Genomic DNA, 72,089 nt, shown 5'->3' with positions numbered 1-72,089 from the left:
TTTCATACACACACACACAAAAACAAAACACAACTTACCTGAATCCCCGCTCCTGCCACGACCGCTGCTGTCTGCTCCTCCTGGTCCGCTCTGCACTATGGAAGAGACGTCTCTCCCATCACCTGCTGAGGGGGGAGCCGGAAGTGAGCTCCAGCCAGCTCCCTCCGTGGACGCAGCAGCCATTGAGAGTCTGTCTGACTCTCATTGGCTGCTAAAATAAAAACACTGCCACCGGGTAGTACGAGCGTACTACCCGGTGCCGGCGGCGGTGTGTTTGTTAGCATGTAGTGCGGAGTGACCACACTCACTGCGGTCCGCTCTACACTTAGTGATTGGTGGGGAGGGGGGTTTCTGGGTACTCAGAAAACCCCCCTCGGTGCACGCCTGTCAGTCACACCATTGACATTTGCGATAGCTCAGGGTCTACTCTCGCTACTCTCCAGAAATACAACTAAACATGATTTCTGAAGTTGTTGATTTGTGATTGGTTGCGCAGCAGCATTCCCAGACACGTTGGTGACACTGCCATAACACGCCGATGAAATGGCCACTTTTTGCAGTCACTTAAGGTCACCTCCCGGTCTCCACCCTGATACGCCAAGGGATCACAGACCCCTTCTCAACTGCTAGCAATTCTCTCTGCAACTGCAAACAGTATAGGACTCTTTGGTTCTAACATGCACAGTAAGGGATTCCCGGGCCTTTTTGTGCATGCGCAGTAGCAAAACATTGCTCACCTGTGTAGAGAGATAAAGTGGAGATGTTCAAAGCATCCAATCAGCTCCTGTCATAACATACGGTATTCTGTGTTAGATAAATGACAGAAGCTGATTGGTTGCTTTGGGCATTTTCTGCACTCAGGGCCTGTTTCAGAGATGAAAGCAGCAGGGAAGCGGCTGTGCAATGCCGTCCACCTAAATGCAAATGCAGCAGGCGGCGTCTGTAGGAAATAGACATCTCCTGCATGCATCTGCCATCCAAGTGCAGTGTCCTTAGATGCTGCCTCGGATCACCATCATGGTCGCGATGATTGCCGCTTTGGCCAGGCTGTGTAAGCTGAATCCTGCTCAGCCTGGCCGACAGCCCACGTTTTGTGGAACGGTTACAGTCGCTGCCCCCGCTCCATTCCCCCAAATGCCACAGTATGTCAATCATGCTGCGGCTAAGGGAGGTCTGCGAGTGAGCACACAGGACTCGTTCTGCACACGCACAGAACGGTTCCAGCACAGACCCAGAACTATCGCAGATGTACACAAACCAGCTGGTTTATCCCTTTTCAGGACTTGATACTGTGAGTAGGGATGGGCATCAGAGGCCGATCGAAAGTTTCGATGGAAAAATCATTGCGACAGCGACCCGCGGCCATTCTCGATGTTAAACAGCTGAATTCAGCAGTATGTTAACATTGACTGGCCATCGCTTCCGCACCATTAGATGGCGGCTGAAATTACACTGGCCCCCTCCTCTCACTCCGGTGGCCGGGAACCGACTGATGTGGCTGGCCGGCCACCGCAGAATCAATAGACTCTGGGCACTAGAATGTGCCCAGGGTCTATAGCGCATGCGCAGATCGCCGAGGAAATGGCGCGGCCGCCATTTTCCCGAAGATCTCACAGCGCATGCGCAAAACGCTGGAAAAATTCAACAGTGCTGGGAGACCTGACGCGCGACTTCGGAGAAGTAATACAAAGTATGGGTGTACGGTGTGCGGTGCGGGCCCCATGACCCGGGGGCCCGTGTGCACCGCACACCCTGCACCCATTATGGATACGCCCCTGCTTCTATATCAGAGATTGGGTGAACACACCCCACAGACATATTTATATAATGGGTGCAAGGTGTGCAGTGCACACAGGCCCCTTGGTCCAGGCGGGACCCGCACACCCGCAACCCAGATTATACTTACCTTATGTCAGCAAGTGGGTCCCTCTTCCTCCGTGGTGCCATCTTCCCAGTGAAACCATCGGGAAGATGGCGTTGCACAGTGAGAGCAAAGGTTCTGGCACTGTGATAGAGCCTTTGCTCTCTTGTGTGCATGCGCCATCTTCCCAAATATCACTGTCTGCGTGCAAGGAGACTTGCAGTGTCTGCGGTTGCTCAGACCTGCTGTAAATGCTGCGTGACTGGACGATGTGCGTAGATGGTACCGATATTTACGCAGAAGAGCGACATTGGACGCATGTGAGAAGGCAGCAGTGGGCGTCTTAATGCCGGCGGTGCTTTGGCAGGTCATTAGCATATTTTTGCAGCTGCGTTCCATGCGAAATCGCAGCTGCTATCGCATTAGCGTCCGAATCAGGCCCAGAGATGCAGAAAGTGGAAGACTCCAGGCCTGATTCAGTGCCGCTCGCGCGATGTGTATGTAAATTGCGTAGGCAGTGCTATCCCACAGCAATGCATTAGCACGCCCAGTATATCTTAGAGAGCGATCACATAGTGTGTGCAGACACCCACCAGCCTGTTTTAAGATGCCCACTTGTGCACGTCATGTCCAGGAAGTGTATGCAACCATCGGTACATCGGATGCTATCGCAGCGCTTGAGGTTGACCATACCCTGCCGTAAGCACTGTGAGCCCTGCAGTGTAATAACAAGCCAGGTGACGTGTACTATGATGCTGTCTGTTAATTATGCACACCTCTAAAACGCCGTTGAGATGCTCAGGCACGCCTACTTTTGCACCTCCACTCCCCCGTTTTTAATGGCCAGCCACTGTTACCACCTACAAATGGCTTCTCCTGTCACTCACTCTGCTGGGCTGTCTATGTGCAGTGAGCGAACGCATTGTGAACTTTCACTAAGGTATGCGCACGCACTGCATACCATCGGCAGCAGCGAGAGTATGCATTTTAGCGAGCGGGTCTGAATGAGCTCCTCAGTCCTTGCACACTCAGACGCAGGCTACTACACCAGGGGAAGGGCTGCTACTAGCATCTGCATGTTGCAACTCCGGCAACAGATGCAAGAGTGGACGCAGTAGCATCCGCCTCTGAATCAGGTCCAAAAAGCGCATAATAACTAAGAATATATTATTCTATTAATATATTAAGGATCTAAAGTAGTAACCTGTGCCTGAGTTATACACCCCCGGACAGTATGAAGTCTGGGATTCCTGGCAGCCACAGTACACAGAAGTAGTGTAAGACTAGCCCAGTCCAACCCTATAGAGTATAGTTTTATACAATACATTTGATACTTTCATGTTTCTGTTAATTACATGTGTATTGCTAGCAATAACCATTGTGCAGTTGGAAAGGGGGGTGGTAAGTGTGGCCTCATAGAATGCACCGGGCCCCAAACTTTCTATTGTCGGCCCAGGTTATATTTACTTAAGGTTATCTTGCAAAAGACTTGGTAGATTTAGCTTTCCAAAGTGTACTGCCTCCCTCAATCTCCTAAAAGGTTCTCCCCCTCCCATGCCCCCACATGCCTCTCTGTGTCAATCCTTTTCTTAATAATTACTGGAAGGTGAACGTGTTGAGACAGAATACTGTCTGGCTATTGTACTGTCTTTTGCACACAGTACACAATGTGCCGATTCAGTACATACATGGGTACGTCAACTTTAATACAGATCTTAGTATTGCCAGTATTAATCGGACGCTGGCAGCCTATGGCTCTACAGCTGCTAGAAGTCATGTACCAGAAAAGCTTATTTATCACTATATATGTATTGAAAATGAGTATGAGCTGGCTTAAAACATCACAAATACACCAACAGCACCTCTAGAGGTTCAATTATCAATAAGTAATTTCACATGTATGTGTTAAAAAAACAAAAAATAAAAAATAAAGTAAAACTTTTTGACAATCTATGAGGTCGATCTTATTAGCCGCGATGATCTCGCAGGCGCAAGTCATCGTGGCAATGGCCACACTCTACGGCAGCCTCGATTCGCAGGGGGGGGGGGGGATCTGAGAGCAAAATTCCATGAATTTGTGCTCAGTGCGGGCCCGTAGGGTGCGAGGTGCCGGCTGTTGCCGCTGTTTTAACGCCGTTGCAACGGCAACTCGCACCCTTCGTGGCTAATTGGATTGACCCCTATATGTATTTCTTAAAAAGGCATTGCGACATCATGCCCCCAGTGCCACCTACCTCAGCCGAGCCCTGCCCACCGATGCCACAAGCACCGCCCCCCACAGTGCAGACCGATCTGCCACCGCCTGGAGGGGGCAGCCAAGAGATTGGAAAGTATGCTCTGTGGTAATGGACGTCCCGTCTTATTCCATTTCTTTTAATGGGATGCATATTGTACCTTTAACATTTTTAGGTTGACTTTAACCAATGCAACAAAGAGCTTCAAACACACAAAAGTGACATACAGTATAATACGGGATGTAGTCGGCATCCGGGATCCCGGCACCAGTATCCCGACCATCAGCATCCTGAATGGTAAGTATTGGGGTGCACGGGGAGGGTAGCGTTAGGTAGCGGGGTTAGGTTTAGGCATTAGGGGGAGGATTAGGGTTAGGCATCGGGAGGGAGGGTTAGGATTAGGGTGCGGGGAGGGGGAGGTTAGGTTTAGGCACTAGGGGGGAGGTTAGGTTTAGGCACCGGAGAGGGGGTCTTAGGTTTAGGGTGCAGGGAGGTTAGGCTTAGGCACTAGGAAGGGGGGCTAGGTTTAGGCACCTGGGAGGGAGGGTTAGGGTAGGGAAAAATCTTATCTTGCGTTCCTATGGGTGTCGGTATTCTGGCTGTCGGGAAGCCGCTGTTGGTATTCTGAACAGCGGCCTCCCGACAGCCGGGAATTCATACCCAACCCTATAATACTGTATAGCTCCGATATCCTCTTGTGATTCATTTAAGACATATACCAGTATAACAGAGCAGTATTTTAGGAGAAAATCATAAACTTTTAAATAAATGAAAGGCTTCTCCTAAAGTGATAATAAGTTGGACACTGAAGTGACATTGCGCACATTCCGCCATGCTCATTTTCAGGTGCATCTCGCACCTTAAGGACCAGGCAGCGGGAGTGCACCTTGCAATCTGAGGTACAAGTGCTCAAATACAGAATCAGGTCCTACATTTTGTATACTTAGTAAATACCCCATGCTGACAGTACTCTAATGGCGAATTAATGGATAGGCTACTTCCCCAGTGTGTAGATGAGGGGCCAAAGAAAAAAAGGATCCAAACAATATTGGACAATATTACCAGGGCCATCGAGACAATGGTCTGGCCCAGGTACTGGAAGTAGGGAAACCAATTGAGGAGCTGCAACCACTCCACATTGTAAATTTATATGGTGCACCGGGGGCTTAGTTGCAGCATCAAAGGGAGCGTTGTTATGCCCCCCCTGTACTCCTGTTCCCATATGGAGTCTTGGGCACCAGTAATCTGTACCCGCTCCCCTCATCCTTCTCGGTGGCCCTGAACATTATAAACAGCAAAGGCTGAGAGTATTATAATTATTATTATTATTACTATGCTTTATTTATATAATGCCACCAGGGTTCAGCACTGCCTTAAAAAGTACATAGAAAACAGTGACTTACACTGCAAAGCATTGCAGGACAAGGACGTGGTTCATACACATTGCTGCCACAGCTTTATAATACTCAAATAAGCAGCAGGGTGGCAGAAATCAAATGTCAAGTGCCGTTGTAGGGAGTATGGAATAGATGACAGTCTGAGTAAGGGAAGGAAAAGCACAAGAGGGGAGAGGGCCCTGCTCGTGAAAGCTTACAGTCTAAAGGGGAAAATACGATAAAAGACAGGGACAGCAGGGGACTAGCTGTTGTGTTCACCATTAGCGACCTTCCTTCCTGTTACTCAGTGCGTCTGATGTAGGTTTTACCTCAATTGCACAGCAACTCTCAGACACAAATAAAAATGGAGCTGTGACTATATATACATTGCAAAGCAGCAACAGGGGCATATGGATATCTTTTATGCAAGGCAAACTTCACATACGCTGATGGCAGGGCCACAACTAGAGGGGGCTAGAGGTGCACATGCACCGGACACCGGATTTGAGGGGGTGCTGAAGGGCTGACTCAGCCCCCGCAGACCCCGAGGTGGCTTGGGGGCTGCAGATTCCATGTGGACTAGCCGTCCGCATGGAATCTGCTGAAAACGTCCCTCCAAAAATGTCCGACAACTAGGAGGAGACAGATGCTAGAGGTCCTACTGGACCTCTAGTGTCTGTTAGGCCAGTGCATAGCACATAGCGTTCCCGGAAGTGCCGGGAATGCTGGCGCTGCCAGGAGAAGACGCAGAAAGCTTCTCCTGTGAAACCCCTGGCAACGAGCGTAAAACCCCTGGCAACGAGCATGAAACACCTGACAACAAGCATGAAACACCTGGCAACAGGAGCATTTCTAGAGAGGAGGGAGCCCGTGTGCTGTCTCCGACACAGGCCCCCTCCTCTCCGTCCGGCGGCCGGCAGCGCACTGAGCTGTGCGCAGCCAGTGCCGGAGTTATAGACTCTGGGCACTAGAGTGTGCCCAGAGTCTATAGTGTAGGCACAGGTCACCGGGAAAATGGCTGCGGCGGCCATTGGCCCTGTACTACGCATGCGCAAACAATGGGAAAATGGCTGCCGCGGCCATTTTCTAGTCGTTTTACAGCGCCGGACGCCCGCGCCGACGTGGGACTCCGGAGAGGTAAGTATTATTATGAGTGCAGGGTGTGCGGAACCCCTGACAATCAGCGTGAAACCCCTGGCAATCAGCATAAAACCCCTGACAACGAGCATGAAACCCCTGGTAATGAGCATAAAACCTCTGACAACGAGCAGGTAATTTAAAAGTAATTAGAAGCCTTACTGTGGGGTATAAAATGGTGTCAGGGGCAAATATGTAAGTGGCACTTTGGTAATAGGCATTACAGTGTGTGGCATAATGTGTAATGGGCATTATGGTGTGTGGAATAATGTAAGTCACTATACCAGGGACGTCAGACTAGTGCATTGCCTTATGGAGGGGCAAGGACAACATCCAGGTAGGGAAGGGAGGGGGCGCAAAATGACTGCCTTGCCCCGGGTGACAGATATCCTAGTTTTGACCCTGCTCCGACTACCTGCTTCTCCTCCCCAGGCTTCTCCCGGGGAGGAGAATTTAAAAGTCGGCATATATGTGATACACATGTATGTATAGACATATATTATGGATATAGTATGCTGAGATATTATATGTACAGAATGTGATACACATGTATGTATAGACATATATTATGGATGTAGTATGCTGAGATATTATATGTACAGAATGTGATACACATGTATGTATAGACATATATTATGGATATAGTATGCTGAGATATTATATGTACAGAATGTGATACACATGTATGTATAGACATATATTATGGATGTAGTATGCTGAGATATTATATGTACAGAATGTGATACACATGTATGTATAGACGTATATTATGGATGTAGTATGCTGAGATATTATATGTACAGTATGTGATACACATGTATGTATAGACGTATATTATGGATGTAGTATGCTGAGATATTATATGTACAGTATGTGATACACATGTATGTATAAACATATATTATGGATGTAGTATGCTGAGATATTATATGTACAGTATGTGATACACATGTATGTATAGACATATATTATGGATGTAGTATGCTGAGATATTATATGTACAGTATGTGATACACATGTATGTATAGACGTATATTATGGATGTAGTATGCTGAGATATTATATGTACAGAATGTGATACACATGTATGTATAGGCATATATTATGGATGTAGTATGCTGAGATATTATATGTACAGTATGTGATACACATGTATGTATAAACATATATTATGGATGTAGTATGCTGAGATATTATATGTACAGTATGTGATACACATGTATGTATAAACATATATTATGGATGTAGTATGCTGAGATATTATATGTACAGTATGTGATACACATGTATGTATAAACATATATTATGGATGTAGTATGCTGAGATATATGTACAGTATGTGATACACATGTATGTATAAACATATATTATGGATGTAGTATGCTGAGATATTATATGTACAGTATGTGATACACATGTATGTATAAACATATATTATGGATGTAGTATGCTGAGATATATGTACAGAATGTGATACACATGTATGTATAAACATATATTATGGATGTAGTATGCTGAGATATATGTACAGAATGTGATACACATGTATGTATAGACATATATTAAGGATGTAGTATGCTGAGATATTATATGTACAGTATGTGATACACATGTATGTATAGACATATATTATGGATGTAGTATGCTGAGATATTATATGTACAGTATGTGATACACATGTATGTATAGACATATATTATGGATGTAGTATGCTGAGATATTATATGTACAGTATGTGATACACATGTATGTATAAACATATATTATGGATGTAGTATGCTGAGATATATGTACAGTATGTGATACACATGTATGTATAGACATATATTATGGATGTAGTATGCTGAGATATTATATGTACAGAATGTGATACACATGTATGTATAAACATATATTATGGATGTAGTATGCTGAGATATTATATGTACAGTATGTGATACACATGTATTTATAAACATATATTAATGGATTTAGTATGCTGAGATATTATATGTACAGTATGTGATACACATGTATAAACATATATTATGGATGTAGTATGCTAGGATATTATATGTACAGTAAAATATACTATTTTATGGTACAGGATGGATATGTGTAAATATCAAAGTGTGACTTCTCTAATAATGAAATAGTGTACTAGGAATTAAGACAAAATCCTATTTCTTCGTTGCATATATTAAATATAAATGGACAAAAGCCATTACTGCCAGCATCGCAGATCTGAGTGCTGCGTCTGAATGCATTACCGGATCACCATCACAATCATCGCCCATCTGAGTAAGCCTAGACTTACACAGGGTCAGATTTTTCTTCAGATCTGAACGATAACGATTTTATCAAGGATCGCTTTTGCAATGCGATCAGGGCATGCCATTAACGCCCCTGATCGCATTGCAAAATGCGATCCTATCGGCTGGATATATTATCCGGGACATGCAGGGAGACAGGTTCCGAAAGGAGCTCATCCCTGTGATATCCCCGGAGGGCAGTCAGGGCTGCTGCGCATGCGCAGTCCCGCGGACAGCACATGAGCGTCTCTCATTGCCGGCGGAGGGTTCAGTGAGATCCCTCCGCCGGCTGACATGCGGTAAGTCCCCATAGACTACATCGGCTAACGCTATCTTCAGATGGCGTTAACTGCTGGGGCCAATATCAGGAATGCTTCGCATTCCCGATATTGATGCATTTGGCAGCATCGCATCCCCCATAGAAACCTATGGGGGAGGCGGCTGCCAGCGGCAATGGAGGGATCGCAGCAGGTATCGGAGATACCTGCTGCGGTCCCTCCTTCATACATCCGGGGGATACTTAGTATTTGAGGTAAACCCCCGAAAACGTGTGTTTCCGGGGATTTTACCTCAAATACTGAATGATAAATTGGCCCCTAATTCTTGTACTATAGTCAGCTTCCGAGCACAGCAGTCAGGCTTGGGGTAGATTTACTAAGGAGCGGGTGGCAAATCCTGCGATCACAGGCAGCTTTGAGCGATAGTTTTTTGGTTGTTAAAAAAATTCCAGTTTTTAGACTTTTTAGACAGTTTTAAACCAGGTTTAGACTTCGGGTATTTAGACTTCCAGGTTAAGTTACAATAAAGTCTAATCAGGGAGGGTTTAGAATATGCCCACCTACACAACACTGTTATCTTTGACAAAATGCTGAGGCATGAAATACATTGGAGCAACTAGTACAGCCGTTGACAACAGACCAACTATGGATCAGACAAAATGTGTTCACAGGTACTATCCTGCCCCCAGGTCTTAAGCCAGAAAATAAAGCCGATTCTGCATATATGTACCAATCAGGCAAGACTGTTAAATGTACGGTAGTCAGACAGACAAGATCATTCCAATTGGACAATGCAGCATATAGGGGCCAATTTATCGTTGTATATTTGTGGCTTAATCCCCAAAAACACCCGTTCTCGGGGGTTAACTGCATATTAAGTTACCCCCAGATGTATGAAGGAGGGACTACATTCCCGTCAGCAGCCACATCCCCCATAGGTTTCTCTGGGGGATGCAATGCTGCCAAATTTACCAACTTCCATAATGCGATGCTTTCCAGAGATTGGCCCCCGCAGATGGCGTTAGCAGCTGTAGCCTATGGGCTACACATCGCATGATTAGTCGGCAAAGGGTTCCCCAGCGGGACTGCAAAAGCGCAGCAGCCCCAGCAGCACCATTCGGCGCACTTGTCCCTAGAGGTGTCGGATGATACATTCTGGCGCTATGACTACATTTAGTAATGTGATCATGGGCGGTAATGTCATGCCCATATAGCATTGCAAATGCCATCAGAAATAGATGGACCCCATAGTGATTTGCTGAAGACAGGGTCAGTACCGGACAGAGGGCCTGATTCGAAGCCGGACGCTATTTGCGGACGGTCGTTCTGAAAAAGGGGCCGGATATTTAAATTAAGCGCTCGCTCTTTGCGGTCTGTTGACGCCTCTATGTCTGAACGAGCGAACGAAACATGCGCTCGATATTTTGAAAAAAACGCCCCCTGGCCGCTCGCACCATACGTCATCTCCGCTATTTATTAGATTAATCGAGTACATCGAAAGGCGTATGAACTGCTCGCTATTCTTGTGGTAGCATTTTCCTACCGCAATCATGCGAGCAGTTCAGACTAAAAGACAACCAAGTGACGTGGACGATGACGCTGCTTTGTTAATTATGCACACCCTTAAAACGCCCGTTTTGACCGTTTCGCACGCCTGCGTTCGGATCTCCACTCCCCGTTTTCAAGCACCTTCCCATGTTACCACCCACAAACTCCTCATCCTGTCACTCAAATTAGCAGGCATTCGCTATTTTGCGAGCACACGATTTCCGACCGCACTGACTGGTTGGCGCATTACAACCCATACGCATGCGCAGATGTGCGAACATCGCTTGGAACGAACAAGCGGCCGCTTACGAGCGGCTCTGAATCAGGCCCAGAGGACAAAGCTAGGCAGCAATAGTCAAAAGAAATATCACAGGGCTTATACATCCAGGTTTGGAATATAACTGGTGCCAAGGTGGTGCCAGGCTGGGTTTAAACATCAGTGTTCAGCGCTAATTGAGGCACATATGCGCATACATCCTAGGATGTGCTCAGACAAATGAGGATTATACAGATCGGACATTCCCCCAAAAGACACTGATCAGGTAATCGCATCATAGTTACAAAGTCATAGGACGTGTGCAATTCTTCATACAAGACTGTTGTCAGGTATTTACTGAGAAAAGATAAGTACTATGTTTAAGAACATAATATTATTCATCATCAATCATAGGGAAATTCATTACAGTTATTATTATCACAGACTTGGCTTTTTTTCAGTATATTCACATTGAATTCCTATCACCCATCACCCCACCCTCTCCTACCAGAGCTGCCCCAGATTCCTCAGCACAGTGCAAGTATTCTGGGTCAGGGGATCAGCAGATTACACAGTTCTCTGAGGGTGTAGAAATGAGACATGTTACTGTCAGCTTTTTAAAACAGAGACCTGACTATTATATAAAGCACTTAGGGGCTTATTTACCACAATCCCCATTCTTAATGCGGATGTAATAAATATTTTTTTGTAAAAATGTGCAAAGTGAAGGTGAATATTTTCACACAAATTGACTATAATCCTCTTGTCAGGAGACGGGCTCTGATAAGGTCCTGCTCTGGCAAAGAGAGAGCTGGAAACAGTGTGATAGCGTATCGGTCCTTGGCGCACATTGTGCATATGCGGCCGGTGCATGCGTCACCGGGGGAAGCAACAGAGAGGGAATTAGTAGACAATAGGTTACTATAGGGCAACACCATTGGGGCCAAGCCCCGGAATACTTTCCCTATGAGGTTGAATAATATTATGTTCTTAATATATACCTGGGAGGTGGCTAGTAGTGCACGCAAAAATGGGCCGTTCAGTGGGCGTTTCATTGCAAGGGGCCGCGTTCCCAGGTGCAGGGACGCAGTCATAGGCCATGGTCAGGTGGAGGAAAGGCTCCTGCCATAGGACTGGCGCAATTTTCGATGGTGGCGCCGATGGGCACTAAAAGTGGGTATCTCTGTTTTTGCACATTCGGCAGCACAAATGCACACAAGGGAAGGTGTTTGTAGGCCATTTGCATAACTCTCGGACGAGCGACCGACAATAGACGCTGCTGTGTGCGCTTTTTCGTGTGCCACTCAGAATCAGGCCCACAGTCTGCAGGAGCAAGGAGAGCGCGTCAGACATCGCAGGAGTCTCCTTGCTCCAGCCAACCCAGGGACACATGCTGGAGCAAATAGAGCAGTGCTGGGTGCAAGACCTGATAATTATCATTTCTTATCATGACAATAAGAAATTCTGTACAGCCGGGATGTATTCAGAAACAAATCCAGGGTCAGCGGCTCCAACAGAAGCCCGTCACCGCCATGTGTAAAGTAAAGCGATCGCTTTACTTTCTGCTGCAGGACCCGCAGCGTTACTGCGCATGCATAGTCATCAGGCAGCGCATGTGCGAGCGCCCGTTACCCGGTAAATTGTGTGATCTGTAGCCTATAGGCTATAATGGCTGGCTACCGGGGGCCAAGCTACAGTGACACTATGAATGGCTCATTAAAATTCAGTCTCCAGGAAGGTTCAGGACAGAAGGCAAATTGTGTTAATTACAAGAAATTATCAACATTTTCTTGGGTGTGTGGTCAAGAAATCAGAATAGTACATTTGAAATGAAGTCACAATGGGATCGGTAGACCGGCACCAATGAAGATCCCAACAGCTGGAAAGGTAAGTACTAACTAACCCTTCTTTAGGGGTGCCTAACCCTAACCCCCCTCTAAGTGCCTAAACCTAACCCCCTGCAGCCTAAACCTAAATCTCCCAGGGGTGTGCCTAACCCTAACCCCCCCTTCCCCTAGCCTAACCCTCCTGGGGGAGGGGGGGGCTAACCCTAAGTCCCTCCTAACCTAACCCTCCCCTCCCCCCGCGGATGTCCGCGCCTGGCTTACTGTCGATCGGTATGCCGGGGCGTCAAGCTACCGTAGGTAAAATGACAGGCGTCGGGTTTTGGACGCCTGTCATTAGACCCCTGCCGGGATTAGACAGTCGGGAAGCCAGCGCTCTGCATTCAACCGTCGGCTTCATGACAGCATCCCGTTACAATAAACGCCATACAGATGAATTAAACAGGTATTGGTGTTAGGTAAGATTTGCTAAAGTCAAAAAACACCCGTTGCTCTCATCCCGTTCTTCCCATTTCCACTTAAAAGACAATCCATGCCCACTTCTGCCACGCGACTCATTGGGCAAGTGCTCGTAAGGTACTCATCGGCGAGATCAAAACAAATGCAAAAGGAGAGAATCCTTTTATTCAGGCATCTATGAAATAAAAAAACACATAGCTACTGCAAAAGATGCCAATAACTATAAATATAAAATAAGTGACACAATTTAAACGAGTGAGGTTTCTCTGGGTGGAGCGACACTGACATGTTGGGGTCTATTTACTAAGCAGTGTTAGGAGACAGAGTGATAAGGTGCCAGACAATCAGCTCCTAGTTGCCATCTCACAGGCTGTGTTTGAAAAATGACAGTTAGGAGCTGATTGGCTGGTACCTTATCACTTTTCACTCTGTCTCCTAACACTGCTTAGTAAATAGACCCCATTATATCCCTAAAGTCTGAAATGTCCCCACAAACCGGAGTCTCCAGCCCAGAGCCTCACACTGTACTGGCATGGAGTGAGTTATGCTACTGTTACATGATAGGTGGATAGACACACAGAGAGCTCCATACAGCTAGAATATAAGGAGAACACCTTATTTATACCACAATTAGGTAACAAGCCCCATGGTGCTTAGTATGAATCATTTAAACACATTCCTAAAACAATCTTCCATCCAGCTGACCGGTGCTTCCCGCTATTGTCCTCAGCATAGTTTCTGAGTGTGTAATTAATGACCGCGGTGAGTGGTGTTTAATTCCTGAGCCTTTCTCTGGGCACAACCTAGAGGTGACCCTAGCATGCCTGGGTGTGCCCACATAAGTCAGGGTGTAGGGGAGCTGCAATTATACAGATCGGAATACTTAGGGAAGGAGGGGGGGGTGTTATTTACATAGAGAGGAATGTTTATATAGGGTCCAAACCTGGAGAACTTCACACACACTTCTCATCTCAGCCATGCACTTGGCTGCTACATTCAACGCAGTAACCCTATAGATGCCAGTTTCAACTCCAGCTATCTGGGCGGTTGGAGCAGCAGATGTGATAAACATCCTGAGTTTATTGCCACAGTGCTTGTAATTAGTTGCTTTACTGATTGGGTTTAGTAGCAATGACAGTCCAAACATAAAAAATACTCAGAGCAGGTGCCCACCACTATATATGGGAACACATAGCAGGGATTTAGCAGTTATTCTGCATGACATTAATAAGGGACAAGCGCCCTCTACTGTCGCATGTTAGCACTGCACAATTGGCACTTTAAGTGTAATTGTGGGTGTAACTGGGGTTGTGAAGGAATTCAGTGCTGGAGGAGAGGTCTGTGGGCATGACCAATCAAGACCAGGAATAAACAACTAAAAATATTTGTAGCAGAGAAGACACTGGGTGATGCTGTGTGCTACATGTACATTCCAGTTATATCACATAGGGTCTGAAGAAACTTTAGCTAAGCCTTGGTTAAGAAACAATTTATATCATGTAAGCATGAGGGGAGATTTGCCAAGGAATGGGGGTAAACAAGGACTGTAGTTCTGTAACTTGCGGATCTCCCACTATTGTGGGATTATAAATATAGTGTGCAGTTGCAAATTTGTGGGGCTTGCCAAGCCCTGAGCAAGTCCTAGCATATTAGTACAGACCTGTACAAGTTAGGAGCCAGGATAAGAAGGCTCTATCAGAAACCAGCATATAACAATAACAAGCAATATGTGACATACGCTAAAGAGTTTAGGGGTGTGTGATGTATTTTGGCAACTAACACTACATTGAAACTGGCTTCACCAAGCTAACCAATAGACTCTTCACCACTCAACCCATCTGTCTATACTAATTCTCCTTGACCCCATGGCGTCATTCAACAACATTGACCTCTCCTTCTCCTGCAAATTCTCACTGCACTCTCATGGTTCACCTCTTACTGTACATCGGCGGGTGTGTACACCCAAAATGTCTGATGGGGATCTGAGGGGGGGACATGGAGAGACACAGGGTGGGAGCTGAGGCCATGGAGATTCACGGGAGGAGTGGAGAAGCTGAGGCAGCTGGAGAGACAAGGTGGGATAAGACAGCAGGAGAGACTTGGGGGTGAAGGGCTGGAGATATTCCACAATTTTAAGATTAGTAACAAAAGGCTGGGGTACAATAATCTTCATTAAGACACCAGTTCTATATATCACCCATGTTACCTCTATTGTATGATGATGGCATTGGTTATATTCCTATGCAAACAGATGTCTTCCGGACCTTGTGATCACCTACATCAGGGGTGGGGAACCTTTTTTCTGCCAAGGGACATTTTTATATATATATATATAACATAATTTGATGGCCTGGTGCAGGCCACGCCCCCTCCATGTGATGTCAAACGGGGCGGGGCCACAATCACCGGTGATTACAGCAATCCGAGCATCTGAGGATGCTCTGGGGAGCTGTAAGGGTAGCAGTGTGACCGTCTGAAGTTTCCTAAGGATGCTCCAGGCGGCACTGCTGCATAGATTCTGGCTGCAGGGTGCCATTCTAGGAACCCTACTAGCCAGATGAGTCTAGCAGAGAAAAGCTCCGAGGGCCAGACCAAATGACTCCGCGGGCCTGAGGTTCCCCATTCCTGACCTACATGAATAGTGAATACTGGTCTTGATTCAACATAGAACGCAAGTGCACTCCTGAATGCAGATTCCCAAATATTGGGAATCTGCGCATGCGCAGGACCCATTCTGCAATTGTGCAGAATGGGTCCTTCTCAATTGCCCGCAAGCCCTTGAATGTCTCTGCCTGATTGACAGGCAGAGGCATTTAAGGGGCGGCTGGCGTATCCGCCCCATTTTCCGGGAGTGGCCAGTCCAATGACTGCGTGGACGTATGCAGTCTTCTGGGCTCGTAAGCCGGTCAGCCTGAGAAAGCTGAGGTTTACTCAGATGTCCGGCCATCCGGCGCCATCCACCATCGTGTCCAATGACCACCGATGGACGCGAAGGTGATCCCAGCCTGCGATCTCCGTCGCAGTGCTGGGATCACAAATGCAGCAGGGGGTGTCATACACCTCCTGCTGCATTTGCATTATTGCAAGGATTGCAATCGCAAAGCTGCCTGCGTGCGTCTGCCCAGGGAGGATTCATTTCTTCAGAGGTTCCCCATTGCTGATAAACCACAGTGTAGGTAAGAAAAGTCGCAAACCGACCGTTCTGTACCTAGGAGGTAGTAGGGGGTGTACAAGGCCCTAAGATATCTGTTGCCAGACCCGTATTGACTCCGCATTGATGGGGACAGAGGGGCTGCTTTGAGGTAATTAAAAATATATGGAGGAGCTTATGCGCACTAGATCAAGGATATAAGGGCTGCAAATGTGTACTCATGATGGGTTTACATCCTTCTCCTATAATTATAAAGTTTGCATAATATTGAGTATTCACGTTTGGGCGCTTACCCCGATAACCTGTTCACTAATGATACTACATATGGCAAAAACACAACAATAGATACATATACAGTAGTGTAGTATATCTGACAATATAAACTTAAAACAGTTATGCTGAAGACAGGTGTTTCTTAAGGTGCCAACAAACATGGCGATGTGCTGTCGATTCGACGATGTGTACGATTTCCCTTGAAACTCCCCCGGCAGCTCCGCGGCAGTCCCACTCATGATTTGGTGTATGTACAAGCGATCCATCGTGCGTCCTTTCTTTTTGTTCAATGCATCGTGTCTCAGACTTTCAGATCTGCCCTACAGCACGGCAGATCTGAAGATGCGATGTGCAACCAGCGGGGACGCGCATCCCAATCGTGATCGTGAGTGGGGACTCACGATTAGGACATATTTTACACGATCTGTCATTCCGATACGTCGGAATCGGCTTGATCGGGTAAAATATCGCCATGTGTGTAGGCACCTTTAGACCCCACGAGCCATTCAAGATATGTAAGATGAAAGGGAAAAGGAATCCCTTCTCTATGGGTTTTCCCTTACTAGAGGTAGTTGTACATTATATAGGGGGGTTTAAGGTCTTTCAACATCAGATGGATCACCGGATTAAATATGGCTTGTTCTTACACTTTCTCCAAATCAATATGTGAACAAAAAAGATAGCACAATATGTCCAAATAACAATTTTTTTGTAAATGACATAATGCACTCACATAAAACAAGAGTGGAAAAGCATATCATGTAGGAATCACAGCAGGGTCATACGGTTCAAGATGGTTCGCCTACCAGATATCGATGTTTAAAAAACATGTCAGGCCGGACATTCTTCTTTTTTCTTTTCATTTATCCATTAAGTTATTTATTTATTTTCTATCATCTGTGTCTATATTTCGATATGTACTGGATTAAACCTTGGGCAAAATGAACGCAGACATGTATACAGACATATGGATATGCCCTGGAATAAGTGTATATGCTGATAGACACCATATGTATTGTTTTCCCATACCTGTACTGGACATTTTATATATCTCGCTATTTTGATGTATAGTGTTATTTGCTTCAATAAAAAATGTAAAACAAACCCAAAAAACAACATGTCAGAATGATAATGACGTGCTCCGGAAGGATGTTCCCCAATAGTCCCTCTGAACGTCCTGGCAGGGGGGATTGAAGAGACAGAAGGGGACTCTGTGGAACTGGAGAGACACTGCGGGGCTGGAGTTTCAGAAACACGGGAGAGGAGGGGGGCCCTGCCTGTTTTCTGAGTCCCGGGCCCCACATTTTCTGATGGCAGCCCTGTGCACACTTACCAAATTCGTCTGCCCAATGTGCTGGGCTTGACAGCTCAAATGGGCGGGCATTTAAATTGTCCGTCCAGTTGAGCCGTCAATCACTGCCAGGTCCAGCAGCATGTGTACGGGCGATCGGCGGGTCACCGGTACACACCAGCAACTGACTGTGCAGCACAGCAGATCAGATATGTCTGTGAACCATATCCGCTGAACACACCCGGCAATGCACTATAGATATATCGCAAGTTCAATGGAACGGGCGATATATATATATTAGTGTGTACCCAGCTTTAGGAGTAAATTTACTAAATGTCGATTTCAAATCTATCTAAATTGATGTTGTGTTTCTAGGATTAAATCATGTATTTACTAACAAACAATTGTTTAATTTTTTTTTTAAGCGTTAGTAAATATGTAATTTAGCCCCAGAAACACATAATTGATTTAGATCAATTTGAAACCGTTTAAAATCGACCTTTAATAAATTTACCCCTTAGAGCTTGTACACCTGATAGGAAGAAATTAGAAATGAAACTTTCGCCTCAGGTGTAACAGTAATTAACAACAATGCTGAGTGATGTTAAACCACAAACATATACATATGTATTACACAAGCAAATATCAAATATTTACACATTAACTAGCTAGGAGTAAAGGCGGGTACCCACTACCCGATTAAAATGAGAGATTGAACGATAACGACATCGTTCATTAATCGTTCACAAATCGGCCATGAAAATATCGAAAACGACCAGTGAAGTGCGCTCCCGCTGGTCGTTTTTGACATCTATCATTGCCTGAACATGCTGGTCAATCTGCCGATAATGACAGATTGGCCATGTTCGGGGGTGAGGGAGGGTACCTGCACTGAACGACTGATCGTTCAGTGTAGGCACAGCACAGACTGTGAAACAACTGCACGATTACAATGTCGTAAGTCTTTTCACAGTCTGCTAGTGAATGTGCCCCTTTAATGGCTGAAAGTGCCAAAACAAGAATTACCTATAAAGCCAGTGCATCTAATGCCGTGCACAAAAACATATAGTATGTTCCCATTACCTTAATATGATTCAAAATTTGACTAGTACCGGAAACAGAATCTGTGCAATGCAATAAATCTCAATAAATGTCTTTAAGCCTAATATATATTATATACACACACATACACACACAAAAAGACAATGAATCCTCCAAAAATTTGTAACATACCTTTTTTTATTTGTTCAAAACATCATTACAACCAAAATCCTAAAATAATTTTTACAAACATAAATAAACAAGGAATCTAGTAAGGCAGTGGTTCCCAAACTTTTTGGAATCACAGCGCCCTAGAGTATCAGCATTGTTTTCATGGCACCCCTAAGCCAAAAGTGTGTTATTGAGAAATTCAGATTTTTCTTTAGTAAAGTAGTTGTGCTAATCTGTCGTCCCTAGCAGGGGCTGGCTGGCAACTTTCAGCCTGGGGGGCAAACACAAGCAATTGGCCCAGCAAGTGCAATTTTAAAAATGGGCGTGACAATAATGTTGGGGGTGTGGTTTGCGTAAAATCAGGTCAATTTAAGGCAGTTTATTGCGGTGGGACGATTTTTAAAAAAAGAAAAAGGCTTAGACTGTGCTAAGGTCACAGTAGATATAGGGGCCTCTTCATGGTGAGGTGTTATTCAGGTATGGCCACTACCGTCCGCCTGTGTCTAGCCGCCGGTCCGCCCTCGCCTCTCACTGACAATTACAAAATGAGCAGCAGCTTGTGTGTGTAGCATCTAATAATGCCTGTCCTGCCGGATTCTGGCCCAAAGCATTCAGCCTGCTCCATATCCTTCAGGTAACTTCCTGTGCTCTGGTGTCTCGCAGTCATAGGAGAAAGCTGTACATACGTGTGCTTGCGTGGATTGGGCTGCTGGAGACATGGGGCCTGATTCAGAGGTGGACGCTAATGCGTACGCAGCCGTGCTTCCCCACGCTCGTAGCTGTGACAATATGCTGTTAGCAAAGATCACCCGAGCATAAAGACGCCCACTGATGCGTTCCTACTTGCGTGGGCGATCGCATGCGCGCATAAAAATCGGTAACATCGAAGGACAACGGTGGCCATTTTACCCTTGCGGAAGGTCTGACCTGCTGCAGCCTAGGGAGCTCTTCTGCCACGCAGGGCTGTGTATGCACTAGCAGTGGCTAATTTATGCACGCCCACGTAATGGCGTTCAAATGCCCAGACACCCCTGCGTTTCCTTAACCACCCCCCCGTCATCACCCCCAAACGGTCACATACTGTCAACCAATCTGCAATGGGCCTCCAATGTCTGTGAGCTCACACGGCGATTGCATGCTCAATGGCAAACAATCGCTCAGTCTACGTGCGAATTGCAATAGCGTCCACCTCTGAACCAGGCCCATAATACATAGGGGTCTGTGTACTAAGCCTTGGTGAGAGAGATAAAGTGGATGGAGATAAAGTACCAACTAATCAGCTCCTGTCATTTTTCAAACACAGCCTGTAACATGACAGTTAGGAGCTGATTGGTTGGTATGTTTTCTCCATCCACTTTATCTCTCTCCAAGTCTTAGTAGATAGACCTCTAAAGTTATTTATCTGTTATTATTATGCTGTATGCATAGCACTTACAAGTCCAAAAATAGTGATACTGTGGAACTAATGTAAGTTACAACTTTATAACAAATGTTTTGGCCACAAATATTAAACAGAAAAAAATTAAACAGTTGTGTGGTAACAATTCTCTCTCTCTCTCTCTCTCTCTATATATTTATTTATGTGTGTGTATATACCTCACCTTCCACTTACCTGGTATGAGTGGAGAAGACAGGGAGCAGGCTCTCCTCCACTCTGTGAAACTCATCTCTGCCCCTCACTTCCATGGGAGCCATAAAATTTAGATTTTCAGCTCCTCTTCCCACTCAATAAGCCACGTCCCCTTTCCCCATTCTCCAGCCTCTTGGGTTTCTGAGTAGGGAAACCTGGCTCCCTATTGGTCGGAGGCGGCCATCTTTTTGTAGTCTCTTATGGGGACAGCCATTTTCTTTTAGTCCCTCCACTTCAGTCGGATCTCTCTCTAGCTGGGCAGTGGCCAGGGGAACAGAAGCATCCTCTGCCTGCCGCCGCCTGGCGGCCCTAGAACACTGAAAATGTACCGGCCCATGGGGCAGGTGGCACCCTGCCCCCCGGCCCAGTCCGCCCCTGATCCCTAGGTTCAGTTTGTCCACATATTTACATTACAATCACCATAAATAATTTGATTTGGTGCTGGACTTCCAACCTGAGGCAAGTGAACCGAGGCACCCCAGGGTGCAACGGCGCACAGTATGGGAACCGCTGTAGTAAGCAGTACTGGATATATTGTCACTGATTCCCAGGCAGACATCTTTGTTGTAATACTTTATAATTTTTCTGTAGTTCAACACAGTCCAAATTAAATCACCATCTATAATGTTTACATTACATTTTATCATAACTTTTTCGACTCTGTCAATTTTGATATTTTTTGCAACATTTTGATATTTGTATTTTTTTTTGGGATGCAATCTTTCAATCTTGTTTAAGCATGGTTATTTGTTGTTCTTCAATGCACTGGATTTGGGCGCAAACTGGCAATCTGTTTCGCCACATATCGCAGCAATGCAGATTTTATTTGCACCGCAATCTACAAATCTGGTTCTCTTCTTGAAGCTACAGGGAAGACCCCACTCACCTGCAAGGATTTTTTTCTCCATCACTGGCAGGCTAACACTGCCGGCAATTGGTCATAGTAATATACGAATACACACAGGGGGGGGTGGGGGGCTTGGGGGGGAGCTGAGACTACGGAGATACACAAGGGGGTTTAAGAACATGGACATACACAGAGAGGAAGGGATTTGAGGCCATGGAGATCCACTGGGGGGAGGAGCTGGGACCATGTAGATACACGGGGTGGGGGGAGCTGAGACCATGGAAATTCATGGGGGGGGGCTGGGACCATGTAAATCCACAGGGGTGGAGGAGCTGAGGCCATGGAGAGCCACGGGGGGTAGGTGGAGCTAAGGGAGGCCATGGAGAGACACGGTGGGAGCTGAGGCTATGGAGAGTCACAGGAGGGAGTGGAGAAGCTGAGGATGCTTGAGAGACATAGGGGGAAGCTGATCCAGCTGGAGAGACAAGGTGGGATAAGATAGCAGAAGAGACTTGGGGGTGAAGGGCTGGAGATATTCCACAATTACACAATGGGAAGGCAATGTGCGCACTCCTGCTGCTGTGGAATTACACCTCCCAGCATGCCCTGCCAGTTTTGTTGCTAGCCTGCTAGGGCAAGCTAAAACGGAAGAGCATAATGGTGCATACACAAGGTCAGATTTTTCTTCAGATCTGAACGATAGCGATTTCAAAATTTGTTCAATCGTTCATATCTGTAGGAAAATCTGACATATCTGAACTATGAACGATGCGCGTTCCCGATGGTCAGCTAACGATATCTGACTTCTGATGTGTTTTTGCAGTCAGTTTTGGACGATTTCAGTCATTTTAATACAGTAAAAGATTGTTTGTAGTTCAAATCGTTTGCAAAATCGTTCATCTGACCGTGTGTATGCGCCATTAAACCCCTTTTATCTATTCCCATGCGAAAACGGTAGAGCTTATTTCCCCTTCTTGCTAGGGACCTGGAAGTGACGTGAGGGCGGAAGTGCAGTTCCTGCCCATGACGGCCAGCTAAACAAGTACTTTGTACCAACTTAAACAAGTTTGTTGTCTGCTCACTACGCTTCGGGCACGGTGGCTCGCCCCATGGTTATATTCCCACTCTACGCCCACTTGGATGGTAGGGAATGACGTAGAACACTGGCTGATGACGTCAGGGTCCTCTCCGTGAAGGGGATTTAGACATCACCATGCTTACAACTGGCAGATCATACAGATGTGAAATACTAGCTGGAGTGCCACGTGTTTCCTAAGGAATGACGTTGGGCAGTAACTGATGACGTCAGAGCACATCTACGGAAGGGGACCTATCCACTACCGACTACTTCTCCTCCTCCGTCCGTGGCGTCGTCATGCTGAGGAGCGATGACGTATTTCCGGCGTTAGTTACGCCCCTCCGGCAGAAGATGGCGGCATCCAGCGGACGCGGCGTGGCGGCTGGGCAGCAGCAGCAGGAGGACTTTCTGGGGTTCTCTCCGCTGTCCAAGTGCGGCAAGAAGGCGGCCCCGAAGCGGAAGCGTGTGAACAGGAACAAGAAGAAGAACTGGAGATGGCACAGCGATGTCCGAGACGTGGAGGAGTTCCTGGACGACGTGCGGTTGCAGGAGAGGACGGCGGGGTGAGAGCGCCATAGGCCACAGGCTGCGGGACCAAGGGGGTGCTGTGTGCGGACTGTGGGAAGGGACAGATTGGGTATTCTGGGTGAGGGGCGCAGGCTGTGGGGGGGACTGATGGGTGCCTTGTGTGTGGGGGGGGGGGGGCACAGTTTCCAGGAGGTGATAGGCTGCAGTAGGGAAGAGGGGTGCCCCTTGGTGGGGCTAAAGACTTTGGGAGGGGAGTGGTGTTTTTTATTTAGGGGTATAGGTAAGTCGGATTTATTTTATTACCGGTTACCTATATAGCACATACATATTCTGCAGTGCTTTTATATTTGTCCAATCGCGTCAGCGCCTGGCCCAGTGGAGCTTGCAATCGCTAAAATCGAAAAAAAAACAAAAAACCCCCCAATACTTACACACGGCATGCTGATGGACTGTATCCTGGTGCTGCAATCCCAAGAGCAGTTGGGCTCCCAGCTCCAGAATACCGACCGCTGGTATGTCGAAGGTAAGTATTGGGGGGAGGGTTAGGTTTAGGCACTAAGGAAAGGGAGAGTTAGGGTAGGGTGAGCATACTGACCAACAAGTGTCTGCATGTTAACCCTGTCGGGATTCTGACCACGGGATCCCGACTGTTGGCATAACATACCCATCCCCTTACCATCTATATTCCCTACCTCACGTGCACACTAGGGTTAAATTTTGTTGGGGGCCAATTAATGTACCAGTATATTTTGAAAACCCATGCAAGCACAGGGAGAATATACAAACTACACACAGGGCTGGATGTAATAAACTTTAAAGCTATTGTAGCAGTGATCAGACTGCAATGCCCTATATAGATACTATTCGTACGATGAAGCACCCACAGATCAGTCCCCCTACGCTTAAGGATGACTTGACATGGGGTCATTGGTGCGATCATTAGGAGAGGTTCATGGGTTGCTGCGAGGCTGTTTTTAGACTGATCCTCATGCTTACACTTTGGGGCCAGTTAAATTCACAGCGATGTCAACACGATTTCTAGTTGCTCTAATTACCATTGACTACGGTAGATGGTTTTCTCTGGTTTTCCTGCACACGTCTGTGGTGAATGCAGTAAAATCAAGAGATGGGTGGTCATGTAGGGGACTGTGGCCATTGCGGAGAATTTAATCTTCTTTTTGACCGACATTTGGTTGTTTCCTACAGGGGGCTGCTGGCAGAGAAGGAGGATGAAAGCCTGTTCTTTGTGGACACTGCAAAGCCTGTAAAAGGTGAGCACTCATCTGCCTGATTATAGCGCACACTGGTACGTCATTATGGCCACTGATACGTTTACTTTGTATCTCCTTATATATTGGACCAATATCTAATCAAGCAACACATAATTGCTTTATAATCAACCACAGCAATTAAAAGTATTGAAACACATTGCATGCATCCTATGGCACAGTGATGTCGACACCCTGCTGTAGCTATGTATTTTGGGAACCTGGCAAACTAACCTTGGCAACTGGCTGTATTAGAAGGATGAGTGACACTGGACTGTATGGTTATATGGCACACTACTACAACTGGGGTTTAATGGGATTAATCTTTCCATTATGGTGAGGCTAGTATCTTTCACGTAACTGGTATATAGCTGGTACTGAGTGTATTCGACTGCAGAGCTTTTTACAGCTTCCTGATATCGGCTATACAGGGCTGGCTGCATGTTTGTGGAACTGATGCATGGACTATAACAGATTTGTTTTTTACCAGATGTTAAGATAAAGAAACGCAGTAAACCTCTGAAAATAGACCTCATTCTACAGCTGGATTCCAAAGTTCCTCCACCCAAAGAGTGAGTACTGCGATAATGTCAAATAAAGACTTTATAAAGACCCTAGCAGTTGCTATAATCTGTTCTTTTACCCCTTTCACGCAGAAAAGCAAATCCGAGCCTGGTAATTTGCAGATCAATGTGGTTTTTACCAGGGTTGAAGTCCTGGGAATTGCAACCTGGGTTGATCCTTTCACATAGAAGAAATACCCTGGTTAATCTGCAAATTACCGGGCCCAAATGCTTGACCTGGGAATTTGCTATTCTGTGTGACAGGGAGTTGGGACTCATTAAGGTAGACACACAAACATTGCTTGTGTTATATTTTGACATTCAGATTAAAAAAAGCTTAAACACACAGAAGTGATGATGCATAGCTTTCTCCTTAGTCTCTGATCCAGCACTGATGATAAAGTCACAAACTGGTTCTAATGTGTCTCTTGGGACTCTGCTACTGTTCTCCTCTGTTATTGTGCAGTATATCCACACCGGATTATCTCCTCCACTTCTGCGGCATGGTCATTACTTTGAATGAATGAGAGCATATCCTTATTAGTTTTTCATCTGAACCCCCACAGAATGTTAATGCCACTTCAGAGTCTGCTTTCTCCTATACTTTGGAAAGGGTCCCTTTATTTCTAAGGTGAATTATATAGTGTGCTGCCTATTATCAGCTTAGCTTTCTATGTAAATAGTTTCTAGCTAAGACTTCCTGTAGTCCTTCCTATAGTTGCAATTTAACACTTGTATGTGTGTACAATATGAACATTTATACTCCTAGAGCAGAGGTTCCCAAATGTGGTCCTCAAGGCACTCAAACAGCTCAGGTATTAGAGATATCCATGGTTGAGCATAGGTGGTTAAATCAAATTGACTGAGGTACTAATTAAGCTTCCTGGATATCCTTAAAACCTGGTCTGTTAGACTGCCTTGAGGACTGAGTTTTGGAACCTCTGTCCTAGAGATTGAACCTTCTAACTAGAATTGTATCTGTTAGTGGAGTTGCTGTAATTTGCTATATTTAATTCCTTGTTCCAAATCTCCAAACAACAACTTTATTCAAAATTTCTGTGACGTCTTGTTTCTGGACCGGTGCTACAACTCTGCAGACTGTCAGATGCTGCTGCAATCTGTGCACTGTCCATCATGTTGGGTGCTATGAAACATACATTGTGGTTTATGTTAATAACCACCTAGCTCCCGGAATGCAAACATTGCCATCTGGAGACAAAGCTAGCTAAATTTGTAACGGCAATTTACCATTTCCTTTAGGAGCGTCCACTTTCCACTAATAAAACATGTCTATAAATAAGTTTGTACACCTGCATGTTTGTATATATATGTGTGTGTGTGTGTATATATATATATATTTTCTCAGTGTTGCTTGTGTATTGCTTTTTATTTGCCGATAAGTGTTACATAACTGTATCTGATAGCGTGTGTCTTGGCATTTCCAAGATGTTAAGGCTTTTTTTTTGGTCTGACATTTTGGCACATGGTCCGACACAACCCAAAATTCCTCATAAAAGGACGCTCCCACTAATCTCTCTGAATACTTTGAAGCTTGGTTATAACTTTCCTGTGCAGTAGGTGGCAGTGTCTAATCACTTTCTAGTTCACTAAAGTTAAGTTTTGTTTTTTTTAACAATTTGGTATACTTTCCTGCACAGTTTGTTCTCCTGTCCTTCTGCTCCCTTGTGTATATTAGAAACTGACAGCTGTAAAAGCCAATAGGAAAAAGCTACAAATTGTGTTTAGGACTTGCTGTTCCCCTCACGTTATTCCTGTCCACACAGCATTACTTCTCACCAAGTGCCCAATGGAAGGAAACTGAAGCGGAAGAGAGAACGAGAGGAAAGACTGGAGAAGAGGGGCATTCTGCCCCGGCCAGAGAGGCTTCTCCGGGCCCAGTTAAACAAAACTAAGTCCACCTGCAAAGACGAAGCCAACAATAACCCATCCCGGGGCTTCTATGATCTCTGGGCAGAGATGAGTAAGTGGCCTCGTAGTGATTGTGTAATGTATTCACCGGGCAACCGCTGACAATTCTGGGCATCATGTTGGACTGTGTTCACTTTTCTCGCCTGCAGACCCATTGGATTCAGCACTGGAAGGAAAAGACCAGTGGTATTTGGAACAGACCAAGAAGAGCCGGGTCAAGGTCAGTCTGGGGTCTAAGGAAAATGGGACAAGTGGATGAAAAATGTTTTAAATATGGAACCTCTTGTTTATTTGCACCCATTGCCGTCATTGTGAAGGCAGACGTTGTTTCGGGCGACCCTAACATTCAAGTGGGTGATGTCTTTCCATTCATCAGGAGCTGACATGATGTAGGCATTGAAAAAGTTCACTGGGGATATATTTACTAAAGTGCAGGTTTTTAGAAGTGTTTGCTATGGGCAACATCTCCAGTCAGATTCTACTTATCATTTATCTAGCACTTTCTTTGAAGAAAATAGCTAGAATTTAATTGGTTGTTATGGGCAACATCTCAGTTTCTAAAAACCCTCACTTTAGTAAATATACCTCCTGGTGTCTACTAAATGGACAAGCCACAGTAATATTGCTTGTGTGGTGTAGATGGGTGCTTCGATTCCAGCTTTAGGGAGGTATTCAATTAGCTGCCGGCCAAAATCCCCTCAGCATGGGGAAAGGCTATTCAATTAGCCTTTTTTCCTGCGCCAAAAAATCGGGGCTCGCAGGCAGAAACACATTCCGCTATAAACTGCCGAATCAATGGGGTTTCTCCCCCACACGCGAGTCTGATTTTTTTTTTTTGTCTTTTAACGACTGCAGGGACTCGCACGTTGTGTAATCCCCGCCAATTGAATAGCTCTGGCACGGTAATTGGCCACGTGGGTTAATTAAATACCCCCCTTAGTGTTTGTACCACGTCCAGTAACTGTAAGAAATGTAAAAATCTTCTGTAAAATGGCTCTTCTCCTCTGACATCTTAATTGGCCTTTGAGCGCATCTCCTAACCACCGTCTTCTCTACAGCGTCCTGAGAAACTGAAGGAGAAACCATCGCAGCTGCCGGCTGTTGAGGTTCCTGCCCCCGGAGCCTCCTACAACCCCACATATGAATCGCATCAGGTTAGTGATGTGCAGACTCGTACATGCCATCGGAGCCATGACTGTTTTTTTTGTGGGTTGTTTTTTTTAAGAGATTTTTGTTTGGAATCCACCAGTGACTTCATACCTTGCCTGGTGACTACTTCAGATACTGGCAGCACTAATTACACAGCCACATTTCCTGAGCTATTGAATAGAACTATAGAAAATTATGTAGAAAAGCAGAAGATGGTTATTGCTCTACCGTGTAGGATCCGCTATTGTAATAGAAAGAGTAGCGCTTATAGGCCCTTATAGCCACAACAGGTAATTCCACTTCTGTATTGTCCTCTCACAATCATGTAAACAGATGAGAATCTTAAGGTGCATACACACGATTTTTTTGAACGATTTAACTATAACGGCGTCGCAATCGTTCCAAAACGAACGATTATCGTTTATGCACGTTCACGTTTGTAGTTCAGTCAGACTGGCCAACTGAACAATTTTCAATAGAAGTTGCAACATTTTTCCTTCAACACACAGAAAATCGTTTATTATGTAAAGTAAAACAAACTACTTTGTAAAACTATTTTCGTTCACTTTTTCAAGGGAAAAACTGAACGAAAATCGTTCATTACTTCGTGTGTGTACGCACCTTTAAACTAACTTTAAGTTACTTTTCTTCTGATGGCACCTTTGGAATGAATTGGGGCTAATGATGTCTGTTACCCTGGGAGTTCTGTATAATTATTCTTTCTACTGTTACCTAATTCTCGATCTTCTTCCATGTAACGTAGCCTTCGTTATGGCAGGCTCCTCATGCAAGGTCACATTGTTTTCCCATCAAGTCCTGTTGTGGCCGGTTCCTGATTTGGTCCCCAAGGTTATCTTCCCTCCTGATTGTAGAAATGTATCTTATTATTCCTGAGCTAGAAAGCCAATGTAAGTATGAGTTCTGATTTTGTGATGTTTCTCCAGGCACTGCTCCTCCGAGCTCATGAGCTGGAACTAAAGACTGTGAAGGAAGAGGAAAAACTAGAGCGACAAGTGAAGTTACCCCCAAGGGCTGAACTTCCCACAGAGGTTTGTTTCCACCCGGGTCATCCTCATAAGGCAAAATAACACCTTTACTTGCAGACAATGTTACTGGAGGTAGTAAGAGGATGTCGCCTAACTCACTTTGTTTTATTTTGCTACTGTCCTTTTTATGGTGTTTTTATTTATTCTATTTTTTTTGCATTCATAGTCATTGTCCAACAATGTAAATGTGTACATTTGATGGCAGAGTTTAAGGGGGAGGATGTCGCAGTGAAAATAGAGTGGTGGTGTATTCCAAAGCCTCACTGCTCACTACAAACTACGTGATAGACCAGTCGTAGCAAGGAAACTGCAAAACTATAAATCTGTGATAACAGCCTGGAAAAAACCACTAAGATGTGTAGTAACCAGTTCCTTTTAGCCTGCCACAGTGATCTATGTAAAGAATGCACTTTTTTTATTTTTTATTAATGGGTTTGCTTTTTTAAATTCTAAATGCACTACCTTGGCCAATGAGAACTTATATTTTTTAGTTCAACATTGCTTCTTTCCAAGCAAATGTATTAAAATAGATTTTGTATGCTTCTGTAAGAGCTGAATGTAATTTGAAACTAACTATATAAACACAGTCCAAAAAAATAATCAAAATCAGACATGACCAGTAGCTGCACAAGCCTAAATGGTGTTTGGTAACCTGCAGGGCCGTTGTAGTGCCAGCCCGTCGTTACCTGGTAAGAGGTCATTAGCAGTAAGCAGGGTACATAACTTGGTTTCATTAAATCTAAAATGCTAACGTACCACTCCTGCAGACCAGAGAAATGTCTTAGCGAGCTGAATTACAATGCCCAGTTATCTCCATCATGAAAAGAGAGAACCCAAAAGCTGGTTCCAGGACATATGGAGAATGAACAGCCACTAATCCTGATGTGGGATGAGCAAAATGATGGACCGTTCTGTCTGCTGTCTTCTACTAACAGGAGAGCAAACTCCAGGAGCTGTGTGAGGGGCTGGTGGAGGAGTCTGACCATGAAGGGTCCGGAGAGGAGGAGCGTGAGGAGCAGAAATCCGTGTCCCTGCCTCAGAGAGAGCGGAAGACGGAGCGGCAGAGAAAAAAGGAGAAAGAAGCCAAATTTCTCGTGAGTGTTGGCTTAAACTTTTCGCATGTCCTATAATCTCCCTTTCCCCAAAAAACGGTCAAGTTGAGTGGTGTTTTTTTTTAAATTTTTTTTTTAATGTAATTAAAATTGATTAGTGGTTTTAAAAATCTATTTAAATATTTTATTGAAAAATAAAATTTTGCTATGGGCTTGTCTCTTTGGCCTGTGTCCATATGCCCCCATTGTAAAATGACTTCCCACCCCCATTGATAATAACTCCCACCATTAGCCCCTCCACCCCCAGTGAAATTGTTTTTGGACCCCACTCTCAGTGGCCAACATTTATTTTTTATTTTTTTTACTTTTTTAAAATAAAAAAAACGTCAGAGCGCTCCAGAATGCCGTTTGCACACCATTTTGGGGCGCAAATTCGGCAATAATGGCGGCCAGTCTGCTGTCTGACTGCAGGTGGGATGGACGAGTAGGCAGAAATCCATTATGCATGTGCAGAACAGATCACCTCCTCAAAAGCCGGGGTTATGGGGTGGCGCGGTCGCATGTGATGCAACAGTGTCAGCTGTCTGCAGTGTCATACATCCACTACAGTTGAGTGGTTAAAACTTGAGGTGCGTACACACAAGACTATTTTCTCCCCTAAGGAAATCGTCCCGTCTCCCCCCGGCAGCGGTGTGCTCAGTGTTAACGATACTGAGCACACGCACTGAACGAAATCAAGAACTATTTTGTTCAATGCTGGGCTCCCTCCCTCATCCCCGAACATGTTCAATCTGACAATATCGTCTGGTTGGACAGGAGGTTCGGGCGATGAATGGCAACTACAAACGGGAGCGCGCATTTATTATCGTTCATCGTTTTGGGGCTGAAACTGGACGATTTTTTGTATGACTGAACCATAACGACGACGTTCTCTTTCAGTCGTCCAAAAAATCGTCCCATGTGTACGCACCATTACTGTTCAATGTTCTCATTGTTTTTTTTTTTGTTAAGCTGCATGGTGACTGCAGCATTAGTATAATCATTGATTATTATAGACCCGGCATTCATTGTGGCTTCTTCTGATCAAGTGTCTCCCAGGATTTTAGTTTTGCCAACTCCATTATACATGCTGACGGTTATTGGCTATCTGTTACAGAGATGCTTTGTTTTATTTTTCACTTGTCTGTCCACTATTGGCAATTATTCTGGTTTGGAGATAGATTTCTACCACTGTTTCCTCGGACAGATGCTTTCTGTATGTGACATAAACATCTTTTTATTAGATGTTCCTTACCTGGATCTCAGTCCTAATGATTTTTCCCTATGCCGTGAGAGACTGTTTTCCCAGTTAAATGTCGCCTTTCAAATTTGTGTGACCTTCCCTGTAGAGTTAAGAAGCGATGCCCTTCTCAGGATATAAATCTGTGCCTGGTAATTCTGTGCCAGCTGGGCACGAAGCCAGACACGGCTTAAGTCCACCCCTGTGTGATTCCTTTCACTACTCAATCAGCTGTCAAGGTGCTCTGACACAATGTAACTAATTCTGCATCACATTTTATGTGCAGGGATTGTAGAGAACTTCAGCTTAACATTTTTTTATAGTTTTAAAAGCTCTGCTTAGCCTCTTGAAACTAGAAGGAAAGTGCTAGGTCAAAGCGTAACGGCTGGAGGCTCCCACTAGTTCCATGGAAGGATTGTTCCAGATACGTGTAATGTGACCGTGTCTGGGAGGTTGACGTTCCATTCTGTTGACTCTACTAAAATGTTACAATGGTGGGTAAAAAAGTAAAACCCTAAAGTACAAACATTGGAGCGTATCTAGCATATAATGCAATTAGCTTTGCAATTAGCGCTCCTGTTACACGCTAATCAAAAGAGGTGGAGCGCCTATTAAATAGATATTGGGGGGTATTTATGGAGCAACCCGGTGCTTATGATCATGTTTATGGCCAATACTTAAAAGGGCTATTCTTTAACTAGCAAGACACTACTAGTAAAAGCATTGCCCTCTTAAAAATCGGGCATAAACACGATCAGAAGCGTCGGGTGCTTCGTACACAGACCCCTCTTTGTTCCTCTACAGGTGACTTGACTATTGCTTTGTACACGCTCTCCTGCAGTTTTCACTAGTGTTTAGCATTATCTTGCCCTTAGTTCTGGATTACAGCCATGTACTTAGATCCAAGGTTTTTTTTGTGCTGTTGTGGCTTGTATTCATGGCAAAAAAAATGTACAACTTTTTTTCAGGATAGAAATTAAAAATAGGAACCTAAAGATAAGCCTGAAAGTTGGAACAGTGCATTTTAGTAAAAGTTGCAGTGGGGTGGGGGGGCCTGTAGAAATGATGGACATTTCCTCTGGAAGGGTCCGTGAGCAGTCTTGATGCTGCAGAAGTAAGGAAATGCAGAGCAAAGCAGCAGTTTGAGCTACGACACTTATCTGTGGATGGACTCAATGTCCCCCCTTTTCTGTTTGAACTTTTATATTGATCATTTTTGGCTATTGCTTGTCAGCCCTAGGTCTGCTGACCCTGCCCTGTGATGAGACCCATCCTTGCGCTGTGAGAATTCTCTGCCTTGCTGGCAGGAATGTGATGCGAATAATGGGTACCCTGGGGATTTGGTGTGTTCCCCATCCCTGGGGTCTGAGGGCAGCACTTGATGTGGTCACTATTGTCATGCCTGGTGGTAGAGAGTGCGTTTGTTTTACATAGAGATGCAGCCTGTAACAACTTATCTTCACCAGAGTTTACGTTTGGTGGAGGAACATTATAGACTGTTGTTTGCTTATTTGGATGCTGAGTTTGGCTCTATGGTGCTTTCTCCTATCCCCTATCTACATAGTCTGGGACGATGGGCAGCAGCAAACTTGCCAATGGGGCAGCTTGTATTCACGTAATGGAGCATACACCCGGTCAGATTGTCAGATGAACGATATTTGACTGCATTAAAATGAATGGAATCTGACTGCAAACACCTCATATGTCCGATATCGTTATCTGACCATCGGGAATGTTCATCGTTCAGACATGACACATTCTCCTTCAGATATGAACAATTTTTTAAAATCGTTATCGTTCAGATCTGAAGAAAAATCTGACAGTGTGTATGCACCATAAGTGTAACGTATGGAAAAAATGCTGATGCCTTACCATTTACAGGAGGGCGGTACACATCTTCGCTGCTAATAAATCTCTCCAATTACAAGGCTACCGGTGTTGGGCCATTCACAGGCCCTTCATTGGCTGAGGGTGTATTGTGTAGGAACCACCATTTTCAGTATTCTTGTGACTTGATTGTATTGGTCGGGAAGAAGGGGTCATGGTGATTTCCCTGTCCGTTCCCCAGAAAGCTCGGCAAGAAGCAGAGAAGACTGAGAGACTGCGACGCCAGGGACTATTCCAGCTGAGGTCACTGCACTCTATGGTGAAATCTAGGCAAGCGGAGCTCTTACAGCGCAAGAAGCTCCGGGAGGAGAAACGCAAAGCACAGGACCTGCAGCCGCGGAGGCTGGGCCGCCTAAAGTGAGTCAAATGAATGGGCTGTTTGGCATTTGGAACACCACGCACACACTGATCACTGATTGGAGGGTTTTCATTGGTGTGGGGTTTTTATTTATTTTTTTTGAAGACCTCTGTAGAACATTGAGAATTGTCAATTGTGTGTAGAGGACTTAGCATAGTTTCTGGACTCTGCCCTGTGACGAGATGCATCCTTGCGCTGCGAGAATTTTCAGCATTGCATGCTGGGAATGTGATGACACCATTGGGTGCCCTGGGGCTGTGGTGTGTTAACCCACTTTGGGGTCTGAGGGCAGAGGACAGATTAAACTGTATACAATCGAGAAGCCGGCTGCCAGAATCCCGACAGCCGGCTTCCCGACTGCTTATCCGGCGTGGGATAAAATGACCGACGTCTATATCTAGCCGCCTGTCATTTTCCCGATGCCGGGAGACCGGCGCCTGGCATCCCGATCGAAGGGATGTCGGGCGCCGCGAGCAAACAGCTGTGGGGGGGGGACTTCGGGTTAGGCACCCCCCGGGAGGGTTAGGTTTAGGCTAGGGGGAGGGAGGGTTAGTGTTAGGCACCCCCGGGGGGGACATAGGGTCAGGCACCCCCCCCCCCTCTCGGGGTACTTAAGTTTAGGCAGCGGGGAAGGGGGGGGGTTAGGGTTAGGCACCCTTAAGGAGGGTTAGGGGGGTTAGGTTAGATTAGTTGATGCTTACCTTATCACGATCGGGATTTCCAGCGCTGTTGTGCTTCTACTGCCGGGCTCTACTGTTTTGTCAGGCTGCCGCTGCCAGGATTCGAACTCCCGGCCATGCGGCAGCCCGGATGTCATACCGATTCCAATTAAACGGCACATTGCGTGGTGTCCCCGTGTTCTTGTTGATCTTCATGTGCAACACTGTTTTCCCCAACATACGGGTGTACAGGTCACTGCCGCTGTAAGATAACATTCTTCCTGAAATAAACTGTGCTGCGGTGAGCTTTCTGATTGGCTGCAGATCTTTATTATTGCCCACTGAACTGGGGAAATGGGCAAGCAAAGGAAAATCAAATGCGATAATGTGCTAGCACCCTAACTTGCTTTAGAGATTGTGTAGTAATGTATCGCTCTATAACGTACACTCCTATAACTCCCTCTTCATTCTAAGGTATAAGGAGCCGGCTATAGATCTTCAGCTGAGCGACGAACTGACAGATTCATTGAGAAAACTAAAGGTAAGTTCTATATACAACCGTGGACTTGAGGATGAGGCTGAAGGAATGTTTTTGAGAGCAACTGATGGGTCTGTAGCTTATAGAATATTACACCTAATGTGAGTTATTCATTATAACTTTTCACCTGAACATTTTATTTATCTAATAGCCTGAAGGGAGCGTTGCCAGAGACCGGTTTAAGAGTTTCCAGAAGAGAAGTCTCATAGAGCCAAGAGAGCGTGCAAAGTGAGTACTGTGAATGGGGGCTGGCCGCTTCTCCTGGTGGTCTAATCCGAACGACTGCTGACACTTTGTTCTCATGACCCAAAATCACAGGTGTAACCAGGGAGGAGTAGCATGTGATATTATCATTCTCCCTTTGGAAGTCCCCTCTCGTTATATGGTTTGATTCTGCATTTATAGACCTAGGTGTATATTGCCATTTTTTTATTTATTTTTTGCTAAATTTGGAAGGGATAGAAAGTGACACAGACTTGCTGCTTTTCTTAAAGCTGCCCAGTTCCTTATTACATCCACAAATGTCTGGCTTTTTTTTTTTCTATTCATTTATTTCATCAAAGATTTTGCATAATAAATGGAATGGTGTGTTCATTAGGTTTACATGGAGTGGTGAAAGCTGACCACTTTCTGTTCTTTGTGTAGGTTCAAGAGGAGGCTGAAGGTGAAGTATGTGGAGAAGAGGGCTTTCCGAGAGATCACGTAAGTCCTTTCTATTAAGATGATCATAGTTCTACAGTGTTGGAGCAAGGCTCACACATTGCTTACTGGATGGGGACATCCAGCAGTCTGATGTGAAGTCTCTTCCTTTTTATTGCTATAGGACTCTGGGGTTTTAACCCACAGAAACACATCAAATTCTATTGCTTATCCTTCTCCTTCAGTGTTCCATTGCAGCCTTTACAATGGGTTACGTCCCTTCTAAGTGTATCGGTACATAAACAACATAGCTGGGATTATACCTGATGCAAATCCTAGCCTTCCCCGGTATCTTAAGCTAGCTACACACTGTCTCATTTTTATTGATCGGAACGAGAAACTGAGCAAAATTGCCAGCCCCAATATCTGTGCTACACATTATGCTATTTATTTTAAAGAAGCTACCGATTTCTACTTCAGGGTCCATAGGGGGTCCACAGGGTTGACCTTGGGGTATAGGTTGGGAACCAAATCCGGGCACCACGCAGTTAAAGCTTTTAGCTCCCAGGATGCACTGGGTCCACTCTCCCTATAACCCCACCCCCAAGCCAGAGGCACCTCAGTTTCAGTTGGTGCCCGGCCGGAGTCGGGTCACCGTTAGCGCAGGGGGAGCTGATTAGCAGCCCCTAAGCTTATTTTATTTTTTTAGGGACAAAGTTTTTTCCATGGACTTTGGACTCTTCAGAGCGGCAGCGTCGGACTGTCCATAGGACGTCTAAGCTGCCGCTCCGTCACCCCGCTGGCGCTGAGACGCCAGTACAGATCTGGGGATCTCAGCGGGACCCCAGAGTCTGTACTAGCCGGACTCTGTGGGCGCCCAGGACTGCTGCCGGATCCACGGGGAGCAGGTAAGGTCGCGGATCACCGCTTGCGGTGATCCGCGCATTTCAAATGCAGTCCTGTGCCTCCGGTCTCAGGGGACAGACCGGAGGCGCCGGCAGTGGCGGCGGGCCCCCCATACCCCTTGTGTCCACTAGACCACCAGGGACTTAACGATCGGTGCAGGGAGCCGGCGTCCCGGGGGTTAATAGCCGGCCAGGTGAGGCAGCCTTCCCTGTTACAGCGGCTCCTCAGCTCAGCGCGCCTTTCAGTATCCATAGTCTGGCGTCGCTGAGCTGCTTCCTCCGCGGGCCACGCTTCCTCTGAGGTCTCCAGCGGCCATTTTATCTCTGTGGTGCAGCAGAAATCTCTCAGGATGGCAGTTGGTCCAGTCCCCCTGCGTACCTCACCATCAGGTCAGTGTACACAGCGCTGTAGCCTTCCCAGACACTGAATCTGGGCAGTTGAATGCAGTGTAATAGTGCAGTATATGACATGTTTATGTATATATGTGTATATCTGCATTGTATGTGACTTATGCTAGTGCTGACTGTCTGTACTTTATTCTCTAACCTGTCAGTGTATATCTATCCCTTTTCTTTATCTGCCCTAATACAGCTGTACTTAGGGTGGTTCTGAGACCTCACATTTATATACTTGTTAATATTTGTGTGGTTTGTCACATACTGTTGCGTGCTGCACGTTGCCATATTTTAGATGGAACTGTGTGTTGCATACGCTGAAAATGGGTCCCTGCAGCTAATTTTTGGCATCAGTCAGGACCAGTATAGTGCTGCTTAATATTTCTGCCAAGATTGGTCAGATATGTCTGACCAGGAGATAGAGCGTTATACTGCACCCATTTTTACTATCCTGCAAGTCATGTGCTGCAGGTGTTAGTGCGGAGGATTTGACTCATAAAGGGTTCTGTATGTGGCGTCATCTGGTGCCGGCCTCTTTCACGACCCCCTTGGGCGGTTTGTTTTCTCGGGATCCTCTCAATTGCGGATCGCCGGGCGGGCCCCATTGTTGTACCTCACTTGGGGTTACTTCACCATACTGCCCTTTTCATCTCAGGGTATCTCGCAGCTTCTTGCACTCTTCCCCTGTGACACAGACTACCGCTCCCTGCAGGGGTTTTTCGCAGTATATGAATTCCCCCTGGTGCCACAATAGTCTGTCATTCCCCTTGCAGGGATTGCCACAACAGCCACCCTGGGTGGATGTCGTTTTCTACGAAACGCTAATTGGCGTGGTTGACGCCCTGTGGTTACTTCCCAGTTGGCTCTGCCGTGAACTGGGTACTGTTCGGGGCTCTTTCCCTCTTACACGGGGGGAAGCCTATTTCAGGTATTATTATCCCTGCTTTAGGGCTGGTAGCAGGTCCATTCTGGTTAGAGTGAATGTTGACCTGCACCTGTATCATACACCCTCAGTATTGCGTGCCTTCGGGTTACCTGTTGCTGACTAGCGGGTGGATCGCATAGCGGGACTCTGGCTGTTGCCAGATAGGAGGTGTTACAACAGTGTTTGGCCTCCTGTCCCAAATTCCCTGAGGGTCATCACGAGCCCCTTCTGGGGGGGATGGGCGTGTTACTCGTCTGATTACAGACGTTACTACGCCTCCCATTCCTGCGTGGTCGGATTCTTCGGATCCGTAGGTGGTAACTCTGCCTGAAATCAGTATACTTGCTTTCAGGAGTTGTTACCCATCCTACCATGGCTATAGCATGGTTGGTTAATACTATTGCATATTGGGTTGATGCATTTGTAACGTTTTTTCCCCTCCAACACGTCGGGGGTTCAAATGTATTTGGTCGCTCACGTAATATATGCAGTTGTCATAGGTGGAAATGCCTATATTGGATACCAGTCTCCTAACTTTCAGAGTTCCGGCTGCGACTGTATCCTCCGTAATACCCTATGGCTGCGCTCTGGGAATGCAGAGGTGCAGATACCATCTTTAGGGTTGATATTGTTTGGTCCTGACCTTGACAAGATTGTAGTAACATTGGCAGTATTACTAACGACAAGTTTACCGCTTTCAGCTATGCCCACTACAAGGCCTCAGACTAAGTCTGTTAAGTCTTTTTTGTCCTCTGGGTCAGCCTAAAGGTCTGTTTCTTCGTAGACTGTCGGCATCTACAAGGGCCGACATATCCAGTACCGAGCAGGCCTGGACTGCCAGCCGATCCTGCTTCTGAACCTACGGATATCTCTTCAGCCTGACGGGACAGGCCTACAACTGGGAGATACCGATTTTCTCAGTTCGCCCGGTACTAGTGTCAAGTTGCCGCGGCTACGTGGGTAGGAGGGTACGCCCTCTTTGCTCAGGCGGCCTCTTTACAAGGGCCTTACAGATCCAGAAAGCTATGCAGTTGTTGCGGTAAGCGGAGCTAATTAGGCCATCCCCACTATCTCAGTGAGGGACTGGTTGTTCTGCTTTCTTTCTGGTGCGGTGGCTGAATGGTCCTCTTTGGCCTATTCTCTGTCTCAATTCCCTGAACCAGTTCCTAAAGCTACCTGGGCTCAGGAGGAAATCCCTATGCTCCATCATACGATGTTTGGAACCTGGGGACTTTAGGGTATCACTGGATATACAGGACGCGTGCCTACGGGTACTTACAGAGACCTTTCCTCAGCATGGGCTGAGGTTTGCTGTATCACAGCAACACTTACAATTTTTCGGGCTCTGCCTGTTGGGACTGTCCTCAGCCCCACAGGGGTTTACCAGCGTTTTGGATTTTCTGACAGTTCTTCTGTTCAGTATATCCCAATGCTCCTGTACCTGGACGGCCTCCTGCTCTTAGCGGGATCACCGGGGTACTTTACGGCCAGGTCAGGATGACTGTGGCTTCTTCAGGGTGCAGACGTTTAATCAACGGGGAAAAAGTCCTCCCTGCATCCCTCTCTGGGTATTCTTCATCTAGGATCCCTGCTGGATTCTCAGAATCTGAGAATTCTTCTGGCGTAAGACGGAATCTCCACTCTTCCATTAGGAGTACATGGTTGTCTGCGCAGTCGACAGATGTCTTTACACTCTGGGATGCATGGTGGAATGGGCTCAGTTCCATTCCAGGCCTTTCTATAATTGGCTCATCTCCAGATGGAACGAGTTTTTTCTGTCGGATAACTGTTCAAACGATGATGCTCTCTCCGGAGGCAAGTCGGTCCCTGTCCGGGTGGCTATGGCCATCTCGTCCAGGGTTTTCTTTGCTATGGACAGTGTCTGGATCGAATCCTTTTCAGTGCAGTTGGACGTCTGTCGATTCCACCCTGTCAATTAACTTACTCTGGCATAACTCTTGTTTCCCGGTGAACCTGAAAAGGTTCAGTCCGACAGGGTCAGGACAGTGGCTTCCTTTTTAGCAACACTGTTCGTTGGGTGGCAATGACAGGTATGTCACATATTCGGACATAGTCCGAGGGTCTCCTCCCGACCATCTCGGCAGCGTTCATTTCAGGAGCTCTCCATTGGGAAGCGGGAGTCCTCAGCCGTCACGACGTGCATCCCGGGGACTAGTCTCTTCCCCAAGAGAGGTTTCATCTCCTGGTGAGCAGGGGGGGCCCCCCTGAGGTGACCCTCATGGCCTTCTGACTTTATCACACTATGGTGTTACAGTCCAGCTCTGGGGATTCTGAAGCAACCTTCAGCGACTCTTTGTCAGTGAAGTGGTCCTACCACTTTGTGTACCTGTGTTCTCCGGTCTCCCTTCTTCCTCGAGGTCTTTGGAAGTGTTTTCAATCGAGACGGAGATGCTTTCCTGCTGGTGGCTCCTGATTGCCCCAGATGTCAGGGGTACTTGGATCTTCGGAGTCTCTACATCGATACTCCATCCCTGATGCTTCACTGCCCGGACCTGTTGTCTCGGGGTCCTTGGTTTTGCCTTGGACCTGGGTCGTTTGTCTTTGACTGTGTCCTTACAGTGGTCTTACGGCTTCCCTGGCTTTGTCATCGTTGGAATGATTAGAGCACATGGATCAGCTTTTGCTGGGACCTACCACAAACTGTGGCAGCCATAAATCTTATGGTATTGTACCTGTCAATACAATCCTCCGGTGTCCAGGATTTCCAGATATTCTGGCATTCCTTCCGGCTGGCTTGGGTTTCACACTTGGCCTGGTCTTCCTGACAGTGCGGATCTCTACACTGTCAGTATGGTTAAGATATGGAATTGCTCCACTCTGGTATCCAGTTCATCCTTTGGAGTGTTTTCTTGATTATGCCTCCATTTGTCCTCCCTAGGGACTCCTTGGGAGTAAGTAGTGGTTCTTCGTTACCTCCGGGGACAGTCAATGGAACCGCTGGTTGTGATAGCCATTACATGGTCTATTGCTTAGGCTCTCTCTTTCTCTCAGGGTGTTTATATCAACCAGGAGAGTGTCTGAATTGGGAGCGTTCTCATGTGGCTCCCTCTTCTGGAGGGCATCATGTCAGGGTGGGAGTTGCTCTCGCCCTGTGTTTCTTCTTAGTGGTTTTTAGGTTCCATATTATTCTGGAACTTATGGTACGGCCATTCTGTCCCCAGTCCTCTTGGCTGGTGTGGCCTCATTGACTGTGGTCTGGCCTCTTTGGATTTATGTGATCCGTTCAGGTTCCTTACGGAAATCGGACTCCTTATTGGTGGTCTGAGATTTCTGGTTTTCATAGGAAAGGATGGCCGGCCTATAACCAAATGTTGGCTGGATGGCCTCGTAGGTCTTCCTCAGGGGCCTACCCATGGGTAGGCCTTCCTGTTGTTGATGCTTGTTTTTTCTCGGGCCATGTGACCCTCGTGTGCGGCTCGCTGTGGCGCCTCGGCTGTTTTGCCTTACTAGGTGGCCACGTGGTCTTCTGTCCACACCTTTTTAAGGTTCTAGGCATTGGTTTCCTTTGCCTCTCAGGATGCTTCCTTTTTGGCGACGGATTCTCCTCTCAGCACAGGAGCGTCCCCACCCTTGGTTGAACTGCTTTGGGACATCCCCAAGGTCAACCCTGTGGACCCCCTATGGACCCTGAAGTAGAAAACAAGAGATATGGTAAGAACTTACCTTTGTTATCTCTGTTTCTACGAAGTCCATAGGGTCCACAGGGCGCCCGCCCTGACGCACCTGGCTTCATATGGGCTGTGTGGCTGGTCACCGGTTTTCCGTCTCCCATTTCTGTGAGTATGGTTGAGTGTTCCAGTTTTCTCTCTCTTTTTCTCTCCTCCTCCGGCCTTTGGCTACTTACAAACTGAGGTGCCTCTGGCTTGGGGGTGGGGTTATAGGGAGAGTGGACCCAGTGCATCCTGGGAGCTAAAAGCTTTAACTGCGTGGTGCCCGGATTTGGTTCCCAACCTATACCCCAAGGTCAACCCTGTGGACCCTATGGACTTCGTAGAAACAGAGATAACAAAGGTAAGTTCTTACCATATCTCTTGTTTTTCCGCCACACATTTTGCATATGTACGCCCACAAGGAGGGTGACCTAGTGACAGGAGAACATGGGAAATATCAGCAGATTATCGGAAATGCACGCACACTGCTCGATATTGGGCTATTGAGGCTGAGATTTTCATTCTTGGCCGATCGGATAATCGAAAATGCGTTTGTGGGCCTTTTTGTTGGCGAAACGCTAAGAGGATCGTTCATACACACTATACAATAAATCATGCTGATCACCCGATTATTGGCAAATCGACCCAATAATTGTCTAGTCTGTAGTAGCTTAACTGTCTCACAGCTAGGTAGGTTAGGTAGCAGTGTGTTCTCCTGTAGTGCAGGGGGCCAACCTCCTCAGTCCTGGTGTTGCATCCACTGATCCTGAGTCATGGCGGACTTTCTTTCCTGCTGCCTTCAGGAACAGAACTGTCTGACAGCGTGCCTATACCGAACAATCGGTGCTCTGAGCATGATCAAAAGTCTGTCGCTTGCAGAACCTTTTTATTGCACGGATACCCACGCACCATAAATGTCCAACTATGTCCATAAAATCTCAGGATGGAGTGTTGGCAGCTGCCAGTTCATTTTGAAGATGGCAACATTTTTATTTCTATATAACTGTAATGGGTGGCGTTCAAATTCTGCGGTTTTGGAATCCGTATGTAGTTTGACCTATCACATTGATGCATCTCTTAAGGTGGGTACACACTACATGTATATCTGCAGATCAAGTGATGGTCGTCCATACACACTGAAAGACCATCTGGTTGCGGGTGTGATGCCATGGGGCGGTTCTGCTGGGTTGGCCTGGGGGGGGGTCCCTTGCCCTGTATTTGTTCCATAGGAGTGTTAGGGACCTGCCTGATAGAGGTTACCTGGACGCGGTGGGCAGGCCCATAATTATGGCCATTATTATGCTAAGAACCTCTTGAATGCAATTTAGCATTAATAATATTAGGTTCAGCATAGTTAGTGTGCACTTGCATCTGTCCTATGTTTTGTAACATGACCATAAACAAAAATGGACAAAAGCCCCTGCCATCCTCCTGTTCAGGGCCGTAAAGAGCTGGACCGGGCCCTGGGGAAAAGGTGTGGCCTAATTGCGTAAGGCATGGTCACGACCCTAGGGGGAGGGGTGCTTTTCCTGTGCAGCTTTGTGCTGGGGAGGGGGTTGCTGTGAGCCCTACAGCCCTGTGCAAATCCAGGGGGGCGCAATCAATTTGATCGCACCCCATCCCAGTTATGTTGTTGTGCTTCTCAGGTTTAGTGAGGAAGAGCACCAATTGCACAAGCACCTGTAGAAATTGCAGAAAAAGCCTTTTCTTTGACAAGAATTACAATCATTGAGGAAAACAAGTTATCATTCCAAAGAGCAACTTGTGTAAATGGGATGCTGACCATGGCCCATCCTTTGTGGAAAAAACGGAACCTGTGCTTCTCCAGGGAAAGTTCTCTCGTTCAAGAGGATGGAAACTTACAATTTGAGGGGAAGCTCAAGGCCAATCGCATCTGAGGTGCTGACCCAGACAGGGAGTCTGTGCCTGGAGCTGCTGTGCCCCATTCCTCATCCTGACTTGGCATAGGTTGCGTTTGCTCAATCTTCCGCCATATCTGCCAAATGTGGTGATTCTATAAGCATTACAGATCACCCAGGGGGGGGAATGTGATCCCTGTTCATCTCTCCTTGGGTGACATGGCAGTCGCCAGATCAGGTAGGTAGACCAGAGAGACTGCAGAATCTGCATAGGCGGTGGATTTAACTTGTAAGTGGTATGAGGGTGTCCCACAGTGGGTGCATCAGACAAGGGGAGGGGGGGGGGGGGTTGGAGGTGTAGAGCATGCTGCTACCACTCTAGAGATCAGCTGGGGCTGTTTTGTATGTATACAAAAATAAAAGACACAAGTCCTTGGGTTCACCACCTATGCAAAACCTCAGGGGAACCTTTGGGGATGAGCAGCAAGAGGTTAGGGCGAAGGTACTTTGCTTTCCCACAACTATCTACTACAGGTGTTGTACTGCTTATCTATCTCTGAATTAAAATGACCTCTTCCCATGTCGTGACAAATGTATAACCAAGCTCCACTGAGTTAGTGACTTACACACTTACAACTGCAGCATTTTTCTTTCCCTTTCAAACTGTGCCTATTAACCAGTCACATGAAACACTAAATGGCATTTCCATGTTCTCTTCCCTCAGGTTGTAGTTTGGGGCATTGGGCCCTTACCTGGAATTACATATTTATTTTGGATGTCCGTTTTCCCTGGAAAGTTCTTGTTCTAGTTGCCAACAGGACTGAAAGGAGACTGCGTCCTCTCCGGCAAGTTTCACCTTCTGTCCCTTGTGTCTCTGGGATTAGCGAGGTTCATTAGATCTCTGACACCAATTTACATGTTAATCCAAATTAAATTATTTTGCTTGAGACTTTGTTACTGCAACATGTGTCTTCAAGCGGATGACGGCACATTCCATTTCAGGTGGCGATTTATCCAACCAAACCAATGTTTCTGCACCTTTTTGTGGGACTGTAAATAGGCCCTTTGCCTGCCCAGGGAAGAGTGGGTGATTCCCAGTGCCTGGGCTTTGACATCTACAGTGGTTGAAATGGATGATGGCAAATATTCCGTCTACATGAGCTCAGATTGTGCTACCAGTTCATGGAACTCTGCTGTGTTCTTCGGAGAGTGGTGGACCCTTTTCCTATGGATAAGTTTGATGGCATAGTACCTGTTCTACACTATGGTAGTATAAAAAATAAACTTTATTTTTCTGAGCAAATTTATTGTAGAAATTTCTTTAATATGGTTCAGTGACCTCTTGTATGGAATACTATCATTCGATCTCACAGGGCTTTACATTTAGTATCAAAAACATCTGTATGGTGGTGATACTGAGACCAAAGGTGCCTGTCAGTCTTTATAAGAGGTGGTGTAGATGAAGAGCAGCAAACCTAGGACTGACAGAAGGTGGACACCGAGAACCAAAACCTGAAGGAGGCCTTGTTTTCCTTTTTGAATTTGCAGTGCTTCAAATCTTTACCACTTTGGTCATTGCGGTGCAAGGAATTAAATCCTAAAAGATGTTCAAATAGATTAAGGAGAGTTTTCAAGCCTCATGCTCAGTTGCATAAGAGTTGAAAGACCTGGGATCGGTACTTTTAGAGCATGCTTTCATCATTGGAAGGGGGGATGTAGTTTGGAAGCCGACGGTCTAAATCCCGACCGCCGGCTTCCAGATGTTCTAATCCTGGCGTGTTACTAATGACAGGCGTCTAAATCTAGACTCTTGTCATTAACCAGACGCTGGAAGGCCAGCATCCCGATCGAAGTGATGCCGGGCGCGGACAGCCGTGGGGGGGGGGACGGGACTTAGGGTTAGACTGGGAGGTTAGGGCTAGGCTAGGGGATGGGAGGGCAAGGCACTTAAGTTTAGGTGGTGGGGGATTAGGGCTAGGTACTTGGGGGGAGGTTAGGGTTAGGCACCCCTAAGGGAGGGTTAGGGGAGGGAATTAGGTTAGCGATACTTGCCTTAGGGACGATCGGCATATTCATCCTTGCCGGGCTGCTGCTGTCTGGCGGTAATACCTACTACACCCATTGGAAGATGCAAGTGCTGAGGAAGAGATTATATCACTGCGAGGGTTTGGGGCCAGTGGACAGGTAGAAGAGTGGGGGAACAGGGTAGCTAATAGTAAGCAGGTGCATCATAGGAGAGGCCGAAGTGTGAGGTGCTTGGACTGAGAAGCCTGAGCAGAGATGAGAGAGAGGCAGTGTCTGGAGTGTTCCAGTAGGATAGTAAGTAGCAGCGCAAGTTGTCAGAAGTGAGTCTTTTTTTTTTTTTTTCTCATTAGTTGTCTACACTGCGCGGAGAGATTGTATAGGCAATGGCTGGGGGCCTGGTCCACACTGTGCGGAGGGGAAAGTAAGTGACTTGAGGTGCAGTGGAAAGTTGTAGAAAATAAGTAGTCCAGATACTTCAGTGGGTATGAAGGGGAATGCAGAGGTGCCATCATGAGTACAAGAGTGGATTCACTTACCAAGTAGTATGGGGGCAGAAAGTTTGTATAACTGGAGTGTGAAGTTGCTAAGGATAATGTTGATATGAGGGATCCAACATAAGAAATTAAAGAAAGAAGTTGCTTTTATTATCCCCCTGGATCACCCCAGCAGAGAAGAGCTGAAACTCCTGGACCATATATATGAGTGAAAGAACACTGTGTGTCCAGTGTCCTGCTTGTGGTAAAGTGGAAAATGCTATGTACAAGGACCACAGATGTGTCTAATTGTAAACTTTGTCTTGGTTATTGCCAGAAGGTTGTGGTGGTTTGAGTATTGGATATCCTAGATTGCGGCTAAGGGCGAACAGCTGTAGCTCTTCTGAAACTACACAACCCAGCATTCCCTGCTACAGTTTTGCCATTAAGACATGCTAAAACTGTTGTAGAGCATGCTGGGATGTGTAGTTCCATGGCAGCTGTAAGGCTGCATGTTGAATACCACTGGCCTAGACTTATTTAGGGACACGTTCAGCCCTCCCACCCCAGCTTCTCACCATTCACACTTCAGGATACCTGTGTGTTACGGGTCACCTCTTTGAGGCTTGCTGGAATGGAAAGCTCTGCTGGGACAATCTGAATGAGCTTCTGGGCTGATGTGTGGATGACCAGGACTCTGAGATTTAGCACCAGCTGCTGGCAGTAGGAGGGTTGATGGGTAGAAGACAAGATTGTGAGGTTTAAAAGGTCTTATTGTATGCAAACATACAGTCAGGTGCATAAATATTGTGACTGACAGAATTTTCATATTTTGGCCTCTATTCACCACCACAATGGCTTTGAAATGAAACAAACAAGATGTGCTTTACCTGCAGACGGTGTAGGAATTAAAGTGGGAGGCACATATAGAAACCGTTGTAATTCCTACACCGTTCACCTGATTTGGATGTAATTACCCTTAAATTAAATCTGAAAGTCTGCAGTTAAAGCACATCTTGTTTGTTTCATTTCAAAGCCATTGTGGTGGTGAATAGAGGCCAAAATATGACAATTCTGTCAATGTCCCAATGTTTATGCACCTGACTATATAGTAGGTTACTAGTGAAGTTCAGAAGTGTTGGAGTGGAGTAGTGACTGATACAAAGCGACTGGGGGCCTGGTTTGTCAAGGACGTTGCAATTCTAAGAATGCGATACAGGGATAGTAAGAGTTTTTAACCTGGATTTTACCTATATTTCTCATTAACCCAGTAAAGATGTTTCTTTAATTTAACCTGAAATCTGCTAAACCTGCAAATTCTTATTGGGATGGAATGCAGGCATATACACCAATGCAGTCTCAACCCTCATGCATTTGTGTCTCCATTAAACTGTAGAACATTGATGGGTAGTGGGGTGTATACACACATGCTGGTCATGTAGACCTCTAGACTTGCACATGTGCACCTGTCAGGGGCCATTTTTTTTTTTTTTTCAACTGCATTGACTCCATGAGGTTTTATCTCTGCTTAAAGGTCTGTGTTATTGTTGGAGAGCACTGAGTTGTTCCTTGTCTTTCTACTGGAAACCGTTTCTGCTTCATCATAGTGGCAAAACCTAACTTGTTCTGGTAGTCCACAAATATTCATTATGAAGTGTCTCTAGCAGAGGATGGCCGTCTGTTGAATCAGATGGCATTCTGTAAGTGTAGCACCTTGCAATGTCCTTTCTGTCAGAAATACATACCCTACCAAAAACACTGGGAACATACCTGGGCGCTTTTGTTTTAATCTTCGTGTGTGTGTGTATATATTTCTACTTCAGGGTCCATAGGGGGTCCACAGGGTTGACCTTGGGGTATAGGTTGGGAACCAAATCCGGGCACCACGCAGTTAAAGCTTTTAGCTCCCAGGATGCACTGGGTCCACTCTCCCTATAACCCCACCCCCAAGCCAGAGGCACCTCAGTTTCAGTTGGTGCCCGGCCGGAGTCGGGTCACCGTTAGCGCAGGGGGAGCTGATTAGCAGCCCCTAAGCTTATTTTATTTTTTTAGGGACAAAGTTTTTTCCATGGACTTTGGACTCTTCAGAGCGGCAGCGTCGGACTGTCCATAGGACGTCTAAGCTGCCGCTCCGTCACCCCGCTGGCGCTGAGACGCCAGTACAGATCTGGGGATCTCAGCGGGACCCCAGAGTCTATACTAGCCGGACTCTGCGGGCGCCCAGGACTGCTGCCGGATCCACGGGGAGCAGGTAAGGTCGCGGATCACCGCTTGCGGTGATCCGCGCATTTCAAATGCAGTCCTGTGCCTCTGGTCTCAGGGGACAGACCGGAGGCGCCGGCAGTGGCGGCGGGCCCCCCATACCCCGTGTGTCCACTAGACCACCAGGGACTTAACGATCGGTGCAGGGAGCCGGCGTCCCGGGGGTTAATAGCCGGCCAGGGGAGGCAGCCTTCCCTGTTACAGCGGCTCCTCCCCTCAGCTCAGCGCGCCTTTCAGTATCCATAGTCTGGCGTCGCTGAGCTGCTTCCTCCGCGGGCCACGCTTCTTCTGAGGTCTCCAGCGGCCATTTCTCTGTGGTGCAGCAGCAATCTCTCAGGATGGCAGTTGGTCCAGTCCCCCTGCGTACCTCACCATCAGGTCAGTGTACACAGCGCTGTAGCCTTCCCAGACACTGAATCTGGGCAGTTGAATGCAGTGTAATAGTGCAGTATATTATATGACATGTTTATGTATATATGTATATATCTGCATTGTATGTGACTTATGCTAGTGCTGACTGTCTGTACTTTATTCTCTCACCTGTCAGTGTATATCTATCCCTTTTCTTTATCTGCCCTAATACAGCTGTACTTAGGGTGGTTCTGAGACCTCACATTTATATACTTGTTAATATTTGTGTGGTTTGTCACATACTGTTGCGTGCTGCACGTTGCCATATTTTAGATGGAACTGTGTGTTGCATACGCTGAAAATGGGTCCCTGCAGCTAATTTTTGGCATCAGTCAGGACCAGTATAGTGCTGCTTAATATTTCTGCCAAGATTGGTCAGATATGTCTGACCAGGAGATAGAGCGTTATACTGCACCCATTTTTACTATCCTGCAAGTCATGTGCTGCAGGTGTTAGTGCGGAGGATTTGACTCATAAAGGGTTCTGTATGTGGCGTCATCTGGTGCCGGCCTCTTTCACGACCCCCTTGGGCGGTTTGTTTTCTCGGGATCCTCTCAATTGCGGATCGCCGGGCGGGCCCCATTGTTGTACCTCACTTGGGGTTACTTCACCATACTGCCCTTTTCATCTCAGGGTATCTCGCAGCTTCTTGCACTCTTCCCCTGTGACACAGACTACCGCTCCCTGCAGGGGTTTTTCGCAGTATATGAATTCCCCCTGGTGCCACAATAGTCTGTCATTCCCCTTGCAGGGATTGCCACAACAGCCACCCTGGGTGGATGTCGTTTTCTACGAAACGCTAATTGGCGTGGTTGACGCCCTGTGGTTACTTCCCAGTTGGCTCTGCCGTGAACTGGGTACTGTTCGGGGCTCTTTCCCTCTTACACGGGGGGAAGCCTATTTCAGGTATTATTATCCCTGCTTTAGGGCTGGTAGCAGGTCCATTCTGGTTAGAGTGAATGTTGACCTGCACCTGTATCATACACCCTCAGTATTGCGTGCCTTCAGGTTACCTGTTGCTGACTAGCGGGTGGATCGCATAGCGGGACTCTGGCTGTTGCCAGATAGGAGGTGTTACAACAGTGTTTGGCCTCCTGTCCCAAATTCCCTGAGGGTCATCACGAGCCCCTCCTGGGGGGGATGGGCGTGTTACTCGTCTGATTACAGACGTTACTACGCCTCCCATTCCTGCGTGGTCGGATTCTTCGGATCCGTAGGTGGTAACTCTGCCTGAAATCAGTATACTTGCTTTCAGGAGTTGTTACCCATCCTACCATGGCTATAGCATGGTTGGTTAATACTATTGCATATTGGGTTGATGCATTTGTAACGTTTTTTCCCCTCCAACACGTCGGGGGTTCAAATGTATTTGGTCGCTCACGTAATATATGCAGTTGTCATAGGTGGAAATGCCTATTTCTACTTCAGGGTCCATAGGGGGTCCACAGGGTTGACCTTGGGGTATAGGTTGGGAACCAAATCCGGGCACCACGCAGTTAAAGCTTTTAGCTCCCAGGATGCACTTGGGTCCACTCTCCCCATAACCCCACCCCCAGCCAGAGGCACCTCAGTTTAAGTTGTGCCCGGCCGGAGTCGGGTCACCGTTTAGTGCAGTGGGGAGCTGATTAGCAGCCCCTAAGCTTTATTTTTTTCTAAAGGACAGAGTTTTTTATTTTTCCTTTGGATTCTTCAGAGCGGCAGCGTCAGACTGTCCATAGGACGTCTAAGCTGTCGCTCCGTCACCCCGCTGGCGCTGAGACGCCAGTACAGATCTGGGGATCTCAGCGGGACCCCAGAGTCTGTACTAGCCGGACTCTGCGGGCGCCCAGGACTGCTGCCGGATTCACGGGGAGCAGGTAAGGCGCGGGTCACCGCTTGCGGTGATCCGCGCATTTGAAATGCAGTCCTGTGCCTCCGGTCTCTGGGGACAGACCGGAGGCGCCGGCAGTGGCGGCGGGCCCCCCATACCCCGTGTGTCCACTAGACCACCAGGGACTTAGTGTTCGGTGCAGGGAGCCGGCGTCCCGGGGGTTAATAGCCGGCCAGGGGAGGCAGCCTTCCCTGTTACAGCGGCTCCTCCCCTCAGCTCAGCGCGCCTTTCAGTATCCATAGTCTGGCGTCGCTGAGCTGCTTCCTCCGCGGGCCACGCTTCCTCTGAGGTCTCCAGCGGCCATTTTATCTCTGTGGTGCAGCAGAAATCTCTCAGGATGGCAGTGAGTCCAGTCCCCCTGCGTACCTCACCATTAGGTCAGTGTACACAGCGCTGTAGCCTTCCCAGACACTGAATCTGGGTAAGTTGCATGCAGTGTAATAGTGCAGTATATTATATGACATGTTTATGTATATATGTGTATATCTGCATTGTATGTGACTTATGCTAGTGCTGACTGTACTTTATTCTCTCACCTGTCAGTGTATATCTATCCCTTTCCTTATCTGCCCTAATACAGCTGTACTTGGGGTGGTTCTGAGACCTCACATTTATATACTTGTTAATATTTGTGAGGTTTGTCACATACTGTTGCGTGCTGCACGTTGCCATATTTTGAGTGGAACTGTGTGTTGCATACGCTGAAAATGGGTCCCTGCAGCTAATTTTTAGTTTCAGTCAGGACCAGTATAGCGCTGCTTGATCACAAGGCTTGGTCAGATATGTCTGACCAGGAGATAGAGCGTTATACTGCACCCATTTTTACTATCCTGCAAGCCATGTGCTGCAGGTGTTAGTGCGGAGGATTTAACTCTTAAAGGGTTCTGTATGTGGCGTCATCGGGTGCCGGTCCCTTTCACGACCCCCTTGGGCTGTTTGTTTTCTCGGGATCCTCTTAATTGCGGATCGCCGGGCGGGCCCCATTGTTGTACCTCACTTGGGGTTACTTCACCATACTACCCTTTTCATCTCAGGGTATCTCGCAGTTTCTTGCACTCTTCCCCTGTGACACAGACTACCGCTCCCTACAGGGGTTTTTTCGAGTATATGAATTCCCCCTGGTGCCACAATAGTCTGTCATGCCCCTTGCAGGGATTACCACAACAGCCACCCTGGGTGGAAGTCGTTTTTCTATGAAACGCAAATTGGCGTGGTTGACGCCCTGTGGTTACTTCCCACTTGGCTCTACCGTGAACTGGATACTGTTTTGGGCTCTTTCCCTCTTACACGGGGGGGAAGCCTATCTCAAGTATTATTATCCCTGCTTTCGGGCTGGTAGCAGGTCCATTCTGGTTAGAGTGAATGTTGACCTGCACCTGTATCATACACCCTCAGTATTACGTGCATTCTGGGTCCCTGTTGCTGACTAGCGGGTGGATCGCAGGGCGGGACTCTGGCTGTTGCCAGATATGAGGTATTACAACAGTGTTTGGTCTCCTGTCCCAAATTCCCTGAGGGTCATCATGAGCCCCTCCTGGGGTGGATGGGCGTGTTACTCGTCGGATTACAGACGTTACTACGCATCCCATTCCTGCGTGGTCGGATTCTTCTGATCCGTAGGTGGTAACTCTGCCTGAAATCAGTATACTCGCTTTCAGGGGTTGTTAACCAACCATGCTATAGCCATGGTAGGATGGGTAATACTATTGCATACTGAGCTGATGTATTTGTAATGTTTTTCCCCTCCAACACGTCTGGGGTTCAAGTGTATTTGGTCGCTCACGTAATATATGCAGTTGTCATAGGTGGACATGCCTATATTGGATACCAGCTCCAAACTTTCAGAGTTCCGGCTGCGACGGTATCCTCCGTAATACCCTATGGCTGCGCTCTGGGAATGCAGAGGTGCAGATACCATCTATAGGGTATATCTGACCTTGACAGTGGCAGTACAAATTTCCCGCCGTCAGCTATGCTCACTACGGGGCCTCAGACTATTAAGTCTTTTTGTCCTCTGGGTCAGCCTAAAGGTCTGTTTTTTCATAGACTGTCGGCCTTTACAAGGGCTGACATATCCAGTTCCGAGCAGGCCTGGACTGCCAGCCGATCCTGCTTCTGAACCAACGGATATATCGTCAGCCTGACGAGACAGGCCTACCACTGGGAGATGGCGATTTCTCAGTTTGCCCGGTACTAGTGTCTAGTTGCCGCGGCTACGTGGGTAGGAGGGTACGCCCTCTCTTTGCTCAGGCGGCCTATTTCCATGTGATGGTACGCAGGCCCTTATTCGGAACAGGGCCTTACAAATCCAGAAAGCTATACAGTTGTTGCGGTAAGCGGAGCTAATTGGGCCATCCCCACTTTCTCAGCGAGGGACTGGTTGTTCTGCTTTCTTTCTGGTGCGGTGGCTGAATGGTCCTCTTTGGCCTATTCTCTGTCTCAATTCCCCGAACCAGTTCCTAAAGCTACCTGGGTTCAGGAAGCAATCCCTATGCTCCATCATACTATGTTTGGAACCCGGGGACTTTATGGTATCACTGGATATACAGGACGCGTGCCTACGGGTACTTACAGAGACCTTACCTCAGCATGGACTGAGGTTTGCTGTATCACAGCACTTACGATTTTTCGGGCTCTGCCTGTTGGGACTGATCTCAGTCCCACAGGGGTTTACCAGCATTTGGGATTTTCTGACAGTTCTTCTGTTCAGTATATCCCAATGCTCCTGTACCTGGATGGCCTCCTGCTCTTAGCAGGATCACCGGGGTACTTTACAGCCGGGTCTGGTTGACTGTGGGTTCTTCAGGGTGCAGACGTTTAATCAAGGGAAAAAAAGTCCTCCCTGCATCCCTCTCTGGGTATTCTTCACCTAGGAGCCCTGCTGGATTCTCAAAATCTGAGAATTCTTCTGGCTTAAGACGGCATCTCCACTCTTCCATTAGGAGTACATGGATGTCTGCGCAGTCGCCATATGTCTTTACACTCTGGGATGCATGGTCCACTATTCAGTGTCTGCCTTTGGAAGGGTGGAATGGGCTCAGTTCCATTCCAGGCCTTTCCATAATTGGCTTATCTACAGATGGAACGAGTTTTTTCTGTCGGATCACTGTTCAAACGATGATGCTCTCCCCGGAGGCAAGTCGGTCCCTTTTCGGGTGACTATGGCCATCTCGTCCAGGGTATTCTTTGCTAAGGACAGTGTCTGGTTCGCATCCATTTCAGTGCAATTGGATGTCTGTCGATTCCACCCTGTCAATTAACTTGTTGGAACTTTAGCCTGTCTTGGGCTTCACTCTGGCATAGCCCTTGTTTCCAGGTGAACCTGAAAAAGTTCAGTCCGACAGGGTCAGAACAGTGGCTTCCTTTTTAGCAATACTGTTCGTTGGGTGCCAATGTCAGGTATGTCATACATTCGGGAATTGTCTGAGGGTCTCCTCCCGACCATCTCGACAGTGTTCATTTCGGGTGCTCTCCATTGGGAAGCGGGAGTCCTCAGCCGTTACGACGTGCATCCCGGGGACTAGTCTCTTCCCCAAGAGAGGTTTCATCTCCTGGTGAGCAGGGGGGGGGGGCCCTCCTGAGGTGACACTCATGGCCTTCTGACTCTATCACACTATGGTGTTACAGTCCAACTCTGGGGATTCTGAAGCAACCTTCAGTGACTCTTTGTCGGTGAAGGGGTTCTTCCAATTTGCGTACCTGTGTTCTCCAGTCTCCATTCTTCCTCGAGGGAAGTGTTTCAATAGAGACAGAGATGCTTTCCTGCTGGTGGCTCCTGATTGCCCCAGATGTCAGGGGTACTTGGTTTTTCGGAGTCTCTCCATCGATACTCCATTCCTGATGCTTCGCTACCCAGACCTGTTGTCTCAGGGTCCTGGGGTTTGCCTTGGACCTGGGTCGTTTGTCTTTGACTACGTCCCTATAGTGGTCTTACGGCTTCCATGGCTTTGTCATCGTTGGAATGATTGGAGCACATGGATCAGCTTTTGCTGGGACCTACCACAATCTGTGGCAGCCATAATTCTTATGGTATTATACCTATCAATACGATCCTCTGGTGTCCAGGATTTCCAGATTTTCTGGCATTCCTTCCGGCTGGCTTGGGTTTCTCCCTCGGCCTGGCCTTCCTGACAGTGCAGATCTCTACACTGTCAGTATGATTAGGTTATGGAATTGCTCCGCTCTGATATCCAGTTCATCCTTTGGAGTGTTCTCTGGATTATGCCTCCATTTGTCCTCCCTAGGGTCTCCTTGGGAGTTAGTAGTGGTTCTTCGTTAACTCCGGGGAAAGTTAATGGAACCGCTGGTTGTAATAGCCATTACATGGTCTATTGCTTTGGCTTTCTCTCTTTCTATCAGGGAGTTTATATCAACCAGGTGAGTGTCGGAATTGGGAGCGTTCTCATGTGGCTCCCTCTTCTGGAGGGCATCTTGTTAGGGTGTGAGTTGCTCTCACCCTGTGTTTCTTCTTAGTGATTTTCAGGTTCCATATTATTCTGGAACTTATGGTGCGGCCATTCAGTCCCCAGTCCTCTCGGCTGGTGTGGCCTCATTGACTGTGGTCCGGCCTCTGTGGATTTATGTGATCCATTCAAGTTCCTGACGGAAATCGGACTCCTTATTGGTGGTCTGAGATTTCTGGTTTTAACAGGAAAGGATGGCCGGCCTATGGCCATATGTTGGCTGGACGGCCTCGTATGTCTTCTTCAGGGGCCTACCCATGGGTAGGGCTTTCTGTTGTTGCTGCTTGTTTTTTTTTTCTCGGGCCATGTAACCCTCGTGGGTGGCTCGCGGTGGCACCTTGGCTGGTTTGCCTTGCTAGGTGGCCACCTGGTCTTCTGTCTACACCTTTTTAAGGTTCTAGGCATTGTTTTCCTTTGCCTCTCAGGATGCTTCCTTTTTGGCGGCGGATTCTCCTCTCAGCACAGGAGCGTCCCCTCCCTTGGTTGAACTGCTTTGGGACATCCCCAAGGTCAACCCTGTGGACCCCCTATGGACCCTGAAGTAGAAAACAAGAGATATGGTAAGAACTTACCTTTGTTATCTCTGTTTCTACGAAGTCCATAGGGTCCACAGGGCGCCCGCCCTGACGCACCTGGCTTCAAATGGGCTGTGTGACTGGTCACCGGTTTTCCGTCTCCCATTTCTGTGAGTATGGTTATCGAGTGTTCCAGTTTTCTCTCTTTTTTTCTCCTCCTCCGGCCTTTGGCTACTTACAAACTGAGGTGCCTCTGGCTGGGGGTGGGGTTATGGGGAGAGTGGACCCAAGTGCATCCTGGGAGCTAAAAGCTTTAACTGCGTGGTGCCCGGATTTGGTTCCCAACCTATACCCCAAGGTCAACCCTGTGGACCCTATGGACTTCGTAGAAACAGAGATAACAAAGGTAAGTTCTTACCATATCTCTTGTTATTGGATACCAGTCTCCTAACTTTCAGAGTTCCGGCTGCGACTGTATCCTCCGTAATACCCTATGGCTGCGCTCTGGGAATGCAGAGGTGCAGATACCATCTTTAGGGTTGATATTGTTTGGTCCTGACCTTGACAAGATTGTAGTAACATTGGCAGTATTACTAACGACAAGTTTACCGCTTTCAGCTATGCCCACTACAAGGCCTCAGACTAAGTCTGTTAAGTCTTTTTTGTCCTCTGGGTCAGCCTAAAGGTCTGTTTCTTCGTAGACTGTCGGCATCTACAAGGGCCGACATATCCAGTACCGAGCAGGCCTGGACTGCCAGCCGATCCTGCTTCTGAACCTACGGATATCTCTTCAGCCTGACGGGACAGGCCTACAACTGGGAGATACCGATTTTCTCAGTTCGCCCGGTACTAGTGTCAAGTTGCCGCGGCTACGTGGGTAGGAGGGTACGCCCTCTTTACAAGGGCCTTACAGATCCAGAAAGCTATGCAGTTGTTGCGGTAAGCGGAGCTAATTAGGCCATCCCCACTATCTCAGTGAGGGACTGGTTGTTCTGTTTTCTTTCTGGTGCGGTGGCTGAATGGTCCTCTTTGGCCTATTCTCTGTCTCAATTCCCTGAACCAGTTCCTAAAGCTGCCTGGGCTCAGGAGGAAATCCCTATGCTCCATCATACGATGTTTGGAACCTGGGGACTTTAGGGTATCACTGGATATACAGGACGCGTGCCTACGGGTACTTACAGAGACCTTTCCTCAGCATGGGCTGAGGTTTGCTGTATCACAGCAACACTTACAATTTTTCGGGCTCTGCCTGTTGGGACTGTCCTCAGCCCCACAGGGGTTTACCAGCGTTTTGGATTTTCTGACAGTTCTTCTGTTCAGTATATCCCAATGCTCCTGTACCTGGACGGCCTCCTGCTCTTAGCGGGATCACCGGGGTACTTTACGGCCAGGTCAGGATGACTGTGGCTTCTTCAGGGTGCAGACGTTTAATCAACGGGGAAAAAGTCCTCCCTGCATCCCTCTCTGGGTATTCTTCATCTAGGATCCCTGCTGGATTCTCAGAATCTGAGAATTCTTCTGGCGTAAGACGGAATCTCCACTCTTCCATTAGGAGTACATGGTTGTCTGCGCAGTCGACAGATGTCTTTACACTCTGGGATGCATGGTGGAATGGGCTCAGTTCCATTCCAGGCCTTTCCATAATTGGCTCATCTCCAGATGGAATGAGTTTTTTCTGTCGGATAACTGTTCAAACGATGATGCTCTCTCCCCGGAGGCAAGTCGGTCCCTGTCCGGGTGGCTATGGCCATCTCGTCCAGGGTTTTCTTTGCTATGGACAGTGTCTGGATCGAATCCTTTTCAGTGCAGTTGGACGTCTGTCGATTCCACCCTGTCAATTAACTTACTCTGGCATAACTCTTGTTTCCCGGTGAACCTGAAAAGGTTCAGTCCGACAAGGTCAGGACAGTGGCTTCCTTTTTAGCAACACTGTTCGTTGGGTGGCAATGACAGGTATGTCACATATTCGGACATAGTCCGAGGGTCTCCTCCCGACCATCTCGGCAGCGTTCATTTCAGGAGCTCTCCATTGGGAAGCGGGAGTCCTCAGCCGTCACGACGTGCATCCCGGGGACTAGTCTCTTCCCCAAGAGAGGTTTCATCTCCTGGTGAGCAGGGGGGGCCCCCCTGAGGTGACCCTCATGGCCTTCTGACTTTATCACACTATGGTGTTACAGTTCAGCTCTGGGGATTCTGAAGCAAACTTCAGCGACTTTGTCGGTGAAGTGGTCCTTCCACTTTGTGTACCTGTGTTCTCCGGTCTCCCTTCTTCCTCGAGGTCTTTGGAAGTGTTTTCAATCGAGACGGAGATGCTTTCCTGCTGGTGGCTCCTGATTGCCCCAGATGTCAGGGGTACTTGGATCTTCGGAGTCTCTACATCGATACTCCATCCCTGATGCTTCACTGCCCGGACCTGTTGTCTCAGGGTCCTTGGTTTTGCCTTGGACCTGGGTCGTTTGTCTTTGACTGTGTCCTTACAGTGGTCTTACGGCTTCCCTGGCTTTGTCATCGTTGGAATGATTAGAGCACATGGATCAGCTTTTGCTGGGACCTACCACAAACTGTGGCAGCCATAAATCTTATGGTATTGTACCTGTCGATACAATCCTCCGGTGTCCAGGATTTCCAGATATTCTGGCATTCCTTCCGGCTGGCTTGGGTTTCACACTTGGCCTGGTCTTCCTGACAGTGCGGATCTCTACACTGTCAGTATGGTTAAGATATGGAATTGCTTCACTCTGGTATCCAGTTCATCCTTTGGAGTGTTTTCTTGATTATGCCTCCATTTGTCCTCCCTAGGGACTCCTTGGGAGTAAGTAGTGGTTCTTCGTTACCTCCGGGGACAGTCAATGGAACCGCTGGTTGTGATAGCCATTACATGGTCTATTGCTTAGGCTCTCTCTTTCTCTCAGGGTGTTTATATCAACCAGGAGAGTGTCTGAATTGGGAGCGTTCTCATGTGGCTCCCTCTTCTGGAGGGCATCATGTCAGGGTGGGAGTTGCTCTCGCCCTGTGTTTCTTCTTAGTGGTTTTCAGGTTCCATATTATTCTGGAACTTATGGTACGGCCATTCTGTCCCCAGTCCTCTCGGCTGGTGTGGCCTCATTGACTGTGGTCTGGCCTCTTTGGATTTATGTGATCCGTTCAGGTTCCTTACGGAAATCGGACTCCTTATTGGTGGTCTGAGATTTCTGGTTTTCACAGGAAAGGATGGCCGGCCTATAACCAAATGTTGGCTTGGATGGCCTCGTAGGTCTTCCTCAGGGGCCTACCCATGGGTAGGCCTTCCTGTTGTTGATGCTTGTTTTTTCTCGGGCCATGTGACCCTCGTGTGCGGCTCGCTGTGGCGCCTCGGCTGTTTTGCCTTACTAGGTGGCCACGTGGTCTTCTGTCCACACCTTTTTAAGGTTCTAGGCATTGGTTTCCTTTGCCTCTCAGGATGCTTCCTTTTTGGCGACGGATTCTCCTCTCAGCACAGGAGCGTCCCCACCCTTGGTTGAACTGCTTTGGGACATCCCCAAGGTCAACCCTGTGGACCCCCTATGGACCCTGAAGTAGAAAACAAGAGATATGGTAAGAACTTACCTTTGTTATCTCTGTTTCTACGAAGTCCATAGGGTCCACAGGGCGCCCGCCCTGACGCACCTGGCTTCATATGGGCTGTGTGGCTGGTCACCGGTTTTCCGTCTCCCATTTCGGTGAGTATGGTTATTGAGTGTTCCAGTTTTCTCTCTCTTTTTCTCTCCTCCTCCGGCCTTTGGCTACTTACAAACTGAGGTGCCTCTGGCTTGGGGGTGGGGTTATAGGGAGAGTGGACCCAGTGCATCCTGGGAGCTAAAAGCTTTAACTGCGTGGTGCCCGGATTTGGTTCCCAACCTATACCCCAAGGTCAACCCTGTGGACCCTATGGACTTCGTAGAAACAGAGATAACAAAGGTAAGTTCTTACCATATCTCTTGTTATCACAGTAGCACTAACTGTTCCCCTACTAGAACCCATCTGGTTATGGCACACTTATATGTACTGTACAGCAAGGGTGGGGGCTAACAGCCCTTCAGTTTTTCTTCATTGCCTGTATGATGGAGTGCCCAGTAGTGTGGAAACTACTCATACTGCATAACCTGCACCCTCCACACTGACCCCCCCCTATTTGCTGTCTGCATAACCTGAGCACACCACACTGACCTCCCTGCTGTCTGCATAACCTGCTCACTCCGCACTGACCTCCCTGATGCCGTCTGCACAACCTGCTCACTCCACACTGACCCCCCCCCCCCTTGCTGTCTGCATAACCTGCTCACTCCACACTGACACACCCCCCCCCCTTGCTGTCTGCATGACCTGCTCACTCCGCGCTGACCTCCCTGATGCTGTCTGCATAACCTGCTCACTCCGCGCTGACCTCCCTGCTGTCTGCATAACCTGCTCACTCCACACTGACCCCCCCCATATGCTGTCTGCATAACCTGCCCACTCCACACTGACCTCCCTGATGCTGTCTGTATAACCTGCTCACTCCACACTGCCCCCCCTTGCTGTCTGCATAGCCTACCCACTCCACACTGACCCCCCCCCCATATGCTGTCTGCATAACCTGAGCACACCACACTGCCCCCCCCCATATGCTGTCTGCATAACCTGCTCACTCTGCGCTGACCTCCCTGATGCTGTCTGTATAACCTGCTCACTCCACACTGACCCCCCCCCCCCCCATATGCTGTCTGCATAACCTGCTCACTCCGCGCTGACCTCCCTGCTGTCTGCATAACCTGCTCACTCCACACTGACCCCCCCCCCCCCCCTTGCTGTCTGCATAACCTGCTCACTCCACACTGACACCCCCCCCCCCTTGCTGTCTGCATAACCTGCTCACTCCACACTGACACCCCCCCCCCTTGCTGTCTGCATAACCTGCTCACTCCACACTGACCTCCCTGATGCTGTCTGCATAACCTGCTCACTCCACACTGCCCCCCCCCCCCCCTTGCTGTCTGCATAACCTGCTCACTCCACACTGACCCCCCCCCATATGCTGTCTGCATAACCTGAGCACACAACACTGACCTCCCTGCTGTCTGCATAACCTGCTCACTCCACACTGCCCCCCCTTGCTGTCTGCATAGCCTGCCCACTCCACACTGACCCCACCCATATGCTGTCTGCATAACCTGAGCACACCACACTGACCTCCCTGCTGTCTGCACAACCTGCTCACTCCGCACTGACCTCCCTGATGCTGTCTGCATAACCTGCTCACTCCACACTGCCCCCCCCCTTGCTGTCTGCATAACCTGCTCACTCCGCACTGACCCCCCCCCCCCTTGCTGTCTGCATAACCTGCTCTGAGCACACCACACTGACCTCCCTGCTGTCTGCATAACCTGCTCACTCCACACTGACCCCCACCATGCTGTCTGCATAACCTGCTCACTCCACACTGACCCCCCCCATATGCTGTCTGCATAACCTGAGCACACCACACTGCCCCCCCCCCCCCATATGCTGTCTGCATAACCTGCTCACTCCGCGCTGACCTCCCTGATGCTGTCTGCATAACCTGCTCACTCCGCGCTGACCTCCCTGATGCTGTCTGCATAACCTGCACACTCCACACTGACACCCCCCCCCCACCAATGCTGTCGGCATGACCTGCTCACTCTGCACTGACCTCTCTGCTTAGACACTGGAGGAGCTTAGCACCTTGCTTGAAACTTTGTTCTGGATTTTTGCTTTCATATACATCAGACTGCTTATCTGTACCAATGCTGATTTGCCTTTATTGCCTCTGTTATCCATGCCTGGATTACCATTGCTTTTCAGTTTTTCTTCACATCCTTTCACTTCTAACATTGTCTACTCTAGTATCTACTATGTTGCTATGGGCAATATCTCCACTTTTACAAATCTGCACTTTATTAAATCTACCCCTTATTCCTTCCTCTGGCAGATCCTTGTCAGTACCTAGAAAGCCAGACAAGAAGCCTATAAAATCATATGACAGAGATTGGGGTATTTGCAAGTCCTGGCTATCATAGCCATGTGTGGTGCTATTCTAGTGTATGAAAGTCTATGGAGAAGCCATTATAAAAAGGTTTCTGTGGCGCTTTGAGTTCCCAGTAGAAGTTCTCCACCACACTTTTTAAAAAAGAGCATTGTTTGGAAACTGAGAATAATTCGGAAGACGTAAAGGAGGTGGAAACATTTTAATCCAAACAGCTTTAACCCATGTGATTAAAAAGAAAAAAAAATGCAATGATAATTGTGGATGACACACCTACACCAGCCTTAGGATGATCGTCTGTTTGAGACCACACTTGGACTTAAATTATTCTCCAGCTCTATCAATTGAATTATAAAACATCCTGTGAGTGGGAATACCTGGACTGAAGACAACTGGATACAAGATGTCTTGACAAAATATATCTATTTTGAAGAAAGGGAAACGGTAGGATCTGAACACAGAGCCTGCGTCACAGATTTAAGAAGTTGATTGATTTTTACAGTGGTCTACAAAAATAAACTTTCTTTTTTTCCCACAAGAACTAAATAAACTGAATGCAAATGTATTTTATGTACTGAATTCGAATATGCATTCAGATTCTTTCCATCGGGCAGGTTTTTTTTTTTTAGTGACATACATTTAAAGTTTTATTAAATTGGTTATCAGAATTAGAATCTTGGTGCAAACTAGTGTGCTCAGCTAAAATGTGTGGATCACAATATGGAATGCAAATGTTAAAAACCTTCAATTTATAGTAAAGTGAGGTAGCACAATGAAGAAGATGTTTAAATTAAAAAGTAGTACAATAATCCTGTGTATTCAAGTTAGCTATCTCCCTGCTGGTTCAATGAAGAATCCATTATAATGTTGTTTGTTCAAATGGCTGGCCAGCTAGGGATAAAAAAAAAAAAAAAAAAAAAAAGTCAAACTACAAACAGGCCGTTGTCCGTGCAGGTTAAAACAGTGGCAAAATAGTGCTTGAGTTAGTTTCCTTCTGCTTACCGGTAAGACTTGCCGGGTGAGGTCCGATCCTTCTTCCCACCAACTGGTGGTCTGAGTGAGTTTGAGCTGCGCCCTCCGTCAGTGCGGGCGTGGAGTGCTTAATGCTGTCGGTGGATGGCCGCTGTTTGTGCCGCAGATATGCAGCTATTATTATATTAGTATTTATATAACCTTTTTTTCTGCCAAGGGCCATTTTGATATATAACCTTATTCGTGGGCCTGGTGCAGGCCACGCCCCTCCATGTAACATCACATGGGGCGGGCCATAAACGCCGGTGATTACAGCAATGCCCAGAGCATTTTCAGGATGCTCTGGGGAGCTGTAAGGGCAGCAGTGTGACCGCCTGAAGTTTCCTAAGGATGCTCCAGGTGGCACTGCTGCATAGATTCTGGCTGCAGGGTGCCATTCTAGGCACCCTGCTAGCCAGATGAGGCTAGCAGGAAAAAGCTCCGAGAGCTAGTCCCGGGCCTGAGGTTCCCCATCCCTGGTCCAAATAATAAATGTATACCTCATTCTGGCTGAACTAATAAGTTGTAGATGGTGATATTTTGCCTTTGGGATGTCTCTCCTCATGGTCCAGCAATAGTCAGCCAGCTTAATGGAACTCCGGGTTGGGTACGGGATGCTGGCGGTCAGAATCCCGACAGGGTTAGGATACCAACAACTGTCGCTCGGTATCCTAATCCTCCCCAGTGCCTAAACCTAACCCCCCCCCCTTACTGCCTGACCCTAACCCCACTACTTACATTCGGGATGCTGGTGCCTGGATTCTCACAGATATTGGGATTCCGGCACTGGCATTCTGAGCGCCGGCATCCCCGTGGTCGGTATTATGACTGCATCCCTGGAACTCCATTTGCCTTGGTACCGGAAACTCTTCACTATGTAAGCCGGGATAGGTAAATTGTATATCTTGTTTTGGATGTAATTCCTCTGTTTGTTAAGCAGAAATAGTAATCAGTTGAATTGTCCTTTGGTTCCCTCCAAATCATAGGAATTGCAAATGGCGTATGATGTGACTCATTTTCCCAGCCAGTGAGAAGCCTAACACATGATACGTCAGCCATAACGATTATCTCTGAACGATCTCCCATTACAAATCCTAGTGTGCTGGATGAATGATATCCTTCATCCACACAGCAAAAATCCACCAACGGCCCATGATAAACGATCGCGGACTCCTATGGAGAGATAACCATATAGTCCAGGTTGGCCTGCAGGCGTGGATGATATCGTTATTGTTCATGCGGGAACACGCATCGTTGGTTGTGGGTAAGTTGGTTGGTACTTAAAAATAAACAATATTGCTATTTTTTATCGTACCGTGTGTATGCACCATTAGCCAGATCACCATTACACTCGCCGTAAAGTTCATAACACTTTTTTATAAGTTGCGTGAAATTTCGTCTCTGGGATCTGAAAGTTACTTCACCATACAGATGGCTTCAGAGACGGACTTCATTTTTGCACCAGGTGGCTTCAGTGGCCTCCCCCCTCTCCCCTGAACCCTGATTGGAGGAGCCCAGCACACATGCTTCTCTGACCCGACCAGGGGGTCTAGGCTACACCAGCAGATCAGGCTGCATGGAGGAGGAAGCTGCTGGAGGCTCCATGTAAAGGTGTGAGTGGGGAGGGACTTCAGGGGTACATAGTGTGTGTATGCCCCCGTCTGTCTGCATGTGTATGACAGGCCATAAAGAACACTTAACATCTGAAAAAAGAAAAGTAACTGTCACAAACACACTATATGCCTGATGGAGAAATTCCAATTACATATTTGAATTCCGCATGTAAAACTGCACTCGAGTCGCTATTCCGTTTTCTTGTGAAAAAAATTATGCTGACCAGGGATGGCCCCCAGTACCTAAGATTGAAGCTGTAATTTAGTTGTCCTATAGAATCACTTCTGCAGCATGTAGACCAGGGATATTCAACACATGGCACTTTAGCTGCTGTGGAACTACACATCCCAGCAAGCACTGCCTACAGTATTTGCATGCCCTAATAGCAAACTGTGGCAGGGCATGTTGGGATGTTTAGTTCCTCAGCAGCTGGTGGTGGGCTGCATGTTGAATATCCCTGATGTAGGCCTGTGTTCGACGTGCAGCTTTTTAATTTCATCTGTGGCGCCTATGTCCTCCTCTGTGATGTATTATTGTCGTGCAATGTTTCTACGTGTTGTTTGTTATGGTTCCACTGGAGGGAAGTAAGAGCTGTTCTTGTATGGGTGAGACTTTATCTCTCCTGTCTAACCTTCGGGTGATTAACCTGCTAGGGATAGCTGCCACAGATTCAGCCAAGGACATGAAAAGTAACAGATAATAATGATCCCAGTTATTGGCTGTGTGCGGAAACCACATGAAGGGGGAGACGGGACTTAAATGCTCAGCCATCATGACTTTTATACAGGATATGTCGGCTTAATACACTGGCTGAAGGGAAATAATCATGATTATTCTTTTTGTTTATCTGTTATATAATAATATTTGTGTGTAAGATTGTCTTTATGGTATTCTGTGAACATTTTAGCGGCTACAACACTAAGCAAAATATTTTGTCCATATCGGGCCTGATTCGATTTCAGGATACAATTTAAATCCCCGCAGTATCTGTTTCTATTTGATGTTCTTAAGATGGTATAAGTAGCTAGCATTACTATATATATATATATATATATATATATATATATATATATATATATATATATATTATATCACACACACACACCCACAGTTTTAGTGAATCCGTTTAAAAATGAGTAATTGGGGTTTCCAATTCTTATTTCTGTTGCCATTGGTTACATCAGAGCTATTGCACTACAGACCCACACACAAGTCAGTCCCCGGCCATGTAAATTTCTAAATGTCTTTATTCAGATATAGTCAAAATGTCGACAGCCATGATGTTGACATTGTTAAATGTTGACATTGCACATGCCGGCATGTGCAGAATGTGGACATGTGAAACTTTGACATTCTGCATGAACCGGGAGGGGAGGGGAGGGTTAGGTTTAGGCTGCTGGAGGGACTGGGCAGGGTTAGGTTTAGGCTGTCGGAGGTTTCGGCTGCGGGAGGGGAAGGTTAGGTTTAGGCTGCGGGAGGGGAAGGTTAGGTTTATGCTGTGGGAGGATTAAGTGTAGGCTGCGGGAGGGGAAGGTTAGGTTTAGGTTGTGTGAGGGTTGGGTTTAGGCTGCGGGAGGGGAAGGCTTCGGCTGTGGGAGGGGAAGGTTAGGTTTAGGCTGTGTGAGGGTTAGGTTTAGGCTGCGGGAGGGGAAGGTTAGGTTTATGCTGTGGGAGGATTAAGTGTAGGCTGCGGGAGGGGAAGGTTAGGTTTAGGTTGTGTGAGGGTTGGGTTTAGGCTGCGGGAGGGGAAGGCTTCGGCTGTGGGAGGGGAGGGTTAGGTTTAGGCTGTCGGAGGTTTGGTTTGTGGGGGGGGAAGGTTAGGTTTAGGCTGTGTGAGGGTTAGGTTTAGGCTGCGGGAGGGGAAGGTTAGGTTTATGCTGTGGGAGGATTAAGTGTAGGCTGCGGGAGGGGAAGGTTAGGTTTATGCTGTGGGAGGATTAAGTGTAGGCTGCGGGAGGGGAAGGTTAGGTTTAGGCTGTGGGAGGGTTGGGTTTAGGCTGCGGGAGGGGAAGGTTATGTTTAGGCTGCAGGAGGGTTAAATGTAGGCTGCCGGAGTGGAGGGTTAGGTTTAGGCTGCGGGAGGTGAGTTTAGGGTTATGCACTAGGGGGAGGGTTAAGAGTTAGGCATACTCACTGCCAGAAGTCATCATCTGACCTTTGGAGCCGCCGTACCAGGTAAGTCACAAGGCCGTTTTGACAACATTTTAATCATGTCAACATTTCATCACTGTCAACAAAATATACCACACTGAATTTATTTGGTGATTTGCCGTGCTAAGTGCTAACTTGGAGTTGCCAATTTTTATGGAACTTTTACTATTGTGCCCCAGCTTCCAGCTTAAGTTAAGCAGAGGGGAACCGGCTTCCCTGGGGGTTTAATACTAGCAGGGGAGGCAGCCTTCCCTGCTTTACCGCTTCTCCCCTCAGCCCAGCGTGCCTTCTCTCATGTGTGCTGGCGTCGCTGGGCTGTTATCTCCTGGCCACTCCTCCTCAGTGCTCTCCAGCGGCCATCTTCAGGCAGCATCGCAGAGCTCCCAGGCAGGCTTCCATTGGACCAGTCCCCCTGCGTACCTCTCCCCTGTTCAGGACAGTGTTCGCAGCGCTATAGCCCTCCCAGACACTGAATCTGGGAGGTTGATTGTAGCGGAAGGTGCAGTGAGTATATCTTCTCTGCATGGTATGTGACTATTGCTAGTGCTGCTGTCTGTGCTTATTTCTACTTACTGTCAGCTTGTACCTATCCCTTTCCTTCTCCTACGGCCCGCAGGTGCGTGGGGGAGGGGTGTTCTTTCTGTGTAACCTCACTTATATAAATCTACGTATTTGTGAGGTCCGTCACATACTACGGTGTGCTACTCAGTACCAGATTGTGGGCTGTTTGTGTTGCATACTTGGGAGTGCGTGGGTGTTATATGCCTTACCTCGTTTCGGTGATACACTTTTATTGCGAAAAGTTTGTGTCATGTCTGATGAGGAGAATGAGCGCTCTGTGGCTCCTGTGTTGTTTTCCTGCCGACGCTGTTCGGCAGGAGTTGACGGGGCGGATTTGTCTCAGGACGGTCTGTGCGGGCGGTGCCATTTGGTACCTGGACCTTCTAAACCCCCGGTGGCGCAGGATCCTCCGTGGGCGATGTTTACGCAAGTGCTGGCGTCGATCGCGGACCGACTTGCGGTCCCGACTGCGGCCCCTTCTAGGGTGTTGCCCCAGCCTACCATCCCCCGTTCCCCGGGTGTGACGCGTCTGGTGCAGTCTCCTCCCGGGTCTCAGACTGTGGGTCCTTATGCGGGTTTGCCTGTATACGTGCAATCCCCCACGGTGCCGCAGCAGTCGATGGTACCTTTTCAGGGGTATCCTCAGGCGGAACCCCCTCCCTGGGTGGACGTCCTCTCCAGCTCTGTTCAGAGCCTGGCGGCTTCGTCATCGGCCTTTCAATCTATGTTGCACAGTGATTTGCCCCCACGGCTTCACTGGTGGCTCAGTTCACGGACACGGACGTGTCTTCGGATGACGGGGAGATCCATGAGGACTCTGACTCGGATGCCGGGGCCCAGGAGGTGGAGGCTAAGTCTTCCATTAATGTGCCGGCATTGGTTAGGGCAGTGCGGGCCATCCTTCATATTGAGGAGGATGTGCCGGCCCCCAGGTCAAAGTACCCAAATTTTTAGAAGGCCAAAGTAGCTTCGACGGTTTTTCCCCTGTCCGACCAGTTAACGGATCATATGGCGGGGGCCTGTTCCAACCGCAGAAGCGGTTGGCTTCGAACTATCCGTTTCCGGAGGCTCATTGCAGGAAGTGGGAAACTCCGCCCGTGGTGGATTCCCACGTTACCCGCTTAATTAAAAGCGCTACGCTGCCTTTGCCGTCGATCTCCTCCCTGAAAGATCCCACGGACAGGAAAGTGGAGACTTGTTTGAAGTCTATCTACTCTCTCTCGGGGGCGGTGGCTCGTCCGTCCATGGCCATCTCTTGGGTGGCTAAGGCCATCGAGGGCTGGGCCAACGCTTTGGAGGATACCTTTCTGGAGGATGCTCCGGAGATCCACAGAGCGTTGATAGGTCAAATGAGGGATGCGGCTTCCTACATTGGGGAAGCATCGTTAGATGCAAGCCTGCTGACCTCTCGGGTGTCGGCTGCAGCGGTGTCGGCGCGTCGGTCCTTGTGGCTGAGGTCTTGGAGAGCTGACGCGGACTCCAAAAAGGGACTGGAGGCCTTAACTTTTAATGGGGAGTTGCTTTTTGGTCCAGACTTGGACAAAATTGTGGACACTCTGGCTAAATCAAAATCAGCCTTCCTCCCTTTGGCTTCTGCACCTACCAAGGTACGTAGCTCTGCCTTTCGGTCCTTTCGGGTTCAGGGCAAGGCCAAAGGTCAGTCCTTCCCGAGGCATTCGACGACCAAGGCCGCTTCTAAGCCCAAGAAGCAGGCCTGGAGTGCCAGGCGCCCTTCTTCCAAGCAGGAATATAAACCTTCTGCCTGATGGGACGGGCCTCCCTCTGGGGGACCCCAGAGTGGGAGGCCGACTTCTTCTATTTGCCCAGTGCTGGCACAATACCACCACGGATGCCTGGGTTCGAGAAGTGGTCTCCCAGGGGTATGCCCTGTCTTTTCGGCACAGACCGCCCCACCAGTTTTTATGCACGAGTCCTTCTCAGGATACGACCAAGACTTTACAGATTCAGGAAGCTATAGAGTCCTTGCTGAAAGCAGGGGTCATTGTTTCCGTTCCTCAATTACGAGGGACAGGGTACTATTCTTCTCTGTTTCTGGTGCGGAAACCCAATGGTTCTCATTGCCCTATCCACAACTTGAAGTCTCTGAACAAATTCCTCAGAGTTCCCAAGTTCAGGATGGAAACGTTACGTTCATTCTGGCGATGGAACCGGGGGATTACATGGTGTCCCTGGATATCCAGGACGCCTACCTCCATGTTCCGATAGCACCTTCGCACCAGCGGTATCTGAGGTTCGCTATCCTTCAACACCACTATCAGTTCCGGGCGCTACCTTTTGGTCTCTCCACGGCACCGAGGGTGTTCACGAAGATTATGGCGGTCATGGCCGCACATCTTCGGAACCAGAATGTCCGGCTGCTGCCGTACCTGGACGACCTCCTGTTGCTGGCGAGCTCTCCGGAGGTACTGTTTCAACATCTCCACCTGACGATCGCTTGCCTGCAAGCGCACGGGTGGCTGATAAATTGGAAAAAGTCCTCCCTGATTCCATCTCAGCGGATGGTTCATTTGGGAGCCCTGCTGGATTCTCGTCAGCAAAGGATCTTCCTGACCCCGGAGAAGGTCTCCTCCCTGCAGCTGCGGATACACAGTTGCCTGAGCAGTTGCCGCCTGTCGGTCCATTCGGCTATGAGAGTTCTGGGCTCCATGGTGTCAACATTCGACATGGTGGAATTTGCCCAGTTCCATTCCCGGCCCCTGCAGGGGCTGATTCTATCGGAATGGAACGGGTTACCTCACCGGATCCGCTCTCAGTTGCTGGAGTTGTCCCCGGAGGTTCGGCAGTCTTTGGCTTGATGGCTTCAGACGGCTCATCTGCTCGAGGGGCGCCCCTTTTGGATCCCGGACTGGGTCCTGCTCACGACGGATGCCAGTCTCCGGGGTTGGGGGGCAGTGACCGGCTCATTATCGGTTCAGGGTCGTTGGTCCGCGGAAGAAGCTCTTCTTCCCATCAACATTCTGGAACTGCGGGCAGTATACAGGGCCCTGCAGTCATCCGGCCCCGCTCTTACGGAAGGGCGGTTCAGGTGCAGTCCGACAATGTCACCACGGTGGCGTACATCAACCACCAAGGAGGAACTCGCAGTCGGGCTGTGATGTCGGAGGTGTCTCGCATTCTTGCTTGGGCGGAGTGTCACATTCCAGCGATCTCGGCAGTCTTCATTCCCGGAGTCCTCAATTGGGAGGCGGACTTCCTCAGCCGTCACGACGTGCATCCCGGGGAATGGTCGCTTCACCCAGAGATGTTTCAGCTACTCGTGGACAGGTGGGGGCTGCCGGAGCTGGACTTGATGGCCTCCCGTCACAATCACAAGTTGCCCGTTTACGGGTCAAGGACAAGAGACGTTTCACCTGGCGTATCTGTTTCCTCTGATATCCCTGCTTCCTCGGGTTCTGCGGAAATTCACGCAGGATGGTGGCACGCTCGTGCTGGTAGCTCCGGCGTGGCCCAGACGTCCTTGGTACTCCGATCTGAGGTGCCTCTCCATCGACGCTCCGTACCTTCTTCCTCAGCGTCAGGACCTATTGTCTCAAGGGCCCTGCCTTTACCCGGATCTGGGTCGGCTGTCTTTGACGGTGTGGCTCGTCTTAAGGTCTCTGGGTTTCTCCAGTTCAGTCATTGGTACCATGCTTGGGGCACGCAAGCCTGCTTCCGCACGGATTTACCATAGGGTGTGGCACACTTACTTTCGGTGGTGTGAATCCAGAAGCTATGATCCTCAGGTGTTCCGGGTTTCCAGAATCTTGGAGTTCCTTCCATCAGGTTTGGACCTCGGCTTACGCCTTGCCTCTCTGAAGGTTCATGTGTCTGCTTTGTCCGTGTGGTTTCAACGACGGATTGCTACACTGCCAGATGTTCACACCTTTTTCCAGGGTGTTCTCAGGATCCAGCCTCCCTTTGTGCCTCCGGTGGCTCCTTGGGACTTGGCGGTGGTACTACGGGTCTTGCAGGGTCCTCCTTTTGAGTCGGTGGAACTCAAGTGGCTGACCGTTTTTCTCCTGGCAATTGCTTCAGCCAGGAGGGTGTCAGAATTGGGAGCGCTTTCCTGTTGCCCTCCTTTTCTGATTCTTCACCAGGACAGAGCGGTGCTCCACACTCGTCCTGAGTTTTTGCCCAAAGTGGTCTCAAAGTTCCACATTAATCAGGAACTTGTTGTGCCAGCTTTTCAGTCACCTGAGGCTTCCTTAGATGTAGTCCGGGCACTTAGAATTTATGTGGACCGGACTGCTTCGGTTAGGAAGTCGGATTCATTGTTTGTCCTCTTCGGTTTTCACAAGAGGGGTTGGCCTGCCAACAAGCAAACGATAGCCCGTTGGCTTCGTTCCGTTATTTGTGAGGCTTATGCACAGGAGGGTTTACCTGTGCCAGCCTCTGTTAAGGCTCATTCCACTCGTTCTGTGGGTCCCTCTTGGGCTGCTAGACGTGGCGCCTCCGCTGTTCAGCTGTGTAAGGCGGCCATTTGGTCTTCAATTCAAACATTTTTGAGGTTCTTTGTGTTTGACATCCTTCGGGCGCCGGGTGCTCCTTTCAGCACAGGAGCTTCCCCGCCTTTAGTTGAACTGCTTTGGGACATCCCCAAGGTCAACCCTGTGGACCCTGAAGTAGAAAACAAGAGATATGGTAAGAACTTACCTTTGTTATCTCTGTTTCTACGAAGTCCATAGGGTCCACAGGGCGCCTGCCCTGACACACTTGGCTTCATATGTGACTGGTCACCGGTTTTCCGTCTCCCATTTCTGTGAGTATGGTTTCTTGTGTGTTCCAGTCTTCCTTCTCTCTGTTTAGTCTCCTCCTCCGGCCTTAGCTGCTTACAAACTGAGGTGCCTGTGGTCGGGGGCGGGGTATAGAGGAGGACGGACCCAAGTGCATCCTGGGAGCAGCAAAGCTTTAACTGCGTGGTGCCCATGGATCCAGATCCAGCTATACCCCAAGGTCAACCCTGTGGACCCTATGGACTTCGTAGAAACAGAGATAACAAAGGTAAGTTCTTACCATAGCTCTTGTTTTATCCTATCTAGAGCATTTATTGCCCCTAAGATACAGTGCCTTGTATTCACCCCCTTGGCATTTTTCATGTTTTGTTGCATCACAACCTGGAATTAAATTGGATTGTTTGAAGGTGTGCATCATTTCATTCACAGAACATGCCTACAGCTGTGATGTTGTGTTTTGTTTATATTGTGAATCAAACAACATTTAGGACAACATAACAGAAAACTTCAGCGTGCATAACTATTCACCCCCCTAAAGTCAGTACTTTGTCGAGCCGCCACCTTTTGCGGCAATTACAGCTG

The 72,089-nt window shown here is 47.8% G+C and overlaps 1 protein-coding gene across 1 annotated transcript; it reads left to right on the top strand.

The window, feature by feature from the left end:
* Positions 1-23,043: 23,043 nt before the first annotated feature.
* On the top strand, positions 23,044-44,720 carry NOP53 (NOP53 ribosome biogenesis factor). The gene is made up of 13 exons (XM_088477072.1): positions 23,044-23,329; positions 24,501-24,565; positions 25,053-25,134; positions 26,910-27,106; positions 27,204-27,274; positions 28,113-28,208; positions 29,148-29,252; positions 30,185-30,343; positions 33,649-33,824; positions 34,959-35,025; positions 35,174-35,250; positions 35,668-35,724; positions 44,142-44,720. The coding sequence occupies exons 1-13, from the start codon at positions 23,064-23,066 to the stop codon at positions 44,146-44,148; spliced, it is 1,425 nt and encodes a 474-aa protein (XP_088333198.1). The 5' UTR covers positions 23,044-23,063; the 3' UTR covers positions 44,149-44,720.
* The last annotated feature ends 27,369 nt before the right edge of the window (positions 44,721-72,089 follow it).

This window comes from Taudactylus pleione, unplaced genomic scaffold (genome assembly GCF_031769625.1).
Source record: "Taudactylus pleione unplaced genomic scaffold, aTauple2 ptg000199l, whole genome shotgun sequence".
Lineage (NCBI taxonomy): Eukaryota > Metazoa > Chordata > Amphibia > Anura > Myobatrachidae > Taudactylus > Taudactylus pleione.
This window is presented reverse-complemented; position numbering and strand designations above follow the sequence as displayed.

Coding starts and splice junctions, on each gene's coding strand:
- NOP53 (XM_088477072.1), top strand. CDS start 23,064: ATGCTGAGGAGCGATGACGTATTTCCGGCGTTAGTTACGCCCCTCCGG. Junction 23,330..24,500: donor TTGCAGGAGAGGACGGCGGG/GTGAGAGCGCCA, acceptor TGTTTCCTACAG/GGGGCTGCTGGCAGAGAAGG. Junction 29,253..30,184: donor GGGCTGAACTTCCCACAGAG/GTTTGTTTCCAC, acceptor TTCTACTAACAG/GAGAGCAAACTCCAGGAGCT.